General features: G+C 38.1%; 1 protein-coding gene and 2 pseudogenes across 1 annotated transcript; 1 reads left to right on the top strand and 2 right to left on the bottom strand.

Annotated features, from left to right (window-relative positions):
* Positions 1 to 36,932: 36,932 nt before the first annotated feature.
* Positions 36,933 to 41,706, bottom strand: LOC149019806 (nucleotide pyrophosphatase/phosphodiesterase-like; annotated as a pseudogene).
* A 2,766-nt stretch (positions 41,707 to 44,472) lies between these two features.
* Positions 44,473 to 57,230, bottom strand: LOC149019805 (putative inactive purple acid phosphatase 27). Its single transcript, XM_089150967.1, is given in 17 exon segments — positions 44,473 to 44,619; positions 48,730 to 48,820; positions 49,889 to 49,944; positions 50,198 to 50,278; positions 50,369 to 50,557; positions 50,786 to 50,882; positions 50,995 to 51,062; positions 51,141 to 51,327; positions 51,602 to 51,789; positions 51,958 to 52,041; positions 52,043 to 52,091; positions 52,203 to 52,317; positions 53,549 to 53,657; positions 53,753 to 54,019; positions 54,109 to 54,196; positions 54,282 to 54,618; positions 57,032 to 57,230. Coding segments are annotated over 17 exon segments (2,352 nt in total).
* An 8,457-nt stretch (positions 57,231 to 65,687) lies between these two features.
* Positions 65,688 to 71,198, top strand: LOC149019804 (MADS-box protein GGM13 pseudogene; annotated as a pseudogene).
* Positions 71,199 to 72,089: the final 891 nt, after the last annotated feature.

Raw genomic sequence — 72,089 nt, 5'->3', positions numbered from 1 at the left:
TCTTTGGAACGAAACAAAGACCTCTGCAAGTCATCTCCCTTGCATCCTTGGTGATTTTCTTGACGGATCTTCGTCGAAACTCTTCCTTTTCATCAAAAGGTATGTCTACACTCTCTTCTTCTCCTCTATCTCTTATTTTCTTTCCTTTTTGAGTTGAGACAGTAGAGGAGATGCTGCATTCTCTGTTGCAAACATCTCTGGACTTGTCTCTCATGATCATCCTAAGGATTAGAGGCTAGAACAATGATCTTAACCATGATCATTGCAAGCTTTTGAAGGAATCATGATCAAACCATGATCTAATCTTTGTTAAACTTCTGATTTGAATTCTGATCTCCTTGGATCTTCTATATTGATCATGTTAGTAGTTAATTGCTGTGTTTTCTTTTCATGATCCATGATCTATCAATCTCTAGTTGTTCTCTTCTACCATACTATGTGTTCTTCATGAATCATGGTAGTTACATATATGGTAGGTTTTGTTTCCTTATTTAGATTTATGCTTTTAAGCCTATTTCCTTGAAGATCTAAGTATGTTTTCATGATACCTTTACCTGAAGCAATGATCCATCCTCCTATTGTTCTTGTCTTTGATTTCTATTTCGAATTCATCAAGATCCATGGTTGATCTAATTATGGTAACTTTTTGTTTCCTAATTTGGATCTTGATGTCTTGATTTGATTAGTGTTTTGAGGTCCCCTATATGTTAGAATACTACTGATGTAGTTTACCCCTTGATTAGTAACCTTTTGAACCACCAAATTCGGATTTTATATCTTAAAACTCTATTTTTTTTTTTTAGGCTACTGTCTGCATTGGTCGACTGATTGGTCGACTGGACCAGTCGACCAATCCACTCGACCAATGAGTACAGCAACTCCAGAATTGGTCTGTGTTGGATGTTTTGGTATCTTTTCTGTTAGGGATCTTTCCTAATATGTTGTATACACTTGTTTAGGACCTTCTTCTCAAGTTTGCCAAGATCTTACTTGATTTCTTAGGATTCCTTTGCGAGTTATAAAAGGTAAGGATGGTTATTTCCTTAATTACATAGATAGCATGAATTTAGTTTCTATATTTGAATATCATTGATATGTTTCCTAAATTAGATTCTTACAACGATATGCTACTGTTGCATAACCTTGATTACAGTAGCATTGCTTAAATTGATTCATGTATGATTTACTTACCAATTATATACAAAGTGATTGTAATTATTGATTTCTTTCCATATATGAAGTTACCATATATGTGATGATATGAATTGATGCATGTGTATGCTTAAGTATGGTTTGGAAAGGAGAGGAGTCCTTTTGACACTTCTGTCCTTGGACTACTACGGGAATATTATGGGATGTTTCCGGAGATGCCCTATGGACACCTTCCTAAACTGTTGGATGACATATCTAGGATTGTCTAGTAGTGTTTGGCTAGGATGTCCTGTTATGTCAGACCCTAATCGGAGGGGTATTGAGACCGAATGACCCGTGGTAGCAATGGGGATTCATGGGCGCTCAAGACCGGTAACCAACCCGTGAGAGGACAGGAATCACATTGTGGGGGCCATTTATTGGTAGGATTGCATATGGTTAGACTTGGGCTCACGGGCGCTTAAGACCGGTAACCAACCCGTGAGAGGACGTGAGAGCTTCCCGTTTACCATATGTGGATGATCAATAGGGTTGATGAGTCCGTAGTCAGGGACTATGAGGACTCTAGTGTGAAGGATATCGGAAAGGATCGTCAGGGACGAGGAATGGACGTATCTGGATCTGACTTGATGTAACTAAGTAGAAGACTTGCATTTGGCTAGGTTTTACCCTGACATGCGCCGGTACTTAGACCAATGGTGATGTGAGAGAGTGGTGACTTAACCCCCAGCCATGGAATGTCCCGAGGGATGCCGGACCCATTACCAACTGATGATGAGTGATTGAGACCTTCCTAAAGAAGTACGGTGCTATGACTTAAAGCATGTCTGCCAATAGAGACCAGCATATGTAGAGTTAGATTCATTCATTCATTGCTTGTCTCATATCATATTGCATTTATGTTTGTTCTGAAATCTTGCCATTTATGTTATTATGGATTTAATCGCCTTTACCGAGTTTCTTTGAAACTCATTCCTTTATTGTACAATGTTTGTTAGACTATCCTGCAGGTACTGAGTACTATGACGGTTCCTATGAAGAAGCGCAAGGCGAAGAGGCATATCTTCAGGAAGGTGATTGCGGTTACCACAATTACACTGAAGATCCCGCGAGGGGTTATGCTCCGTACGATGCTTAGTCCGACCATTGAGTGGAAGCGTCCTTGTGCCATTTATGAGATTTACACTTATAAGGATGTTGTCTATAAAGTGGAGAACAATTTAGTTACCCATTGTACTTGCTACTGGGATTAGATTCTGTCTTGCTTATTCTCTTTTAGAACTACTTTTCCGCTGGTTGTAGAGTGGGATTTTGCCTCACTTTACTTATCTGTTTGACACTCTGATTATATCTAGTATTCTGATTTATTTATGATTCATTCTTTCCTTATTGGATCTATGGTTTATCTTCCGCACTTTTATTATGATTGTTCATGATTATGTTATTGTTTATATGGGAGGTTGATTACTCGATACCTGATCTTCGGGCTGTGGATCACACTCTCGGGTATGCCAGATAGGGTACCGGCTGGGAGGATGTGACAAAGACTACCAGTACAAAGTTGGAGCTTATCAGGATTAGTCCGACTCTAGTGCTTGTGTGCCGGCGATGGGACATCATCTCTTTTTCTTATAGAATACTGTTTATAGATTTGAGGAAAATTTTGTTTAGATTTTGAATACTTCTTTTCTTTCCCTTTCATTTTGGGGATTGGTTGTAATCTTCTTTTTACTTTCGATCTACTTTTCTGCTGTAACTGTAAAGTGATTTTCCACCACACTCTACATTTGATTATTCTATTGGTATCATTTTTCCGCACTCTGATTATATTGTATATTTTCTTGAATCATACCTTGATCTTTCACTTAATGTAGTTTAACATTGATTTAGTCTTGTTCTTGATTATATTACTTGTAAATGTGGGAGGTTGATTTCCCTCGATACTAATCTTTAGGGCTGTGGACACACACTCGGGTATGCCAGATAGGGTACCGGGTTGGTGGATGTGACAGTTAGTCCCTTCATATGTAACAACTAACTTGTTATAGATTTCCTCGGCACTTTTGCAAGTGTTACATCTATTATAGACTTTTTTACGTAAGACACATTGCAAAAACATTTTGGCCTTGTGGTTTACTTGGGCTTTGACTTTATTGGTTGCATCCCATTCAGTCTTGGGTTTGGGTATTTTATTATCTTTATCAAGCTTGGTAAATTTTTTCGGTCCACAAGTAATTATATCCCAAAAGCTACTATCAAAGGAACATACATTGTCTTCAAACATTGTTTTCCAATATGCAAGCCCTTTTCCATCAAAGTATGGAGGAGGCCTAGAAGTCTTAAGTTCTTCGGGTCTTAAGGAGAGTTGGTTGGATGATGATGCCATGGTCTTTTACTCTTTTAGAGATTGATTTTAATCTCAATTTGAGCTCCCTCTCTAATATGAATTATTAAAGCAACCTAGAGGGAGGGGGGTGAATAGGTTGCAACTAGTGGATTTGCCTAATTTTTTTGGTTTAATTACAAATACAAGATAAATTGTAAAGTTAAATAAAACTAAGATATTGCAATCAACCACAAGACAAAGGATTTTATAATGGTTTGACTTTACAAGCCTACGTTCACTCTTCTAATGTTCTCAAGAAAGTATTTCATTAGTGACTCACTTTCATATGATGGGTACGTAGAGATCAAACCTTTACAATCTATGTTCAATAGGGCAACAACAACATTTACCAATTCTAGTCAACTTAAACTAGAATTGAACAAACACAATACAAGAGATGAAGGGTTTTACCTAACAAGGGGTGTGACACTTTACCCCTTGTGTGAGTGTAGTGCAATGAAATTGAATGCTCAATTTGAAAATGGATGCACCACCAATGAGATGCCAATAGCCTTCAATCACCTCAATCTTGGCTCCAACAAGCTTGCCTAGACATCTTGGTATGTTCTTCAAGGTTGAGTAAGAATATAGGCAATGACAAGTAATTCTTCACAATTTGAGAGCTTGAGAGTTGTAGGGGAGTAATTACTTTATTGGCAAGGTAGAAGCTCTCAAATGGGATTAGTTGAGCATATAAAGATGGCATTCAATTGCTTGGCCCAACCTCCCAACGGATATAAATTTTTATGAAGTTTCAGTCTAGACGAACATCCGTCTAATTCAGATGGAGCTCTGTCTTAGAAGTACCTACTAAAATTTTGCCGTTAGGCTTTATTTTAACTAGACAAAATTTTTGCTTGGCATTCTGTGACCAAGCGGACGTCCATCTGTAGTACAAAATGCCCAATAAAGCCAAATAACGGAACTTCCGGGGGGGGGGGGTTTAAGGATTTCTAGCCAACCCTAAGCCTCATACACTTTGCTAACATGTCCTAGGTTAGTTTAATGACATGATATGTGTGCAATTGAGTGCAATTATATATGAGTGTGCTTGGGAGTGTCTTAAGTCTTGAATTTTCTAAGTTTTTTTTTGCTTGAGCTTGACTTGATATTCTTGAATCTTCTTGTGCTTCAATCATCATGCTCATTTTGACTTAGACTTATTGTTCAAGCTTGGCTTGTTTTAATTTGGGCTTGAATATCCGATGAGTTGGATCCTATAAGTTGTATTATGTCCACTTACTTTCATATTGAATTGGACAAACATAACTCAGTATGGACATTAGTATTTCATGTTTGTTATCATCAAAACTAATGGAAGCTGATGTGTCAATGTTGACATGGCATTTCCCAACATGAAGGATAATTCCAACCGGATACCTATGGTTCAAGACTGAAATGAGAATTGGTTATTAGATCTTAAGGACATCAGGTGTCACATCCACCCAGTCGGTATCCTATCTGGCATACCCGGGATGTGATCCACAGCCCGAAGATCCAGATCGAGCGGCCATGCCTCCCACATACACGATAACATAATCATGAACAATATAATCAATGTATAAAGTAAACAATAAATAGATCAACTGAATAAGAGAAGATAGTAAATCAGAGTGCGGAAACATTAAGTATCAACTTCTATGTAACAGAGTCTCAAAGAGAAAGAGTGATCAGAAGTCACTCCTTCACCATCAGCGGAACAGTGATAAATCAAGTTAAGTTACAACCAGTGTTATGAACAAATCCATAGGAACTAGAGAGAGAATATCCAAATGATTACAGTCATCCAGGGAAATGGGGCCTACACATAGGTTTCCTCTATCCTAATGATATCCTCTTCGAAAGTATGGATGAAGTAAACCCAACGTGGCCGCTCCCTCACTAATGTGGGGCTAACCCTGGTACGCACTATAATCCTCCTCGGTATAGCAATCCTGACTCTCCGCGTAGCCATCACCCGAAGGGTAGTATGCGGGATCATAGCTCGGGTCATAGGATGTGCCATCAAGGTCTTCTGTACCTGCAGTATAATCTAACAAATTGCACAAAAGGAATGAGTTCAAAAGAACTCAGCAAGGCAAGTCATTTCATAATCCACAGTTCATTCAACACAAGTCAAAATAGGATGCAATATGATATGAGACAATGATGAATGATGATTCTAATCTTAAGTATGCTAGTCTCTAAGGTAGACATGCTTTAAGTCATGGCACCATACTTCTTTAGGTCGTCAGTCACTCCCCCTCAATCATAAGATATCTTGGGTCTGCCCGGGGAAGTTCGGTAAAGTCATCTCAAAACCATGGTTGGGGATTTAGTCACCACTCTCTCACATCACTGTTTGGCATAAGTACTGGCGCATGTCACAGTAAAGCCTAGCCCAATGCAAGTCATCTACTCAGTCATATCATGTCAGCTTCAGATACGTCCATTCCTCGCCCCCGGCGATCCTTTCCGGTATCCTTCGCACTAGAGTCAGCATAATCCTGGATTACGGACTCATCAACCCTATTGGTCATCCACATATAGTAAACGGGAAGCTCTCACGTCCTCTCACGGGTTGGTTACCGGTCTTGAGCGCCCGTGAGCCCAAGTCTATCCATATGCAACCCTACCAATAAATGGTCCCTTTCGGGTATCTGCAATATAGTTCAAGTCCTCTCACGGAGTGGGTACCGGTCTTGAGTGCCCTTCAACCATATTCTACCACGGGTCGTTCGGTCTCAATACCCTTCCGATTCGGGTCTGATACGACAAGGGAAATCCTAACCATACACCTAGACAATCCTATACATGTCATCCAATAACCCGGGAAATCGTCGATGGACACCTTCGGGGAATATCCCATACTACTCCCTCCAATGTCCAAGGACAGAAGTGTCGAAAGGACACCTCTCAATCCCAAGTCATTCGTAGTCAATCACAATCTCAATCTCATCATATTATACTAAATCAATGATTCATCATATAAACAAATACATATCATAACATGATTGATCATACATGAATCATAAAGTAAAACTGAACATGATATTCTAAATGATATATAGATTCTATTACTGATAAGAAAACACATAACAATCATGTATAGTAAAGGATTACTCATATGATCATAACCAATAAGTTCCCATAATGTAAGCATGTTGGTATAATTAACATACTTGAGTTAACGACTGTCCTTACCTTACTCAAGTTGTAAATAGATTCAATGATTACCAAGTATGGTCCCAAAATCAGTGTTGATACCCTAGATAATCATACAATTAATGTCAGAGAAGAAAACAATTGAATTGGGGTTCAAACAAATCAAATTGGCTGAGTACAGGGCCTTAACAACTCTTGGTCGACTGGCTTGGTCGACTGTTAGTCGACCAAGACTTGTTATCTTCAGCACAGCAATAGAAACTTAATCCAAAACTGCCCTTCCGATGCTTTGATCGTCATGAAATTTGGAAGGCATGTTTATAACAGTAAGAGGATACTACACACTAATTTTCATGATGATCCAACGGTTCAATCAAAAATACCTAAATCGAATTTTAGGTTGTATATGATACTTAGCAAGAATTAAATTGGAACTTATAGAAATTGAAAAGGATGATAAGAATCAATCAAATGAGTGCCAAGAATCAAGCTAGAATCTTAATTTCATTACAGCCTAGGCTTATCATGCATCTACATATCAGATTAGAATCAAAGTAGGTTAGATTGAATAGAATCAAAGTGATGGAGTGTAATTAATCTCATTTGAATCATAGCATAGCAAGAATGGGGAAGCATTAAGAAATTGAAAGGGGGAAACTCATGGTTAAGTGTTTGCAAGGTTGCAGCACTTCAGCCATGGTTTCAAGATTATTAATTGATAGAAACATGAATAGATTAGAAGAGGAATAGAAGAAATCATACCTTGAGTTGATGATTAGTGTATACAATAAAGAATGGAGTCAAAGATCTTCCCAAACATCAAGGAATAACCCAAGAGAGTGTCCAACCTCGAGCTCTGGAGTGCAAATGATTAGTTTAGGTCCTCATTCACGAGTTCCAAAAAGGGAAGAGATTTAGTGCAAACTCGAATTTCATTACTCTTGGTCGACTGGCTGGTCGACTGTCACTCGACCAAGCACTCGACCAAGCTATGACAGCAACTTCAGGAGTGTATTCGGAAGGCTATACAGGGTCAAATTGAGCGGGGTTTTCTCCTACAAGTCAATCAACAAGTCTAGTTTCAGAAAATACCTTCGGATTGATCACAGGATTCCGGGAAGTGATTCAACTAATTCAAACTTCATCAATGCGCAGATTTTTACTCAACACTGACAAGGTGCACAAGTGAGGGGCATCATTGTCAATGTCCATAGGCTTAGTATCAAGCATCGAATCATTCACTAAGAGGGCCCACAGGTCTCTTCTACCACCACTTCGGGTCTTCGGACCTGCAACAGTATAAAATCCGGGCCGGGTCAGGGTTAGGATAAGGCCGGATTTTACATTCTCCCCCCCTTAAAAGAAATTTCGTCCTCGAAATTGAAAGCGTACCTGTGCTTCCAAAAAGATGAGGAAACTTCTCTCTCATGTCTTCTTCTTTCTCCCATGAGGCTTCTTCCGGGGTATGGTTCTTCCCCTGAATCTTCACCAAAGGGATGGTGCAATTCCACAGCTGCTTGTCCTTCTTATCAAGAATTTCGACTGGTCCTTCATCATAAGAAAGATCGGCATTGAGCCCTTCGGGAGTTTGCTGTAATATATGTTCTGTGTTCTCTATGTACTTTCGGAGCATAGAAACATGGAACACACTGTGAACTCCAGCAAGGGATGGGGGCAATGCCAAGCGATAGGCAACATGTCCAACCTTCTCCAGGATCTCATAAGGTCCAATGAAGCGAGGGCTAAGCTTTCCTTTCACATTGAATCTCGTCACCCCTTTCATAGGTGACACTTTAAGGAAAACTTTTTCTCCAATTGGAAACTCCAGATCGGTCCTTCTCTTGTCGGCATAAGATTTCTGTCTTGACTGCGCAGACTTAATTCTTTCTCTAATCATGTCGACCATTGCACTTGTAGCTTCAATCATTTTCGGACCTAAGACTTTTCTTTCATCTGTCTCAGTCCAATACAAAGGTGTCCTACAAGTGTTACCATACAAAGCTTTGAATGGAGCCATGTCTATTGTTGCTTGATAACTGTTGTTATAGGCAAACTCCACTAAAGCTAAGTGTTCATCCCAATTTCCACCCATGTCCACCACACAGGATCTAAGCATATCCTCTAAGATTTGAATTGTACGCTCAGATTGTCCATTAGACTGTGGATGATGGGCTGTACTCAGATTCAATTAGGTTCCCAAGGCTTTCGTAAAACCATTCCAAAACCTTGAGGTGAACCTAGGATCACGATTAGAAACAATACTCACAGGCACTCCGTGTAGATGAACCACATTGTCCACATAAAGTCTAGCTAGCTTATCCAAAGTATAAGTGATCTTCATAGGAATGAAATGGGCCGATTTGGTCAACCTATTGACGATCACCCACACAGTGTCATTTCCCTTGTCCGCAGCAAGCTAGTCACGAAGTCCATGGAGATATCTTCCCACTTCCAGCTAGGAATTGGAAGGGGCTGAAGCAATCCGGACGGAGGCTGACGAACGGCTTTCACACGTTGACAAGTCTCACACCTGGCAACGAAGTCTTCAACATCCACTTTCAAACCGTTCCACCAAAAATGTTCCCTTAAGTAAACTGTAAAAGAAAATGAAGACAAAAATTGATTGATAATTTTACAGATGAATCGATATTCCCGATCTTAGTAGCTCAAAAAGACCAAATTTGCATCCTTCCGTCCTCTGAACTTGATAAACGTTACGTTAATGTACACGTACAGTAGTTGCACTAAACTGCTCATATTTCCATATTCTACCTCTGATGATTGAGGAGAATCTTCTTCAACATCAACAACTGCTTGATCTTAGGTTTCCCATGCCCAATTTTGGTTGAGATGCCCTCGGGCTACACTTTTAACTCAAGCCAATAGATGAACATTTCTAAACTCCATTTGGTTGCTGCAAGAAACAAGTAAAGAGCATCTTTAAAATTGGAAGGTGGTCTTCAGCTACCTAAGAAATTTGGAAACACACGCCAAGTTGTTCGGCTAATCCCGTTTTGGAGCTTCATGAAGATACTGATCAAATTGTTCTATTGCTTGACCTTTTAAGTTCATTTCTAAGGTTAATCTCTTGGACTATTTGAAAAACCATGTATCATCCATCAGATTGCTAACATCATATGAAAGTAGCAATTCCTAGCAATTTGATATGGACCCACAAAGTCCCTTATATTGGGATTGCTTGGGATGCCATCTTTACCTGGGAAGCTTCAACAACTTTAGATAGACTTAAAGAGTTTAGTGGTACTGGTAGGAACAAGGATCACTACCAGGAATAAAGAACCTGAAAACCTATTTATAAAAATGAAGCATGTTATCAAATGCCTACCTGCGGATAAGAATGACCATCAAACAAGCCATCAGAACAAGAACCAGATGTCGAAGCCCAGCTTCCCTGATTGGGGTCATAAACTTGTCTAGCTGGATCAAAGCCATTATTAACTTGACAATCCACTGGGTCTCCTTGTATGTTTATATCTGCACCGTGCTTGAATTTCTTTTCATTAAGCATATTGAGGCTGTAAGGTGGGTATGAATATTGCAGATTGAATTGTTTTACACTTAATTTATGGAAACCAATTGTCTTCTTTCGTTAATTGTAACCTCTCTGTCATCTCCTTCGTTGATGCGGAGAAGCTTGAAGCCATCAGCATAAGCCTGCAGCAGATGACCATAAACATCGAAAGCAGGTTCCAAAGGACATCAAACTTGATGCCAAACAAGGGAAAGTAGGCTCAAACATGTTGATATACATAAGAACTAACATCAAATTCATGAATATTTCATCAACAATTACTTTGTAAATAAGTATTCTAAGCAATCCAAGGGCACCAGCAAGGTGACAATCAGCCCACCGAACCAGAAAAAGAAACAAATGTGCAGCAGGGCTATAAGACAATCTCATCTGAAAGCATCCTCCATCATATTCCCTGGGATAATCCGAAGCCCTGTAACAGTCTGCAAGTTAACATGGAAACCAAAAACCAAACGACCATATATGAAACCATTAGAAAAGAGAAGAGGTTAAACAAAAGTCATATAAAAGTATAAAACCATCAAAGAAGAGAATAACATCTGAAAAAGCATGTCTAGAAATATACCAGTTGACAATACAACTGGAAAAAAACTTATCAACCATAACATCCGAAGCTCACAATAAACAACCAACATCAAATCTCAATTTACTACCAACAAGACCTTAGAGTCTAGAACCATTATAATTAAAACATGAAAACATATTAATCCACAATTACAGAACCTTAAAGACATTGTCTATAGCCACTTAAACACCACTGAATAGGAAATATGTTTCCTTCTTAGACTAATCAAATTAAGCCTTTTTAATACCATTAAACAATGTTTACAAGCCTTCAAAATTGCATCGATATCGATCGCATTGTTCAATTTTATGAACAACTCCATGCTTTCTTGCCAAGCATCCTCTCTTTCACACTACAGAAATATAGAATGCCCAATGGCCCCAACCTTGCCTTTTCCTTAACGTTCATCGATCCGTCCATGTAGTTAGCAGGCAAGGATCCGTTGGTGGGCTCATCATCTTTAAAAAAAAATGGTTTTATGATAATCCTTAGAACCACTAATTAGAATGAAGACAAGAAGCATAGATGAAGTCACACAAAGAACAAAGAAACAAAGAAACAAAACACAAAATATTAGAATTAGAAAAGAAAGAAAGAAGATAAACCAATAAACAATAAGCGAGCCTAATTATTACTTATTAATTATTAGGGTCCTGCAATCATAGATGTAATAACTAAAGCAGTCACATCATATCCAATCTTACAGACTTTAGACTGTGTCGCAAGGAGTTGTAGACGCTTCAGTAGAATCTGAATACATTGTAAAAACATCTTGCAATGCTTCAGATAATTCTTCAGCATCTCCATCTTGATCCGGTTCAGCTACACAAAATGAGAAAAGCATAAGTTAAAATAATTAATTGAAGTTAAAAAGAAATACATATTTTAAGAAATATGCGTTGTAATAACAAGAAAAAAAATATTACTTCCAAAGTTCACATCATACATCCATCTCGAAGGCATATTAAGGCCTCAACATTGCTAGGGAGTAACTTACTTCGATATCTATCAATCACCCTACCCCCCGCACTAAATGTTGACTCAGATGCAATTGTTGACACAGGAATTGCCAATATATCACGAGCTATTCTTACCAAATCTGGGTATTGGCCTTCAGTTGTCTTCCAATAGGCAAGAATATCAAAATCCTTAGCCCATTGCTTGGATGGCTCTTCAAGGTATAGCTCCAGTTCAGTCTTATGTGTCACAACTCTTTCCACAACATTTTGTTTGAGGTAATTCTATAAAATAAACATAAAAGATATTATATAACAAACTAATATCTATACATACATATATATATATATATATATATATATATATATATATATATATATATATATATATATATATATATATATATATATATATATATATATCAATCACAAGATAACAAAAAATCAAAGACATATAATAATATACCTTGAGAAAATAAGAAGAGTCATCGTCGGTCACAATAAAAGAAGAAGGCTCTTTATCTTTTGGAATGGTCATATATTCCCCAAAGAGTTTTTCCAAAGCTCCGTTCACACGTTGAATTTCAGTATCCACTAAGAAAGAGTTTCCCTGATAGATTGATTCAAATGCAACCTGAACAATACTCATTTTATATCACTGATCCAAGACAATGGCAACTGACAAAATCAGAGAGTATTTATCCCAATACTTGTTGAACTTCAGACTCATGGCATGTATCATATCTCCCATAAACTCATCTAACAGTGATCCATTATTCAAAGTTGTAAAAAATTCCACCACACAAATAAAGTACAAATTTGAAGTAACTTTGAACCCGATAAAGTCTTTGTGATCTTATTGAATGGTAACAATTTTAAATTTTTTTCTATCCTCTCCCATTCATCTGAGCTGGGGTTCAATGCATAACTCTGATCTGAGTATCCCAAAGTCTCAAATACTGGCCTATAAAACAGCATCACTAAGCATTCGGAATGTGGAATTCCATCATGTAGTTACATCTCCATGGAAGCCCCTTCTAGAAGACATTCCTAGACGGTCACAACAATCCTGAAATTTCAATTACCTAGCTTGTGAGCTCTTAACGTACTTAATACTATCTCGAACATTTTGAACAGATGCATCTATGAATTTGATGCCATCTTGAACTATAATGTTCAAAATATGGGCACAGAATCAAATATGAAAAAAAATCTCCCTTACAGATCAGTGCATTCTTAGAATTCAAAGTGGACTTCAAATAATTAATCCCACAATCATTTGCATTTGCATTGTCAACTGTCACTGAAAATAACTTTTGTTCAATCCCCCATTCAATCAAAATCTTGTGGACAGCCTCACATATATTTGCACCCGAGTGTGGAAGCATCAATATGGAAAACTTGATCAATTTCTTATTCAAAACCCATGACTTATCAATATAATGTGCAGTGAGTGTTATATACCCATCATTAGCTATTGAAGTCCATAGATCTATCGTGATTGACACTCTTCCAAATGACATCTTCACTGCCTCTCTAATAGCATGTTTCTCCCTCTTAAAGACTTTATGAATATCACTCAAAAGAGTATTCCTACTAATAGGAGTATACTCAGGATACAAATATGACATCAGTTTCCTAAACTGTGGATACTCTACAAATTTTAGAGGGAGTTCATTTTGAACAATCAACTCCAAGACCATGTCACGCACTACTTCCGGGATAATCTTCACGCTTCTCATTCCAAAGTTCCCATCCTTTTGTTTCAGCATCATTTGATTTATGTCCTTGTTATTTGCCTTAGGACACTTTTTCATGTGATAATTGAGACTAGTGGTACCATTTTTTTGGGGATCAGCCAAAAATAACTTCCCACATTTTGTGCATTCTGCTCTATTCTTTTATCATGATATTTCTTAGGATCAGGATCAACCATCTTGAACCAACATAGTGAAGTTTTAACTTTGGTCCTTTTGGATGGTTGATTTGATTCTTCAGTCAGGGTCTCTACTTGTTGGCTATTAGATGGCTCAGTAGCTCTTTCAGTCTAAGGAATTGAAGTTTCAGGACTCAAATTAGAAACATCATGTGACTCGACAACGTTAGATGCAACCCTTTTCATTTTGCTAGAGTAACAAAGACAATAGTAACCAAAATACCTACAAGTCCATAAATACAACATATTAAACCAACTTTCCATATCAAAAACAAAAAAAAAAAATTTTAAAAATAATAAAAAAAAATCAGCAAATGCTAACTAAATGCATTAAAATAAAAAAGGTTGACATGATCTAACTAGCAACACCATGCCAGACTAGTCAGATGAGTCCTTACTACTGCTTTCAAAGATCCAGCTTTTGGATAAACAAGAAACTACAACATAATGAAGTCTAGCACCAGAGCAAGATCATTCCAAAATTAGGAGTTATGGCTTATACAATTATATAGGGTTGCTTAAGCTATAAAAATAGAAAAAATAAATAGCAAGGACCAGAACTCTTGGGCAAGCTAGGGAAATCTATGTAAATTAGAAAAGATAGAGTGGAAGAAATGCCCATCTAACTAATACTTGCCTGTATCAAACATGGAACTAAAAAAACAAACAAATTCTAAACTAGATATATGGAAAAATAGAATCTCACTGATATCCAACCTGGCCAAGGACTAAGTAAATTGTGAAAATGATAGAAGAGAAAAAAATATCACTCTCTATGCTCCCAACACTGGCAGAATGTTGATTGTTTTTTTATATGAACAAAGAAATTGAGACAAAATTGATTTGGAACAAAAGAGCATGAAACAGAACACCCAAAAGAACCGACTGTAACCTAAGTTTCTAACTATGAAATTGTAAAGATATAGGTACGATACTTGTTGAAAGCATCAATCGAACATCGATCTAGATGTCAGATCTTAAAACCCCATGAAATACGATAGAACAGAGCCTTTGAACCGCCTGAATCTTAAAACCCCAAGAAATACGATAGAACAAAGCCTTGGAGCCGCCTAAATCTTAAAACCCCAAGGATGCAAGGAGAGATGCAAGGAGCCCTAGTTTTGTAGTCGAAAAGAGTTGTTGACTTGCTGCTTACCCCTAGCTGGCTTCAAGGCTTGAAACCTTCTGCTGTAAAAAATTTGGAGACCAAACGAACCTGATGAAGAACGGAAGTTCTAATGTATCACTTGATATGTGGGGGAAAACCATGTTGACATCTTGTTATCTTTAAAAAAGAATAAGGTGTACAATGGTAAAAGGAGGCATATACGCCTTAGACACAATCTTGTGTGACAGTACATAGATGAAGAAATGATAGCTATCGATTATGTGAAGTCAGAAAGGAATCAAGCTGACATGTTCACAAAGGCTATGTCTGTCAAAAACTTGTGTATTGCATCTACAGGAATGGGGTTAATGCCTAATCCTCGGGTCACATGATGGATACCCTACCTATGTGAAGAGGCTAAATACCTGAATTAGGTTCAAGGGGTACAAATAAAGTCATGGGAAGACCGGTTCAGTACTACTATTTATTATTATTCCATTCTAGGGTGTAGATGAAGGTAATAGTACTACCACAAGGGTAAGGTTGAGCGAAGCTCTTAATTAGTCTAATCCCAAGGAATGTGGGGGGGGTGTTAGTTGTGGTGCACAACAGAGACTAACCTAAGTGGATGTAGGTGGTTTGGCCGCCGCCAATAAGAACTTATAGGTGAGTTCTTTAAACATTCATGAATCCAGGATAAGGGACATGGCCGATTCAAAAGTTCAATGTGTAGTGTAAAAGGTAGCTCCAAAAGTAGACCTTTAGGACATGGATGATGGGGCGGTTAGCTACACTAATGAGGAAAGGTTCAAGGAGTCTACCCGTACTCTGTAGCGCGACTCATTAGACCTAATGTAGGTTCAAGTCCGAAAGACACCTACAACGATGTGTCTTTTAGTGTCTAATAAAGTCACAACATGAGTCCTTTTTTGCAATTTTGAAACTTGTGGGGGATTGTTAGGTTTTTTATTAAAAATCTATATTAAGTTTCAAAATTAGTTTTTGCATTTCTTTTATTTAATTGTTTTGTTAGTGTGTGGGACCCATGAGGTAAGGGTGGTAATGAGGCACCATGAGTAAAGGAGGCCCTTCATGACCTTGGTTATGAGGCTCTTCATGATATTGGTCATGGGTCTTAATGGTCTTGATCATGGTGGTGTGGTGGGGTTACTTGAAGGGTGGAATTTACTTCAATTCTAACTCTTGACCATCAATTCTCATTTCAACTTCATGACCATTCATGGCCATTACCATGAGTGGGGTTGAGATTATTGAATGGATTAAATCCAATTCATTGCCTTAAGAATCCTAAGGGGTGTAGGGTGAGGTTTGGGCCTATATAAACCCAACCTTTCCTTGCATGTGATGTGCAATTGAGACACTCCTCACTCTCACATTATTTGTATTATAAAGTTAATTTCTTTCTTTGAATTTGTCTAAGTGTTGTGCTCTAGCTTTTGGCTCCTTGAAGAGACTAGAAGAACTCCCTCATCTTCTAGTTGGAGGTTGCTTTATCTTGGAGGTGGTGGTGCGAAGAACCCTTGGTAGTAGGGTGCATCAATTACCTTAAAGACAGCACTCAAGGTGTGACTCAACCTCATCGATCGGTGATTCGTTTGGTTGCAACTTCAAGCTCTCCGGATTTGCTAAAGATCTTCATCTCTCAATTGTATTGCAATTTCATTTTTGTGTGTTTGAAGAATTTGTAATACAATTACCCCAACAAGTTCTCTCTTATGGCAAGTTTGGAGATTGATTTCTAATAAAAACAATTGTTGGGCGTAATATGTTCATCATCGATGGTTGAAGAATCATTCCCTTTGGTCCCTCCATTCCTAATTGCTCGGGATCCCAAAAGGCTATTTTGAGCTTACGTCCTACTGCTAGAAAATGTGTGAGATACCTTATCCATGAAGGCACCGTGTCACGTCCTCCCAGCCGGTACCCTATCTGGCATACCCGAGAGTGTGATCCACAGCCCGAAGATCAGGTATCGAGTAATCAACCTCCCACATAAACAATAACATAATCATGAACAATCATAATAAAAGTGCGGAAGATAAACCATAGATCCAATAAGGAAAGAATGAATCATAAACAAATCAGAATACTAGATATAATCAGAGTGTCAATCAGATAAGTAAAGTGAGGCAAAAATCCCACTCTACAACCAGCGGAAAAGTAGCTCTAAAAGATAATAAACTAGACAAAATCTAATCACAGTAGCAAGTACAATGGGTAACTAAATTGTTCTCCACTTTATAGACAACATCCTTATAAGTGTAAATCTCATAAATGGCACAAGGACGCTTCCACTCAATGGTCGGACTAAGCATTGTACGGAGCATAAACCACTCGCGGAATCTTCAGTGTAATTGTGGTAACCGCAATCACCTTCCTGGAGATATGCCTCTTCGCCTTGCGCTTCTTCATAGGAACCGTCATAGTACTCAGTACCTGCAGGATAGTCTAACAAACATTGTACAATAAAGGAATGAGTTTCAAAGAAACTCGGTAAGGCGCTTAAATCCATAATATCATAAATGGCGGGATTTCGTAGACAAACATAAATGCAATATGATATGAGACAAGCAATGAATGAATGAATCTAACTCTATGTATGCTAGTCTCTATTGGCAGACATGCTTTAAGTCATAGCACCATACTTCTTTAGGAAGGTCTCAATCACTCATCATCAGTTGGTAATGGGTCCGACATCCCTCGGGACATTCCATGGCTGGGGGTTAAGTCACCACTCTCTCACATCACCATTGGTCTAAGTACCGGCGCATGTCAGGGTAAAACCTAGCCAAATGCAAGTCTTCTACTTAGTTACATCAAGTCAGATCCAGATACGTCCATTCCTCGTCCCTGACGAACCTTTCCGGTATCCTTCACACTAGAGTCCTCATAGTCCCTGACTACGGACTCATCAACCCTATTGATCATCCACATATGGTAAACGGGAAGCTCTCACGTCCTCTCACGGGTTGGTTACCGGTCTTAAACGCCCGTGAGCCCAAGTCTAACCATATGCAACCCTACCAATAAATGGCCCCCACAATGTGATTCCTGTCCTCTCACGGGTTGGTTACCGGTCTTGAGCGCCCATGAATCCCCATTGCTACCACGGGTCGTTCGGTCTCAATACCCCTCCGATTAGGGTCCGACATAACAGGACATCCTAGCCAAACACTACTAGACAATCCTAGATATGTCATCCAACAGTTTAGGAAGGTGTCCAGAGGGCATCTCCGGAAACATCCCATAATATTCCCGTAGTAGTCCAAGGACAGAAGTGTCAAAAGGACACCTCTCCTTTCCAAACCATACTTAACCATACACATGCATCAATTCATATCATCACATATATGGTAACTTCATATATGGAAAGAAATCAATAATTACAATCAACTTGTATATAATTGGTAAGTAAATCATACATGAATCAATTCAATATGAATAAGTAATGCTACTGTAATCAAAGTTATGCAACAGTAGTATATTGTTGTAAGAATCTAATTAAGGAAACATATCAATGATATTCAAATATAGAAACTAGATTCATGCTATCTATGTAATTAAGGAAATAACCATACTTACCTTTTATAACTCGCAAAGGAATCCTAAGAAATCAAGTAAGATCTTGGCAAACTTGAGAAGAAGGTCCTAAACAAGTGTATACAACATATTAGGAAAGATCCCTAACAGAAAAGATACCAAAACATCCAACACAGACCAATTCTGGACCAGTCGACCAATCCACTCGACCAATGCAGACAGTAGCCTAAAAAAACAGAGTTTTAAGATATGAAATCCGAATTTGGTGGTTCAAAAGGGTACTAATCAAGGGGTAAACTACATCAGTAGTATTCTAACATATAGGGGACCTCAAAACACTAATCCAATCAAGCCATCAAGATCCAAATTAGGAAACAAAAAGTTACCATAATTAGATCAACCATGGATCTTGATGAATTCGAAATAGAAATCAAAGACAAGAACAATAGGAGGATGGATCATTGCTTCAGGTAAAGGTATCATGAAAAGCATACTCAGATCTTCAAGGTAATAGGCTTAAAAGCATAAATCTAAATAAGGAAACAAAACCTACCATATATGTAACTACCATGATTCATGAAGAACACATAGTATGGTAGAAGAGAACAACTAGAGATTGATAGATCATGGATCATGAAAAGAAAACACAGCAATTAACTACTAACATGATCAATATAGAAGATCCAAGGAGATCAGAATTCAAATCAGAAGTTTAACAAAGATTAGATCATGGTTTGATCATGATTCCTTCAAAAGCTTGCAATGATCATGGTTAAGATCATTGTTCTAGCCTCTAATCCTTAGGAGGATCATGAGAGACAAGTCCAGAGATGTTTGCAACAGAGAATGCAGCATCTCCTCTACTGTCTCAACTCAAAAAGGAAAGAAAATAAGAGATAGAGGAGAAGAAGAGAGTGTAGACATACCTTTTGATGAAAAGGAAGAGTTTCCACGAAGATCCGTCAAGAAAATCACCAAGGATGCAAGGGAGATGACTTGCAGAGGTCTTTGGTTCGTTCCAAAGAGTTTGGAGGCAGCAAATACTAAGTGGACTCGAGATTAGACTTAAATAGAGCAAGAAAAACCTAATTGCCAAAGACAGCACTCATTGGTCGAGTGGAATTGTCGACTGGTCCAGTCGACCAATCAGTCGACCAATGCTGACAGCAAATCCAAAACTGAAGACCCAGATCAAATCCAATCCTAAAGGGGTTTTGAACACATATCAAGTGACTTACCTAATAGGTAGAAATGCCTTCAAACCAAGATAGAGAGCATTCCAAGTCCATCAACTAATCCGATCTTCATCAAGATTCAGTTTCCATAAATAGAACTTCATCATCAACTTTCATGGATTCAAAGCCAGACACTAAGTCCTCTACTGGGATGGCCCAAAGCTGACTTCTTACTTTACTTCGGGTCATAGGACCTACAAATAACAAGGTTTCCGGGTCAAGGTTAGGGCTGGGTTTTACATTCTCCCCCCCTTAAAGAAATTTCGTCCTCGAAATTGAAAGCGTACCTGTACTTCCAAAGAGGTAAGGAAACTTCTCCTTCATGTCTTCTTCCTTCTCCCAAGAAGCTTCTTCAGGGGTATGGTTCTTCCACCGAATCTTCACCAAAGGGATGGTGCGATTCCGCAGCTGCTTGTCCTTCCTATCCAAGATTTCGGCCGGTTCTTCATCGTAGGTCAAATCAGCACTAAGTCCTTCAGGTGCTTGCTGCAAAATGTGTTCCGGATTCTCTATGTATTTTCGGAGCATCGAAATATGAAACACATTGTGAACACCAGCAAGAGGCGGAGGTAATGCTAATCGATACGCAACAGGTCCAACCTTTTCCAAAATCTCGAAAGGTCCAATGTAACGAGGGCTAAGCTTTCCCTTAACATTGAATCTCATCACACCCTTCATTGGTGAAACTTTCAGAAAGACTTTCTCTCCAACTTGAAATTCCAAATCGGTCCTTCTCTTATCAGCATAAGATTTCTGTCTTGACTGGGCAGACTTAATCCTTTCTCTTATCATATCTACCATAGCACTCGTAGCTTCAATCATTTCAGGACCTAAGACTTTTCTTTCACCTGTCTCAGTCCAGTACAAAGGTGTCCTACAAGTACTACCATACAAAGCCTTGAATGGAGCCATGCCTATTGTTGCTTGATAACTGTTGTTATAGGCAAACTCAACCAAAGCTAGGTGTTCATCCCAATTACCACCCATATCCACCACACAAGATCTGAGCATGTCTTCCAATGTCTGAATTGTCCGCTCAGATTGTCCATCAAACTGTGGATGATGAGCTGTACTCAAGTTCAATTGGGTTCCCAAGGCCTTCTGCAAACTATTCCAAAACCTTGAGGTGAACCTAGGATCACGATCCGAAACAATACTCAATGGCACACCATTTCGACGAACCACATTATCCACATAAAGCCTTGCTAGCTTATCCAGAGTATGAGTGATCTTCATAGGAATGAAGTGGGCTGATTTGGTCAACCTATCAACAATCACCCACACAGTGTCATTGCCTTTACTTGTCCGAGGCAAGCTAGTCACAAAGTCCATAGAGATATCCTCCCACTTCCAACTAGGAATAGGAAGAGGTCGAAGTAATCCAGATGGAGGTTGTCGAACGGCTTTCACACGTTGGCAAGTCTCACACTTGGCAACAAAATCATCAACATCAGCCTTCAGACCAATCCACCAAAAATGTTCCTTCAAGTCCTTGTACATCTTGGTGCTTCCCGGGTGTATAGTAAAGACTGACTGGTGTGCTTCCTTCAATATTTCTTTCTTAACTTCTTCATTTGCAGGCACGCACAGTCTTCCTCTAAACAACAAAGCACCATCCATGGATATACCAAAGTCGGGGTCCGACTCAGGATTCGAAGAAATCTTCTCAGCTTTGATCAAAAGCTCTTGATCAGAACTCTGCAGAGCAACAATCTTATCTCTAAGACCAGATCTTGCCGTCATGGCAGAAAGAATAAAATCAGAATTCTCAGGGACGATTTCCAAATCAAAACTCTCAATAGAAGACCACAATGGTAAACTCAAAGCATTCAAATCCAAAGTCTTCTTCTGGTTCTTCCTACTAAGAGCATCAGCAACAACGTTTGCTTTCCCAGGGTGATACTGAATATCACAATCATAATCGGAGACTAGTTCCAACCATCTCCTTTGTCTCATGTTCAACTCCTTTTGGGTAAAGAAGTATTTCAAACTCTTATGATCCGTGAAAATGGCAATCTTCTCACCGTAAAGGTAATGTCTCCAAATCTTCAAAGCAAAGACAACGGCGGCAAGTTCTAGATCGTGAGTGGGGTAATTCCGCTCATAATCTTTTAATTGCCGAGAAGCATAGGCTACGACCTTGCCATGTTGCATCAGTACGCAACCCAATCCAATCTTTGACGCATCGGTATAAACTGTCATACCACCGGAACTATCAAGTATAGTCAAAACCGGGGCACTTGTCAATCTATCTTTCAACTCTTGGAAATTCTTCTCACAGGCGTCAGACCAAACAAACTTTTCTTCTTTCTTGGTCAACTTAGTCATAGGAGCAGCCAACCGAGAAAAGTTCTCAATAAACCTTCTGTAGTAACCCGCCAATCCAAGAAAACTTCTTATTTCCGTTCTTGACTTCGGTCTTTCCCAATCAGCCACAGCTTGAACCTTTTCAGGATCGACACGAATACCTTCGGCTGAAACCACATGACCAAGGAATACCACTCTCTTAAGCCAGAAATCACACTTGCTAAACTTAGCGAACAACTTCTTTTCTCGCAACCTTTGCAAAGTGAAACTTAGATGACTCGCATGCTCTTCCTCGCTCTTCGAATAGATCAAGATGTCATCAATGAAAACAATCACAAACTTATCAAGCTCATCATGAAATACTCGGTTCATGAGGTCCATGAACACCGCAGGAGCATTGGTCAATCCGAAGGGCATGACTCTAAACTCGTAGTGACCATACCGCGTTCGAAAAGCTGTCTTGAAGATATCACTAGACTTCACTTTCAATTGGTGATATCCGGATCTTAAGTCAATCTTTGAGAACACAACTGCACCCTTCAACTGATCGAAGAGATCATCAATTCTGGGCAGCGGGTATCTATTCTTGATAGTAAGCTTATTCAACTCACGGTAGTCGATGCACAAGCGCATACTACCGTCTTTCTTCTTGACAAACAAGACCGGAGCTCCCCAAGGTGACACACTAGGCTGTACAAAACCTCTATCAATGAGCTCATTCAACTGATTTTGCAACTCTTTCAACTCAGTAGGAGCCATCCTATATGGAGCTTTAGATACCGGAGCGGCACCAGGGACGAGATCAATAGAAAACTCGACATCCCTGTCTGGAGGCACTCCCGATAGATCATCAGGGAAGACATCAACGAAGTCACAGACAACCCTGACTTCATCGACTCTTTTCTCCACTTTACCCTTGCCTTCAGATGAAGCATCATCCACTAGGGCATAGACTTGCATCAGTGCAGACAGCACCTTCTTACAAACCCTTCTCTTCTCACCCTGAAATTCCAAGACCGGACTTCCACAAATATGGAACTGAATCTTCTTTGAGGAACAAAGGAACACAGCTTTGTGGGCTGTTAACCAATCAATTCCCAAAATAACATCGAAGTCCTTCATATCAAGAATTACAAAATTGGCTTCCAAGTTCTTCTCACCAATCAACACAGGACATTTAGATAACCCCTTATATAGTTTCACAACAGGACCAGTAGGTGTACTAATCAATAAACAAATAGACAACTTCTCAGGGATTAGGTTAGTCTTCTTGATGAATGCGAGATGACATGAACGAATGAGATGCACCCGTATCAAATAAGACAAATGCGAAATAGAAGCAACTAACAATGTACCCGTAATCACTTCATGGCTTGGATCCCGCTCAAGACTGGAAATACTGAAAACTCTACCGAGGGGAGGAGCAGGAGCACTCTTCACCACTAGGGCAAAGGCTGCTGGGCAGCGGGCCGCTTCGGACCAGCACGAGCGAAATGACCAGCTTGCTTGCGTAGAAGCAAACAGGGATTGCTTGGATCCAACGGGGGTGGCTGCAACCGAGGGCTTCGAACAAAAGGCCTTGCACTTGCACTTGCACTTGCACTTGCTGGTGGTCGGTTTCCGCCATACTTGTCCTAAACTGGCCGGGCTGCTGAAAACCCGTGTTCGACCTACACTCTTAGCCCGAAAGGTAGGAGTGGGGTAGGGTGTAGGTCTCACAAAACGACGGTCATTACGATCCACCAAACCAGAATTCCTTGATCGCCCGGGGCTTTTGCACACGAGCACTTTCCTTCTCTGTTCCTTCCAACTTCTTCGAGTTCGGCACCACTTGAGCATAGCTCACTATAGGCTGGACTGTGAGGTAAGCTTTAATGGCGGGCGCGATCCTTTGAAAAACTTCTTTGCTTTGGCGAGGTCATCCTTTAGAGAATCTGGAGCAAAGAAATGAAGCTCCTCGAACTTTTGTTGGTACTCCAACACAGACAGAGATCCTTGAGTAAGAATCATGAACTCAGCTTCCTTCGCATCTTTCACCGCCTCGGGAAAGTAATTCATACAAAAAGCCTCTTTAAACAACTCCCAAGTTACAACTCCTGCATGCAAACCTTCCAAGACAGGCCGAGTGGAGATCCACCATGCATCAGCTTCTTGTTGTAACTCTGTTCACAGAAACAGAATCTTTTGAGCTTCCGAGCATTGCGGATGTCGGAAAGCCTTCTCCAACTCACGAAGCCACTTGTTAGGGAACAAGGGGTCCTTGGTAACTCCGGTGAAAGTGGGTACTTGCACCTTCGAGAAAACTCTCCATCGAAGGAGTATGAGGAGTTCCAGCTAAACCTCCCGCATTCAGGACTGCGGCATGAGGATTCACATTAGCACCAGCTCGGGTCTCATTATGCAAAGTCATGAAACCCACCAACATCTGGTTGAACTGAGCTGCTTGCTGTTGCATCATATTGCCCATAATATTGGCAATATCTTGGAAACTTCCAACATTCGGGGCACCAGGTATCTCATGGGTACCCTGATCAACATTAGGTATCTCACCACCTCCATGAGGTATTTCACCACCTCCTTGACCACTGGATTCACCACGCCCACTTCTCAGAGTAACCATTCTGCAAAACCGAGAACATCAAAATACCGAATTTCGAAGTTTCAACATAAACCACAAGTCCAAATGATTTGAAAACTTAAATCATGCTTAAATATATCCATATAGTCATCAAACAATAATCCATAAGGCAAAAATCACATTTTCCAAAAATTCAACAGCAAATGAGGTCTCTGTGACCATTGGTCGAGTGATTGGTCGACTGACCCAGTCGACCAATGAGTCGACCAATGCGATGAAATGCGAAAATTCGCATTATAAGCCTCATTTTCACATTCCAACCTCATTCTAACTTCTTCCAAAGGTGAGAGAGCTCTAGGGAAAGTCTCCAAGAGTTCTCACAAGCGTTCTTGAGGTCATTTGGTGCTTCAACAACAACACAACAACCCACAATCTTCACAAACAAGGTAAATCTCTCATTCTTTCTTCCATTTTCATCTTCTCATGCTTGCATTTCAACAAAACCATGCTTTGCTTGTATCCAATGCTAGAAATCATGCTTAGGAATGCTTAGAAACATATTCCCTAGGTTTTAAACACAATGCCATGCATAGACAACAAGTTTTAACATATTGGTGTTCATCTCGCAACGTTTTCATACCGAAATCGATATCTTTAGAAAAATCTTGTTTTCCCTCAAACCGCTTGAAATTTTCGCACGAGATCAAAAGCTACATGCTCAAGATGACATTGTAAATAGGTCCATACAATTTGATTTAACAAATTTCAACTTTTCAAGAATCCAATTTTGACCTAAATTGCAAAATCCCCAAATTTCCTTCTTGCTGAATTTTCCGCTTTAATCCAAGTTTTCGATTGATTTTCATCAAAAAAACTTCATAGACCTGAAATTCCAAGTATTGCGCACATGCTAGTATGTTCAAATCAAATTTCCCCCAAATTTGAAATTTTCCAAAAAATTACGAAAATACCCTTTTGGCTCAAATCTTAAAGTAGCACTAACTGGAATTGTCTCTTGTTTCAGATATCCACTATGCAGAGGGGAGGGCGAGGACGAGGTAGAGGTCGTGGTCGCATTGTAGGTGCACTTAGGGGCGAGAGGTCGGGTTCCTTCGAGCCTAGACGGGAGGTTAGGAGACCGGACATGTTCGACACACCTCGGGCCGAGTTCTGTACGAGGCCTACTTCGATTCTTGCAATATCGAGATGGGACGTCTACTTCACTTACGCCAGCTCGAGCCTTTAGGATTCGGCAGAGATTCGACACATTGCGGTGGACTCATCTCTTCACCGAGGATCTGCCGGGTATACCCGAAACTAGTGAGGTTGTTCTTCAAAGAACCTTACCTACACGGAGAGGAGGCTCGAGGTCAAGGACATCCACTTAGACTTGTCCTCGGGAGCGGGGGTCTTACGGACTCGGATTCGCTTCTCCACCCGGACACCGGGCTGAGATCTTGCAGGTTCCTTACTATCCACAGCAGTGTGTGTGGATACCTGCGAGGCAGATCTGGACAACCATCCGATGCCGTACGAGCTTCGCGAGATATGCTCTACGCTATGGGATAGCCGTCGATGCTTCACTCCGTGGACCAGCGGACGGATGACGGATTCTGCACGTATTATCGGTCGCATAGTCGGCCGAAACATTATGCCGAAGGCCGGACATCACCATTGGGTCACGGTGATGGAGGCCTTAGTCATCTACCGCATCTACATGGGCTTCGAGATCGATCTCTCCTACATCATTCAGCGGGTCATGCTTGGACTTGGTTCTGGGGCCTAGCATGCGGAACCTTTGCTATGGGAGGCTACCGACCTTGATCTTCGGGCATTTTGGGGTGAGTTTCGAGGATACACCGGTGGACACCGGTTCACAAGGATACTCTATTGGGACTCGGACCATTCGTCGGATGAGGCTGCAGCGATCGGGAGAGATCTCCCGGTCCGGAGGGTGAGGATGATGAGGAATCGAGAGGATGAGGATCGGGGGTCGAGGGATGGAGGAGAGGATATCGGTCCCGACGGTGATGATCGGGCCGGAGATGATGCGAGATATGCACGAGGCTGAGCCGGTGCATCACGAGTTTCCTTCATCACACTTCGAGGTAGGTGGCCCTTCACATGCGGTTCCGGGAGACTTCAGATCTTGGGGCACGGATGAGATCGATGACTTCCATGCTAGAGAGGATGGAGGTCGAGACAGGAGCAGATGTATGAGAGGATGGAGTCACGACGGATAGGATAGAGCATCGGGTGACTCAGCTAGCGGAGGAGTTCAAAGCATACAGAGATCAGAGAAGATCACCTAGATAGACAGTACCCTAGGATTTCCATTTATGCATTTCAGATGTAGTCGTTGTAAAAACTTTTTAAATTAATGAAGTTCATTTTGTTTCACTTAATTATTGTATATTATGCACCTTTCTTTTCCTTGCATTAGTGACATTTGTTCAAGTATAATTATGGTATGTTATTCGGAAATGTTCCGTTATGCTTCATAGGTTAAGTTTCTAATTCAGTGTTCTATTATTCACTTCTAAGAGTAGAAGATTCATTTCAGATCAATGACTCAGGAATGTTCAGTTATTGTCTTTTGTGGTTAGGATTTCCTCGAACCTTGGGCTCTGATACCAATCAGTCACGTCCTCCCAGCCGGTACCCTATCTGGCATACCCGAGAGTGTGATCCACAGCCCGAAGATCAGGTATCGAGTAATCAACCTCCCACATAAACAATAACATAATCATGAACAATCATAATAAAAGTGCGGAAGATAAACCATAGATCCAATAAGGAAAGAATGAATCATAAACAAATTAGAATACTAGATATAATCAGAGTGTCAATCAGATAAGTAAAGTGAGGCAAAAATCCCACTCTACAACCAGCGGAAAAGTAGCTCTAAAAGATAATAAACTAGACAAAATCTAATCCCAGTAGCAAGTACAATGGGTAACTAAATTGTTCTCCACTTTATAGACAACATCCTTATAAGTGTAAATCTCATAAATGGCACAAGGACGCTTCCACTCAATGGTCGGACTAAGCATTGTACGGAGCATAACCACTCGCGGAATCTTCAGTGTAATTGTGGTAACCGCAATCACCTTCCTGGAGATATGCCTCTTCGCCTTGCGCTTCTTCATAGGAACCGTCATAGAACTCGGTACACGGGATAGTCTAACAAACATTGTACAATAAAGGAATGAGTTTCAAAGAAACTCGGTAAAGCGATTAAATCCATAATATCATAAATGGCAGGATTTCGAACAAACATAAATGCAATATGATATGAGACAAGCAATGAATGAATGAATCTAACTCTATGTATGCTGGTCTCTATTGGCAGACATGCTTTAAGTCATAGCACCGTACTTCTTTAGGAAGGTCTCAATCACTCATCATCAGTTGGTAATGGGTCCGGCATCCCTTGGGACATTCCATGGCTGGGGGTTAAGTCACCACTCTCTCACATCACCATTGGTCTAAGTACCGGCGCATGTCAGGGTAAAACCTAGCCAAATGCAAGTCTTCTACTTAGTTACATCAAGTCGATCCAGATACGTCCATTCCTCGTCCCTGACGATCCTTTCCGGTATCCTTCACACTAGAGTCCTCATAGTCCCTGACTACGGACTCATCAACCCTATTGATCATCCACATATGGTAAACGGGAAGCTCTCACGTCCTCTCACGGGTTGGTTACCGGTCTTAAGCGCTCGTGAGCCCAAGTCAAACCATATGCAACCCTACCAATAAATGGCCTCCACAATGTGATTCCTGTCCTCTCACGGGTTTGTTACCGGTCTTGAGAGCCCATGAATCCCCATTGCTACCACGGGTCGTTCGGTCTCAATACCCCTCCGATTAGGGTCTGACATAACAGGACATCCTAGCCAAACACTACTAGACAATCCTAGATATGTCATCCAACAGTTTAGGAAGGTGTCCAGAGGGCATCTCCGGAAACATCCCATAATATTCCCGTAGTAGTCCAAGGACAGAAGTGTCAAAAGGACACCTCTCCTTTCCAAACCATACTTAACCATACACATGCATCAATTCATATCATCACATATATGGTAACTTCATATATGGAAAGAAATCAATAATTACAATCAACTTGTATATAATTGGTAAGTAAATCATACATGAATCAATTCAATATGAATAAGTAATGCTACTGTAATCAAAGTTATGCAACAGTAGTATATTGTTGTAAGAATCTAATTAAGGAAACATATCAATGATATTCAAATATAGAAACTAGATTCATGCTATCTATGTAATTAAGGAAATAACCATCCTTACCTTTTATAACTCGCAAAGGAATCCTAAGAAATCAAGTAAGATCTTGGCAAACTTGAGAAGAAGGTCCTAAACAAGTGTATACAACATATTAGGAAAGATCCCTAACAGAAAAGATACCAAAACATCCAACACAGACCAATTCTGGAGTTGCAGTACTCATTGGTCGAGTGGATTGGTCGACTGGTCCAGTCGACCAATGCAGACAGTAGCCTAAAAAAACAGAGTTTTAAGATATGAAATCCGAATTTGGTGGTTCAAAAGGGTACTAATCAAGGGGTAAACTACATCAGTAGTATTCTAACATATAGGGGACCTCAAAACACTAATCCAATCAAGCCATCAAGATCCAAATTAGGAAACAAAAAGTTACCATAATTAGATCAACCATGGATCTTGATGAATTCGAAATAGAAATCAAAGACAAGAACAATAGGAGGATGGATCATTGCTTCAGGTAAAGGTATCATGAAAAGCATACTCAGATCTTCAAGGTAATAGGCTTAAAAGCATAAATCTAAATAAGGAAACAAAACCTACCATATATGTAACTACCATGATTCATGAAGAACACATAGTATGGTAGAAGAGAACAACTAGAGATTGATAGATCATGGATCATGAAAAGAAAACACAGCAATTAACTACTAACATGATCAATATAGAAGATCCAAGGAGATCAGAATTCAAATCAGAAGTTCAACAAAGATTAGATCATGGTTTGATCATGATTCCTTCAAAAGCTTGCAATGATCATGGTTAAGATCATTGTTCTAGCCTCTAATCCTTAGGATGATCATGAGAGACAAGTCTAGAGATGTTTGCAACAGAGAATGCAACATCTCCTCTACTGTCTCAACTCAAAAAGGAAAGAAAATAAGAGATAGAGGAGAAGAAGAGAGTGTAGACATACCTTTTGATGAAAAGGAAGAGTTTCCACGAAGATCCGTCAAGAAAATCACCAAGGATGCAAGGGAGATGACTTGCAGAGGTCTTTGGTTCATTCCAAAGAGTTTGGAGGCAGCAAATACGAAGTGGACTCGAGATTAGACTTAAATAGAGCAAGAAAAACCTAATTGCCAAAGACAGCACTCATTGGTCGAGTGGATTGGTCGACTGGTCCAGTCGACCAATACTGACAGCAAATCCAAAACAGGGAATTGAAGACCCAGATCAAATCCAATCCTAAAGGGGTTTTGCACACATATCAAGTGACTTACCTAATAGGTAGAAATGCCTTCAAACCAAGACAGAGAGCACTCAAAGTCCATCAACTAATCCGATCTTTATCAAGATTCAGTTTCCATAAATAGAACTTCATCATCAACTTTCATGGATTCAAAGCCAGACACCAAGTCCTCTACTGGGATGGCCCAAAGCTGACTTCTTACTTTACTTCGGGTGATCGGACCTACAAATAACAAGGTTTCCGGGTCAAGGTTAGGGCTGGGTTTTACACACTGAGACTTTAGCATGGCACGATCCATGGCTGCCTAATGGTTGTCTTAAGGATCATAATACTTTCATATCTCTACCAGTGGGAAGAGATTTCTTTATGAAGGTTAAGGACCTTTGTGATGCTGGTGGAAACTAGATTACTACTTCTATTGATCCGGTGATTCAGGGAAAAAGTTTTGAAAATTCAGGTGTTAGGGAATACCGTCGGCTATCTTTGGACTCCCCTATTTGGACTTTAGACAGTTCCAGCATTTTTTTCTCTTCAATTAGCCTTAGACTATGGCTAATTCTTGCATTCAAAAATTCTTGAGTAGCTCATTGGGCACACAATATTACATCCATTGAGGACCATTATTTACCTATGAAATCGTCATTGTTTCAAGCACGCCAATTACCAGATGATGAAGCCAATTTGTGCCTGTAGCTCCTTCAAACCTGTCCACACCCCTCTCATATAGCTTCCATTTCACTATACATTCATCATTTGATGCTGCATGATCTTCTTCAAAAGGAAGCCCCAAATTCAATCCCATCCATACTGCTCTTGTGACTGTACAGTGAAAGAAGATATGTTTAGTTGTCTCCTCCTCCCCACAGTGAATACACTTTCCATCCAGACGCATACCCCTGCACAGACAATTCTCATCTATTGCCAAGGCTTGATTATAGGCTCTCAACAGTAAGGAGGCACACCTTAGGTAATACATGAAGTTTCCATACACTTCCAGATCAATTTATCAGTTAGCTCCTATTTTTTGAGGTTGGAAGAAGAAGCTTTCCTCTTCCTTCTTTGATCATTCTCATTGTTGAGCAAGTGATAGGCTGAACTGACTAAGAATCGCCCATTCTGGTCTGCCATCCAAATCAGTTGATCCTCAATTGGAAAAATAGGAAGATGAATACTGGTAATCACTTCCTTAACCTCATGTGGAAACAAATTCCATGACCCATCCTTCTCCATTAATTCTGATTACATTTACTATGTAAGATCATGCAACGCTTATAGGAATTGTCTAGTCTTCTAACTTTGGTACCCACATAGATTTCTAGATGTTCACCTTATCACCTCTCCCTATGTGCCATGCTAGTCCTTTCCTCAACACCTCATGGCCAAGCGGTACGCTCCTCCATCCCCACGAAGGGAAGCTCCCTAATTTGGCTTCCAAGAATCCACATTTTGGATAATAAGTATTTTTCATCACTATAGCCCAATGGGAATTTGGTTATGTAAGTAATTTCCATGCTAGCTTGTCCAAGAGTGCATTATTGTGGAGTGAACCATCTCTAAATCCCAAGCCTCTTATCTCCTTGGAGCGACACTGTGAAATCCCTCACAATCCTAACCCGAAAATCTATATTGTAAATCCGAAAACCCGGAGTGCCGGAAGAAGACAATTGTGGGCCATCCAAATTAAACCCATTGGTTGTAACCTAGAACCAATGGAAGTAGATAGAGATGATGCTGAGATAGAAACCTTGTTGGATTTCGGAAGAAGATCTAACTTGGTTGATGACGGACTTGGTAGATGGACCAAGAATACAGTAATGACACAAGTGAAAGGTCTCAAAAAATCAGGTAAGACCCAACAGGAAGTTAGAGCTTTTGAAGTACCAAAAATGCATTTTGACCAAAAAAGGGACAGTTGCAGCTTGCCTTGGTCGCCCTAAGCGACCAACCAATCCCATGATAGAATTGCCACTTTTGGGAAATTAGGTTTCCAAAGCCCTATTTAAGTATTTTTTTTGTTCTAAATCGTGTCATTATGTCATAAGGCCATTAGAGAACGTTAGAGACACTCTAAAGAACTCTCTCCAAGGTAAAGTAAGATTTCCAAGCATCTGTGAAGTATTCCGTCTGACGATTCTTCTTCTACAAGGTTAGCATTCACTCTCTTCCTTTCTAGTTCTACTTTCTCTATTGTTTCTACCCACTATAAAGACTTTGAATACAGCTGTTGTAATGACCTATTCGTCCATTCTCTTAGTTCTAGAGTAAATCTCCATTCACTCTAGCTCTTCAGTGAACTTCACGGTGTGATTTTGGTAACGACCTAGCATAAAACTATATGATTGTTATTCTCTTTGATTAGTTTGATTTTCAATCCATACTAGATCATATTATATAATGTTTTCAATCCTTATTCTACTATTCTCTTAGTCCTATAGTGAATCCCCATTCACTCTAGTCTATCTGTGAATCTCCGGTTTGATTTCGGATGAAACCTAATATAGGACTCATTAGGTTTTTATTCCCTAAACCATGATTGATGCCTAAATCATACCAGATAGTGTCCTACCACTATTTTAGAGCTTTCTAACTAATTTTGGAGTGATTTGGAGCCCAAAAGATGAGTTTTGGATTGATTTTAGGTTTTACTGTTCGTATACAGTAGCCTTAGGCGATTGGCTTGGTAGCCTTAGGCGACCAAAGAGTACCGAGACAACAGAATACCTTGATTTGCCCTCTTTTCATCTTTGAACCTTTAGGTTTTGTTCCAAAGATTAAATCATCGTATTATTAGGGCTTCTTTGGCAAGTTTAATTCTATCATTTGGTCTACTCTTCGAAGGATCCAAATTGATAACAAGGTGAGGACGTTCACTTACAAATAACATAAGTTACTTTCTTATTTTGTAATGGAACTTGAATACATGATCTATATTACTGTTTTAGAACTTATTTATGATAGATATGCCTCTGCAATTTTAGAATGTTGTTAGTAATGATGTTATGCATTTTTGTTGAATATGTGAATGTTGGAATGTGAATGAGTTATGATATGATGTTATGTTTGAAATCATATTGTAATGTGATTTCTTAGGTTGTGATTGAGGAATGGGGAATGCCAATTGGGGGTTTCTGTCATGGGACATTAGTGGAGGTGGTATGGGACACATTTCTATGATGCCCTTTGGCGCTTTTGATGATTACTGGATGTCATACCTAAGATTATCTAGAAGTGTTTGTTTAGAAACCCCATCATATGTCACCCTATCGGCGTGGGTATTGAAGCCGAGTGACCCATGGCAGCAATGGGGATTGTTGGCGCTCAAGACTGGTATCCAACCCGTGAGAGGATACAATCACATTGTGGGGCCATTCATTGGTAGGGTCACATTGTAATAAGCATGGTCTCATGGGCACCCAATACCGGTAGACAACTCGTGAGAGGACATGAGAGCTTCCCATTTTTTATAGATAGATGACCAATAGGGTTAAGTGTCTGTAGTCCGAGTTGGTTGGAGCCATAGGATACGATGATTCTAGGGGGAAGGATACCGGAACGGATTGCAAGAGGCAAGGAAGGGAAGTATTCAAACCTAAGTTGATGTGACTAAGTAGATGACTTGCATTGGGCTAGGTATAATCCTAACACATGCCAATCCTCTTACAAATAGTGGGGTGAGAGAGTGGTGACCTAAACCCCAGCCATGGTGATAGTCTGAGAAGGATTCCTTAACCTAACAACCACGGAGAACCCAATAAACATCTCTTGTTGAGGGAGAGTGATTGAGACTACCCAAAGGAGTATGATGTTCTATCTTAATGTGTGTCCGCCATTAGAGACTAGCATATGTTAGAGTTAGACGCACACTTTCATATTGTCTCATATCATATTGCAACATGTTTTGTTCGTGAAATTGATTGTTAAGAATATGGTATTACCAGACATAGAACTTGCACCTATACTTCTCAACAAAATGGAGTAGCTGAAATAATGAATAGAACCATTATGGATAGAGTGAGGTGTATGCTTATTGAGTCTAGCCTAGGTAAGAGGTTTTGGGCTAAGGCTGCTAGTACAACCTGTTTTGTCATTAATAGGTCTCCAAGTTTCTCAATAGACTCTAAAACCCTTGAAAGCAAGTGGTCTAAAGCTGGTTGTGGTCATAGTGTTTTAAAACCTTTTGATCGTGTTGCTTATGTCCACCAAAGTAAGGGAAAGTTGGAGCCTAGGGGTATAAAGTGTTTATTCTTAGGTTATCCTCATGGAGTTAAGGGTTATAGGATATGGTGTCTTGAAAGCAAGAAGGTGATTGTGAATAGAGATATTAGGTTTAATGAACTAGAGTTTGTTAAACCTAAGACCTATAGTAGAGAACCTGTTACTCAAGACCTTGATGATACTCTAATTGAGGTGGAGTTTGAGGGTATGCCTAGTGTTGATCTTGATACACATGATCCTATTGATTTGGACTCTCCTAGTGGATCTTTGGATGTTAAACAAGAAGTTGGTAAGAAGGACCCCTAGATAATTATCTCTTGGCTAGGGATAGGACTAGAAGAGATATTAAAAACCTTATAGGTTTGCTAATATGAGTGAAAGTGTGGTTTCCGGTTCAGACTTAGCTTCTTTTACCTTTAGTGTTGCTGATCGTGGTGGAAGCAAGTGAACCCAAAACCTTTAAAGCCCTAGATAGCCCTGAAAAAGGTAAGTAGTTAGCTACCATGGAAGAAGAGATGGACTCTTTAGCTAAGAATGAGACTTGGAAGCTTGTAAATAGACCTAATGGTAATAAAGTTATTGGCTGTAAGTGGATTACAAGCTTAAGTCTGGAATCCCTATAATTGAAAAACCTAGGTTTAAGGCTAGGTTAGTAGCTAAAGGTTATTCTCAAACTGAAGGTATTGATTATGAGGTGTTTTCACCTGTGGTTAGACATGCCTCTATTCGGGTTCTCTTGTGTCTTGTTGCTATATTTGATCTTGAGTTGGAACAAATAGATGTTAAGACTGCCTTCTTGAATGGTAGACTTGAAGAACAAATTTTCATGAGTCAACCTAAGGGTTTTGTAAGGAAAGGAGATGAAAGAAAGAATTTGTTTGCTATTGGGATCATTGTATGGGTTGAAATAGTCTCCAAGACAATGGTACAAAAGATTTGATGCTTTTATGTTTTAGAATAAGTTTAAGAGAAGCTACTATGATCCTTGTGTGTATTATTTTGAATTCAAACCTCATGCTTTTATTTATCGCTTGTTATATGTTGATGATATGCTTATTATTTGCAAAGATAAATTCCAGATTTGTAAGTTAAAGAATGTTCTTAAATCTAAGTTTGAAATGAAGGATTTAGGGACTGCAAGGAAGATTCTGGGTATTGATATATTTAGAGATAGATCTAATGGCTTACTTACTTTTTCTCAAGTAGGTTACTTGCATAAATTGATTACTAACTTTGGAAGTATAAATTGTAGAGTCGTTGATACTCCTTTGGGTGCACATTTTAAGTTGAAATCTTGTCTTGATGCTTTGTTGTAACTGAAATGCCTATCAAACTTGTATTGGTTCACTTATGTATACCATGGTTTGTTTTAAACCCGATTTAGTCTATGTTGTTGGGCTAGTTTGTAGATTTATGAGTCATCTTAGTGATGTTCATTGGATCGTTTGTGTTGTGAATTTTAAGATACCTGCAAGTTTAGCTTGTTATAAACTTTTATATGATAACGCCTATGGTGATAAGCTGAAAATTGTTGGTTATTTTGACTTTGATTATGCTGTTGACCTTGATGAGAGAAGGTCTTTAACTGGTTATGTGTTTACCATTGGTGGAAACTTGATTAGTTTCAAGTCTTCTCTTAGCATGTGGGTGCTCTTTCTACCATTGAGGCTGAGTATATTGCCTTGTGTGAGGTCACAAGGAATTTCTTTAGCTAAAGGGCATCCTTGGAGAATTTGGTTTTGATGATATATGCTCTTCTATATATTGTAATTTTCAAAGTGTTATTTGTTTCTCTAAGAATAACATGTTTCATGAATGTACTAAACATGTGAATGTGAGGTTGTACTTTCTTAGAGATATTATCTCCAAACGTTTAATCAAGATTGTTAAGATTGATAAATCTATCAATCCTACTGATATTTTGACTAAAGTAGTACATGCTAACAAGTTCAAAACTGCTTTGAACATGTTGAAGGTGCTTGTTGTTTAAAGTTCTCATTTACTTTCTTATTTTTTTTCCATTTTTTGGTGAATTCTTTGTGATTCAGGTAATTATGCATAGCCAAAATAAGTGTCAAGGTGGAGGATGTTGGAATATCTCTATAGCAGGGGCATTTATGTCATTCTCTTATGGAGGAGATATGTATTTATGTTTAGCATGTCTTGAGGGGCATTTTCGTCCTTTCATTTGCTGTAACTATAAACTCCCAAAATATGGGTTTAGGGTTTCATTCGTGATACTTGTTGGGTTTGTGTTACGCTCTCTGTGTGATGCGATTCTTCTCTCTTGTTGCTGCCTCTGGTTTGAGGTACTAAGGGTGATTCTCTCATTTGTTTGAAGGCTTTTTGGTCTTTGGCTGGGCCTCCTAGTGCTCGTTGACTTATCGGTGGAGTACAAATCAGGTGAGATCGTTTCATGGTTGTTTTTGCTATACCATGAGTTCTCTTGGATCTCTTGAGTTGTTGTATTAGATATTTGAGAGTTCCTTTTGTACCCAATTTAACATTGATATTAGTTGTGCATATTCAGACTCATCCTTGGATGTAGGTCATTTGAACGTACCAAGTAAATCTGTGTCTTGTGTGTTGTTTTTTGATCCGCTGCATATTTAGGTTTATTCCCAACATATTCAGAAGCAATTTGGCATTGTTCATGGCAATTTCAATATAATAAGCTCTTATCCAATGGCAGCTTAAATATCTTTACATATTTGGGGCCTTGAACTAAAATATCTACTATCTCCACATTGATATTACTAGCCTTTGATCACGCGAAAAACTATCTTCAACCATCCTTGTCTTTGAATTCACATACCGAACATGGCAAAACAAATTAGAATCAGTTGAGTTTAATAAGGGAAAAGAAATATAAAATAATGAATTTGGATGTAAAGTTTTTCGGACATTTTTGGGTCTTGTAAGTCTTGCTACCAAGATTGAGCATAGATAAGCCATAAGCCTTTCCTAACTTTGATTTTCAGTTTTTAACCTTTGAAAAAAAAAGAAAAAGAAAAAAAGAGAGACTTTGGTTTTCAGTTACTAAGAATGTAGATTTGGTTTAAAGTGTACTCACCTCGACCTTTATCTCTTGCTTTGTGGCATGAAATCTTGCATATCCAAATTCAGAAACCCTAACTAAGCTCCAACTACTAACCTGTTCGAGTGAAAAGATTGGTGAAAAATTTTCTCTGGTAAATGGAAAATCAAACGATAAACTTGTCGATGCTGGAGGCTACAAACTTACGTTGCTACGGAAGCTGTCTAGTTCAAATCCTGCCATTCCAATGATCACATGAACTGGAGCACTGTACTTTGTATTATCATATGTGTCAGTCCCATTGGCATCTTTTGTAGGCATGGCTTTACAGCTATTCTTGTAAACAGCACACATTCTTTCATAGTTATGGACATGACCCCATAGAACTAAATCCACCTGATTTCATATTGACAACTGAGTCATTTTGTTGTTGTTTAAGAAAAAAATAGTTGCACGACGAAGTTCTGAAAGTAGCGTATTACCCTAAATGTAAATGTGAAAAACAAGAATGATGTGATTCACCCGAAGGTTACATTCACGACTAAGCAATTTGATAATTCTCGCTATAAAGATGAGAAAAATAGAGTAGGACCCTCAAGATTGTAGAAAAGTCATTTTACTTACCTTGTTGTCCATCAGTAATGGCTCTACTGCTGTGACAAACCTTGGATCCACACTTGGAATTACTCCCCCGGTACCGAAGAATACATAGGTCGATGTCCGCATCGATAAACTTACAACTATAAATAATTTACGAGAGAGAGAGAGAGAGAGAGAGAGAGAGAGAGAGAGAGAGAGAGAGAGAGAGAGAGAGATTCGCTTGTTTACCCAGTGAAAATTACCCATGGAGTTCTTGATCGATTAACTGAGCTCAAATCCTTAGCCATCCATTGGTACTGGAACAATTTTTCATTATATTCGAATATGATTAAAAGAAAATAATTTAAGGCCTAAAACATAGTCTAATTAATTACCTGTTCAGAGTTGAAGCTCCAAGGATGCTCGGTCGAAATTACAGTGAAATGAACAGGACCTTGCTCTAGTGAGTACCATGGTTTGTCCTTGGAAGTTGTTGGCATAGGAAAATATGTTTCATAAGCCACTCCACATTCTCCACCTGAGTCCGGAGTCGCATAAACCGATCCCGAGTTTACATAGTCTCTACAATAAATATGAGAAGCATACACATGCATGAGAAATATTTGAATTATAAAATTATGTTTAATATAGGCTATTGGATTGGTTACGATCCAACAGTCTAATGAGTCTTATGGGAGAGTCTAATTAACTGTAGAACATAAGATTATCAATATTAGCTGAAAGAAAGCGTTGCTTAAACCATAACCCTAGCAATAGCATTAGACCGGATATCTAGTTTGACATATTTTTAATCACCTCCAGAGTCAAATTACATTTGAAGAGAATATTAATTACCTCTCATGATTTCCTATTGCAGTCATGTATGGAACATGAGATGCCAAGGTGACAATTTGGTGAAGGAAGTAGTCCCATTCCACCAAGAATCCTGTTGCATAGCTTATGTCTCCAATGTGGAAGATGGAATCTACATTTCCTGATGAAACTTCCTGGGACATGGCATCTACCACTGATCTCGATCCTGGCTGATAATTTGACAATATAGTCTACTGAGAAAATGTAATGATCTCAATATATTTATCACTGAAACCCTACTTTGAGAAACACTTGAAAAACCAGGTTTTGAAAGGAAAAAAGAAGTTTTGTAAAGAACAACTTAGTTTTCCAACCGAGTGATTTTATAGCAAGTTTACCTGAATGTAGTGCTCAACGGACCCATCATAGGGAGCTTTTCCCATGTCACCAAACGCAAGGAATTTGATCTCAGGTGATCCTCCTGCTGGTGGGGTTCGAAATTGAATTTGATTACTCCATCCAACAGAGTCACTGCACTAGGAGAAGAATTACGTATTAACAATAAAGGATTACAAAATATTTTTTCAAAAAAATTGGTTTGTTTGTCTATATAATACTATTAATGGAAAAAAATTAATTACCTTCCATATTTATAGCGATAAGATGTTGATGGTTGAAGTCCGGTCATCACTGCTGAATGAATGTAGCCAGGATCATGCCACCCAAAGTCCAAGGCTGGGCTCTTTACGGCCGAACCTATATATAACAACAAACAACCAAATGCATGAGATTTAGGTTCAGACTTCCACCTTGAAAGCTATTAAATGGTTCTTCTCCAACTCCTATGATCTGCACTTAGGATTTGCAGGATATAGGCACGCAATGGCTTCTGTTTAAATTTGGAATAGTTAACCATCAAAATCTAATTCACATGGTGTCCATTCTTGTCTAGCAAGGATTATTAAATTTGTGGCCACCAAGCATCCATGTATAGAAAGGATTGATCTTGTTCTTTTGGTTATGTTTTCAATTTTTGGTCTTGAATTTCTTGGGAAAACATTATTTTCTAAACGAATCTAACCATTAAGAATTTAAGATAGATTTTGGACAATTTCATACCTGTGGAAGCGAAACAGTATTATCACAAAGGCAGGGAAAGAATAGAGAAAAGAACTAAATCCTAATTTAAGGTGACTTACAACCTCTACTAAGGAAAATGATGTGAACCAAAATTTGTCAATGGGTATTTAATTTTTATTTTTAAACAAAATTCTCTTTGAAAATGTTGAGCAAAAAATAAATAAATACATAAAGATGCTTAATCTCTTGTCAAATCAAATTTTACAGTTTGGCCAGGAAATGTATTATTGATTTAAGAGAATTCATGACACCTAGGTTGAATTATCATCAAGATTTTATGCAACGTTCATACTGATAAAGATATTTTCATTATGCTACTCAAAAAAATGTATATTTTTCGGACTAGAGAATTTAAAATTACATGATTTATCCTCATTAAGAGAAATAATACAAAAGAAAGTGAAACTATCAAAAATTGCCCTTTGCCCAAGAAATTTTCTGTAGTAACCTTCCAAGCATTTCTCAACGGATGTGGATTTTAATTTTTAATTTTTATTTCTTTTGGTGGGGAAATGGGATGAGGTGACAATCTATTTAAGATGCATTTTACATTCAAAATTTTACTTTGCAAGGTGTTATATAATGTTGATGCGGAAAAATTTTGTTTTGATTGAAATCGAAGAGATTAGTTAGCTTCTAATGAGTCTTCACATATCGGTGTAAGAACCCTCTCTAATGGATTCTGTTTGGATGCCTCAGATGCATTCAAATACATGAAGAATTTTGCTCACTCAGGAAATTATAATAAAATAATAAAAAGATAGAATGTTCCATGGATGGTAAGGAGGACAGAAGAAAACAGAAAAAGGAAAAACCACTTGGGATTGAAAAGAGATAAAGAGCTCACTGCACATATCTTTCTGTGTAAAAGTTGTTACTTCTGATCTTTGGAATTTTCCATCTCCATATCGAACCTGTTGAGGTTCTCTTTCTCCACTCACCCAGGTTAATCTCATCTGCTCCAAAAATACACATTAAGTCATCTTATTATTAGTTCACACTTCTGTTGCTACTTAAAACACAATTAAATATACCCATAAGGAAACTGAATTACCGATTCAGCAGTGGAATCTACGCTTGATAAATGACCATACAAGGGGCTATTTGGATTAGAAAAGTTTACAGGACCTGCTCTTCTTAAAATGCAAGGCTCACCAAATCCTCTGGTGAAGAACACAAACTCTATAGGTGTTCTGATGTTGATAACATGAAATGTCAATGAACCAACACAAGTTTTCACTAAACAGATGCCGTCTTTGTATCTCTTGCATTCTTGTTTCTTGCAACCCAGATAATCTGGATCATTGCTCAAGAACTGGGCCTATAGTTCCACCAAATCAAGATCATTATTCATGTAGTTCAAACCCTTCAAGTAATTTGATCTTAAGAATTGTCAGTTGGGTTTATTACCTTTACAGGATAATGACAAAGGAGAGGTAGTTTACTAAGATCTCCAGTCTGAAAATAGTATACTTCACTCAGAGGGCAACCATTAGCACTGCACACAAAACAGAAAATCATGATATAATAAATATACAAATGAATACATATATAATATATTTTTTTCCTTTCCCCAGTCAACCTGGAAGAAGAGGGTGAGATCATGGCAACCCAATCAGACTTTGTAGGATGCAAAATCCCACTAACAGTAACTGTAACGTTTTCATCATCCGAGAGACCGGACCCTCCTCCTCCACTGATATTGACCTGAAGAAACGGATTTGGATCAAGACAATCCAATAAAGTTCTTCTATTTAACAGTCTGAAATCTGATATTGCAGTGTAGCCCCGAAATTCTGCCGTTGAATTGATTATAATTTCAGAAGAAGAAGCAAAGGAGGAGGAGAACGTTGACAGTGCTGCTCTTGATGACAATGCTGTTCTTGATCTAAACAAGAGAACAAATAAAAAGAAAAAACTGAAATTGGGAGACATAATTGAAGGAACAACAAAGAAGAAGTCTGTAATCTACAGAAGCTTATGGGATTGGTTTTAGAAGCCTGCTTTTATAGAACTCTAATCCAAAGGGTGGTAGACAGATACATTTAGATGATTATGACATAAACCAACTGTCAGTTTCCATAACTTTGCTCTGTTCGTTAATGGAGATTCTCATGGGGTTTCTTCTCTATAATAACTACTTCTACAGTGGTTATATTACTATAAACATTTACAAACTGAGAGTTAGTTAGATCCAAGAACAAAAAGTAGACACAAGGTTTTCACTTACCATCAGAAGATAACTGCAGAAAGGCGTGGCTTCATAGAATCATAGCTATATGGCTAGATTTATTATGGTTTCCATTACTGAATAATAGAGGAAAAGACAAGAAAGGTTAATCCATAGGGTTTGATCCTCTCCATTTTGGTTTCTAGCCATTGGATGTCCACTGGATTACTGGAGAGGATCTGTTTGGGGGCTTGGAAAAGGGTTTGATTTTCGTCTAACCAGTTTCCTGTTCCATGTGTTATCAGATACGTGTGAGACAACCATTGAGGATACGAAACAAGGAAAGTTTCAAGGCAATGAATTAGGGGATTACCACAACTAGGCGTGCCGTATTCTGCGGCATGCAATTAGATCGCTCTTGCAGAAAAAGGAATCCCTCATCTTAATCTTGGCTCTAATCAACACGTGCTATTAAAAAAAAACACTCGCGTTGGATAACTTGCATTTCCACCACCAAATCCGGTTGGGCCTAGTTTGTATTGTAAATGAATTTTGTTTGTTTGTTTCTTTGTTTGTCTGTTTATTTGTTTGTTTGTTTGTTTTATAAAGTTTGATATTATAACACGCAAATTATTCTAGACAAAGTCTTCTGAAGTAGTAATTGCTTAAAGATGATACAGCAGAGGATTGTTCTCCTTTCATATCATCCTACCAAACATTTAGGAGAGAGTCATCTCTTAAATTTACAAAGTTAATTTCTTTCTTTGAATTTGTCTAAGTGTTGTGCTCTAGCTTTTGGCTCCTTGAAGAGACTAGAAGAACTACCTCATCTTCTAGTTGGAGGTTGCTTTATCTTGGAGGTGGTGGTGCGAAGAACCCTTGGTAGTAGGGTGCATCAATTACCTTAAAGACAGCACTCAAGGTGTGACTCAACCTCATCGATCGGTGATTCGTTTGGTTGCAACTTCAAGCTCTCCGGATTTGCTAAAGATCTTAATCTCAATTGTATTGCAATTTCATTTTTGTGTGTTTGAAGAATTTGTAATACAATTACCCCAACAAGTTCTCTCTTATGGCAAGTTTGGAGATTGATTTCTAATAAAAACAATTGTTGGGCGTAATACGTTCATCATCGATGGTTGAAGAATCATTCCCTTTGGTCCCTCCATTCCTAATTGCTCGGGATCCCTAAAGGCTATTTTGAGCTTACGTCCTACTGCTAGAAAATGTGTGAGATACCTTATCCATGAAGGCACTGAGACTTTAGCATGGCACGATCCATGGCTGCCTAATGGTTGTCTTAAGGATCATGATACTTTCATATCTCTACCAGTGGGAAGAGATTTCTTTATGAAGGTTAAGGACCTTTGTGATGCTGGTAGAAACTAGATTACTACTTCTATTGATCCGGTGATTCAGGGAAAAAGTTTTGAAAATTCAGGTGTTAGGGAATACCGTCGGCTATCTTTGGACTCCCCTATTTGGACTTTAGACAGTTCCAGCATTTTTTTCTCTTCAATCAGCCTTAGACTATGGCTAATTCTTGCATTCAAAAATTCTTGAGTAGCTCATTGGGCACACAATATCACATCCATTGAGGACCATTATTTACCTATGAAATCGTCATTGTTTCAAGCACGCCAATTACCAGATGATGAAGCCAATTTGTGCCTGTAGCTCCTTCAAACCTGTCCACACCCCTCTCATATAGCTTCCATTTCACTATACATTCATCATTTGATGCTGCATGATCTTCTTCAAAAGGAAGCCCCAAATTCAATCCCATCCATACTGCTCTAGTGACTGTACAGTGAAAGAAGATAAGTTTAGTTGTCTCCTCCTCCCCACAGTGAATACACTTTCCATCCAGACGCATACCCCTGCACAGACAATTCTCATCTATTGCCAAGGCTTGATTATAGGCTCTCAACAGTAAGGAGGCACACCTTAGGTAATACATGAAGTTTCCATACACTTCTAGATCAATTTATCAATTAGCTCCTATTTTTTGAGGTTGGAAGAAGAAGCTTTCCTCTTCCTTCTTTGATCATTCTCATTGTTGAGCAAGTGATAGGCTGAACTGACTAAGAATCGCCCATTCTGGTCTGCCATCCAAATCAGTTGATCCTCAATTGGAAAAATAGGAAGATGAATACTGGTAATCACTTCCTTAACCTCTGGTGGAAACAAATTCCATGACCCATCCTTCTCCATTAATTCTGATTACATTTACTATGTAAGATCATGTAACGCTTATAGGAATTGTCCAGTCTTCTAACTTTGGTACCCACATAGATTTCTAGATGTTCACCTTATCACCTCTCCCTATGTGCCATGCTAGTCCTTTCCTCAACACCTCATGGCCAAGCGGTACACTCCTCCATCCCCACGAAGGGAAGCTCCCTAATTTGGCTTCCAAGAATCCACATTTTGGATAATAAGTATTTTTCATCACTATAGCCCAATGGGAATTTGGTTATGTAAGTAATTTCCATGCTAGCTTGTCCAAGAGTGCATTATTGTGGAGTGAACCATCTCTAAATCCCAAGCCTCTTATCTCCTTGGAGCGACACTGTGAAATCCCTCACAATCCTAACCCGAAAATCTATATTGTAAATCCGAAAACCCGGAGTGCCGGAAGAAGATAATTGTGGGCCATCCAAATTAAACCCATTGGTTGTAACCTAGAACCAATGGAAGTAGATAGAGATGATGCTGAGATAGAAACCTTGTTGGATTTCGGAAGAAGATCTAACTTGGGTGATGACGGACTTGGTAGATGGACCAAGAATACAGTAATGACACAAGTGAAAGGTCTCGAAAAATCAGGTAAGACCCTTCTATAACTTGGAAAATGACCCAACAGAAGTTAGAGCTTTTGAAGTACCAAAAATGCATTTTGACCAAAAAGGGACAGTTGCAGCTTGCCTTGGTCGCCCTAAGCGACCAACCAATCCCATGATAGAATTGCCACTTTTGGGAAATTAGGTTTCCAAAGCCCTATTTAAGTATTTTTTGTTCTAAATCGTGTCATTATGTCATAAGGCCATTAGAGAACGTTAGAGACACTCTAAAGAACTCTCTCCAAGGTAAAGTAAGATTTCCAAGCATCTGTGAAGTATTCCGTCTGACGATTCTTCTTCTACAAGGTTAGCATTCACTCTCTTCCTTTCTAGTTCTACTTTCTCTATTGTTTCTACCCACTGTAAAGACTTTGAATACAGCTGTTGTAATGACCTATTCGTCCATTCTCTTAGTTCTAGAGTAAATCTCCATTCACTCTAGCTCTTCAGTGAACTTCACGGTGTGATTTTGGTAACGACCTAGCATGAAACTATATGATTGTTATTCTCTTTGATTAGTTTGATTTTCAATCCATACTAGATCATATTATATGATGTTTTCAAACCTTATTCTACTATTCTCTTAGTCCTATAGTGAATCCCCATTCACTCTAGTCTATCTGTGAATCTCCGGTTTGATTTCGGATGAAACCTAATATAGGACTCATTAGGTTTTTATTCCCTAAACCATGATTGATGCCTAAATCATACCAGATAGTGTCATACCACTATTTTAGAGCTTTCTAACTAATTTTGGAGTGATTTGGAGCCCAAAAGATGAGTTTTGGATTGATTTTAGGTTTTACTGTTCGTATACAGTAGCCTTAGGCGACCAAAGAGTACCGAGACAACAGAATACCTTGATTTGCCCTCTTTTCATCTTTGAACCTTTAGGTTTTGTTCCAAAGATTAAATCATCGTATTATTAGGGCTTCTTTGGAAAGTTTAATTCTATCATTTGGTCTACTCTTCGAAGGATCCAAATTGATAACAAGGTGAGGACGTTCACTTACAAATAACATAAGTTACTTTCTTATTTTGTAATGGAACTTGAATACATGATCTATATTACTGTTTTAGAACTTATTTATGATAGATATGCCTCTGCAATTTTAGAATGTTGTTAGTAATGATGTTATGCATTTTTGTTGAATATGTGAATGTTGGAATGTGAATGAGTTATGATATGATGTTATGTTTGAAATCATATTGTAATGTGATTTCTTAGGTTGTGATTGTGGAATGAAGAATGCCAATTGGGGGTTTCTGTCATGAGACATTAGTGGAGGTGGATGGGACACATTCCTATGATGCCCTTTGGCGCTTTTGATGATTACTGGATGTCATACCTAAGATTATCTAGAAGTGTTTGTTTAGAAACCCCATCATATGTCACCCTATCGGCGTGGGTATTGAAGCCGAGTGACCCATGGCAGCAATGGGGATTGTTGGCGCTCAAGACCGGTATCCAACCCGTGAGAGGATACAATCACATTGTGGGGCCATTCATTGGTAGGGTCACATTATAATAAGCATGGGCTCATGGGCACCCAATACCGGTAGACAACTCGTGAGAGGACATGAGAGCTTCCCATTTATTATAGATAGATGACCAATAGGGTTAAGTGTCTGTAGTCCGAGTTGGTTGGAGCCATAGGATACGATGATTCTAGGGGGAAGGATACCGGAACGGATTGCAAGAGGCAAGGAAGGGAAGTATTCAAACATAAGTTGATGTGACTAAGTAGATGACTTGCATTGGGCTAGGTATAATCCTAACACATGCCAATCCTCTTACAAATAGTGGGGTGAGAGAGTGGTGACCTAAACCCCAGCCATGGTGATAGTCTGAGAAGGATTCCTTAACCTAACAACCACGGAGAACCCAATAAACATCTCTTGTTGAGGGAGAGTGATTGAGACTACCCAAAGGAGTATGATGTTCTATCTTAATGCGTGTCCGCCATTAGAGACTAGCATATGTTAGAGTTAGACGCACACTTTCATATTGTCTCATATCATATTGCAACATGTTTTGTTCGTGAAATTGATTGTTAAGAATATGGTATTACCAGACATAGAACTTGCACCTATACTTCTCAACAAAATGGAGTAGCTGAAAGAATGAATAGAACCATTATGGATAGAGTGAGGTGTATGCTTATTGAGTCTAGCCTAGGTAAGAGGTTTTGGGCTAAGGCTGCTAGTACAACCTGTTTTGTCATTAATAGGTCTCCAAGTTTCTCTATAGACTCTAAAACCCTTGAAAGCAAGTGTTCTAAAGCTGGTTGTGGTCATAGTGTTTTAAAACCTTTTGACTGTGTTGCTTATGTCCACCAAAGTAAGGGAAAGTTGGAGCCTAGGGGTATAAAGTGTTTATTCTTAGGTTATCCTCATGGAGTTAAGGGTTATAGGATATGGTGTCTTGAAAGCAAGAAGGTGATTGTGAATAGAGATATTAGGTTTAATGAACTAGAGTTTGTTAAACCTAAGACCTATAGTAGAGAACCTGTTACTCAAGACCTTGATGATAGTCTTATTGAGGTGGAGTTTGAGGGTATGCCTAGTGTTGATCTTGATACACCTGATCCTATTGATTTGGACTCTCCTAGTGGATCTTTGGATGTTAAACAAGAAGTTGGTAAGAAGGACCCCTAGATAATTATCTCTTGGCTAGGGATAGGACTAGAAGAGATATTAAAAACCTTATAGGTTTGCTAATATGAGTGAAAGTGTGGTTTCTGGTTCAGACTTAGCTTCTTTTACCTTTAGTGTTGCTGATTAGGTGGAAGCAAGTGAAACCAAAACCTTTAAAGCCCTAGATAGCCCTGAAAAAGGTAAGTAGTTAGCTACCATGGAAGAAGAGATGGACTCTTTAGCTAAGAATGAGACTTGGAAGCTTGTAGATAGACCTAATGGTAATAAAGTTATTGGCTGTAAGTGGATTACAAGCTTAAGTCTGGAATCCCTATAATTGAATAACCTAGGTTTAAGGCTAGGTTAGTAGCTAAAGGTTATTCTCAAACTGAAGGTATTGATTATGAGGTGTTTTCACATGTGGTTAGACATGCCTCTATTCGGGTTCTCTTGTGTCTTGTTGCTATATTTGATCTTGAGTTGGAACAAATAGATGTTAAGACTGCCTTCTTGAATGGTAGACTTGAAGAACAAATTTTCATGAGTCAACCTGAGGGTTTTGTAAGGAAAGGAGATGAAAGAAAGAATTTGTTTGCTATTGGGATCATTGTATGGGTTGAAATAGTCTCCAAGACAATGGTACACAAGATTTGATGCTTTTATGTTTTAGAATAAGTTTAAGAGAAGCTACTATGATCCTTGTGTGTATTATTTTGAATTCAAACCTCATGCTTTATTTATCGCTTGTTATATGTTGATGATATGCTTATTATTTGCAAAGATAAATTCCAGATTTGTAAGTTAAAGAATGTTCTTAAATCTAAGTTTGAAATGAAGGATTTAGGGACTGCAAGAAAGATTCTGGGTATTGATATATTTAGAGATAGATCTAATGGCTTACTTACTTTTTCTCAAGTAGGTTACTTGCATAAATTGATTACTAACTTTGGAAGTATAAATTGTAGAGTTGTTGATACTCCTTTGGGTGCACATTTTAAGTTGAAATCTTGTCTTGATGCTGTTGTAACTGAAATGCCTATCAAACTTGTATTGGTTCACTTATATGTATACCATGGTTTGTTTTAAACCCGATTTAGTCTATGTTGTTGGGCTAGTTTGTAGATTTATGAGTCATCTTAGTGATGTTCATTGGATCGTTTGTGTTGTGGATTTTAGGATACCTGCAAGTTTAGCTTGTTATAAACTTTTATATGATAACGCCTATGGTAATAAGCTGAAAATTGTTGGTTATTTTGACTTTGATTATGCTGTTGACCTTGATGAGAGAAGGTCTTTAACTGGTTATGTGTTTACCATTGGTGGAAACTTGATTAGTTGCAAGTCTTCTCTTAGCATGTGGGTGCTCTTTCTACCATTGAGGCTGAGTATATTGCCTTGTGTGAGGCTGTCAAGGAATTTCTTTGGCTAAAGGGCATCCTTGGAGAATTTGGTTTTGATGATATATGCTCTTCTATGTATTGTAATTTTCAAAGTGTTATTTGTTTCTCTAAGAATAACATGTTTCATGAATGTACTAAACATGTGAATGTGAGGTTGTACTTTCTTAGAGATATTATCTCCAAACGTTTAATCAAGATTGTTAAGATTGATAAATCTATCAATCCTACTGATATTTTGACTAAAGTAGTACATGCTAACAAGTTCAAAACTGCTTTGAACATGTTGAAGGTGCTTGTTGTTTAAAGTTCTCATTCACTTTCTTATTTTTTTTTCCATTTTTTGGTGAATTCTTTGTGATTCAGGTCATTATGCATAGCCAAAAATAAGTGTCAAGGTGGAGGATGTTGGAATATCTCTATAGCAGGGGCATTTATGTCATTCTCTTATGGAGGAGATATGTATTTATGTTTAGCATGTCTTGAGGGGCATTTTCGTCCTTTCATTTGTCTGTAACTATAAACTCCCAAAATATGGGTTTAGGGTTTCATTCATGATACTTGTTGGGTTTGTGTTACGCTTTCTGTGTGATGCGATTCTTCTCTCTTGTTGCTGCCTCTGGTTTGAGGTACTAAGGGTGATTCTCTCATTTGTTTGAAGGCATTTTGGTCTTTGGCTGGGCCTCCTAGTGCTCGTTGACTTATCGGTGGAGTACAAATCAGGTGAGATCGTTTCATGGTTGTTTTTGCTATACCATGAGTTCCTTGGATCTCTTGAGTTGTTGTATTAGATATTTGAGAGTTCCTTTTGTACCCAATTTAACATTGATATTAGTTGTGCATATTCAGACTCATCCTTGGATGTAGGTCATTTGAACGTACCAAGTAAATCTGTGTCTTGTGTGTTGTTTTTTGATCCGCTGCATATTTAGGTTTATTCCCAACATATTCAGAAGCAATTTGGCATTGTTCATGGCAATTTCAATATAATAAGCTCTTATCCAATGACAGCTTAAATATCTTTACATATTTGGGGCCTTGAACTAAAATATCTACTATCTCCACATTGATATTACTAGCCTTTGATCACGCGAAAACTATCTTCAACCATCCTTGTCTTTGAATTCACATACTGAACATGGCAAAACAAATTAGAATCAGTTGAGTTTAATAAGGGAAAAGAAATATAAAATAATGAATTTGGATGTAAAGTTTTTTCGGACATTTTTGGGTCTTGTAAGTCTTGCTACCAAGATTGAGCATAGATAAGCCATAAGACTTTCTTAACTTTGATTTTCAGTTTTTAACCTTTGAAAAAAAAAAAAAAAAAAAAGACTTTGGTTTTCAGATACTAAGAATGTAGATTTGGTTTTAAGTGTACTCACCTCGACCTTTATCTCTTGCTTTGTGGCATGAAATCTTGCATATCCAAATTCAGAAACCCTAACTAAGCTCCAACTACTAACCTGTTCAGGTGAAAAGATTGGTGAAAATTTTTCTCTGGTAAATGGAAAATCAAACGATAAACTTGTCGATGCTGGAGGCTACAAACTTACGTTGCTACGGAAGCTGTCTAGTTCAAATCCTGCCATTCCAATGATCACATGAACTGGAGCACTGTACTTTGTATTATCATATGTGTCAGTCCCATTGGCATCTTTTGTAGGCATGGCTTTGCAGCTATTCTTGTAAACAGCACACATTCTTTCATAGTTATGGACATGACCCCATAGAACTAAATCCACCTGATTTCACATTGACAACTGAGTCATGTTGTTGTTGTTTAATAAAAAAATAGTTGCACCACGAAGTTCTGAAAGTAGCGTATTACCCTAAATGTAAATGTGAAAAACAAGAATGATGTGATTCACCCGAAGGTTACATTCACGACTAAGCAATTTGATAATTCTCGCTATAAAGATGAGAAAAATAGAGTAGGACCCTCAAGATTGTAGAAAAGTCATTTTACTTACCTTGCTGTCCATCAGTAATGGCTCTACTGCTGTGACAAACCTTGGATCCACACTTGGAATTACTCCCCCTGGTACTGAAGAATACATAGGTCGATGTCTGCATCGATAAACTTACAACTATAAATAATTTACGAGAGAGAGAGAGAGAGAGAGAGAGAGAGAGAGAGAGAGAGAGAGAGAGAGAGAGAGAGAGAGATTCGCTTGTTTACCCAGTGAAAATTACCCATGGAGTTCTTGATCGATTAACTGAGCTCAGATCCTTAGCCATCCATTGGTACTGGAACAATTTTTCATTATATTCGAATATGATTAAAAGAAAATAATTTAAGGCCTAAAACATAGTCTTATTAATTACCTGTTCAGAGTTGAAGCTCCAAGGATGCTCGGTTGAAATTACAGTGAAATGAACAGGACCTTGCTCTAGTGAGTACCATGGTTTGTCCTTAGAAGTTGTTGGCATAGGAAAATATGTTTCATAAGCCACTCCACATTCTCCACCTGAGTCCGGAGTCGCATAAACCGATCCCGAGTTTACATAGTCTCTACAATAAATATGAGAAGCATACACATGCATGAGAAATATTTGGATTATAAAATTATGTTTAATATAGGCTATTAGATTGGTTACGATCCAACAGTCTAATGAGTCTTATGGGAGAGTCTAATTAACTGTAGAACATAAGATTATCAATATTAGCTGAAAGAAAGCGTTGCTTAAACCATAACCCTGGCAATAGCATTAGACCTGAATATCTAGTTTGACATATTTTTAATCACCTCCAGAGTCAAATTACATTTGAAGAGAATATTAATTACCTCTCATGATTTCCTATTGCAGTCATGTATGGAACATGAGATGCCAAGGTGACAATTTGGTGAAGGAAGTAGTCCCATTCCACCAAGAATCCTGTTGCATAGCTTATGTCTCCAATGTGGAAGATGGAATCTACATTTCCTGATGAAACTTCCTGGGACATGGCATCTACAACTGATCTCGATCCTGGCTGATAATTTGACAATATAGTCTACTGAGAAAATGTAATGATCTCAATATATTTATCACTGAAACCCTACTTTGAGAAACACTTGAAAAACCAGGTTTTGAAAGGAAAAAAGAAGTTTTGTAAAGAACAACTTAGTTTTCCAACCGAGTGATTTTATAGCAAGTTTACCTGAATGTAGTGCTCAAAGGACCCATCATAGGGAGCTTTTCCCATGTCACCAAACGCAAGGAATTTGATCTCAGGTGATCCTCCTGCTGGGTGGGGTTCGAAATTGAATTTGATTACTCCATCCAACAGAGTCACTGCACTAGGAGAAGAATTACGTATTAACAATAAAGGATTACAAAATATTTTTTCAAAAAAATTGGTTTGTTTGTCTATATAATACTATTAATGGAAAAAAAAATAATTACCTTCCATATTTATAGCGATAAGATGTTGATTGTTGAAGTCCGGTCATCACTGCTGAATGAATGTAGCCAGGATCATGCCACCCAAAGTCCAAGGCTGGGCTCTTTACGGCCGAACCTATATATAACATCAAACAACCAAATGCATGAGATTTAGGTTCAGACTTCCACCTTGAAAGCTATTAAATGGTTCTTCTCCAACTCCTATGATCTGCACTTAGGATTTGCAGGATATAGGCACGCAATGGCTTCTGTTTAAATTTGGAATAGTTAACCATCAAAATCTAATTCACATGGTGTCCATTCTTGTCTAGCAAGGATTATTAAATTTGTGGCCACCAAGCATCCATGTATAGAAAGGATTGATCTTGTTCTTTTGGTTATTTTTTCAATTTTTGGTCTTGAATTTCTTGGGAAAACATTATTTTCTAAACGAATCTAACCATTAAGAATTTAAGATAGATTTTGGACAATTTCATACCTGTGGAAGCGAAACAGTATTATCACAAAGGCAGGGAAAGAATAGAGAAAAGAACTAAATCCTAATTTAAGGTGATTTACAACCTCTACTAAGGAAAATGATGTGAACCAAAATTTCTCAATGGGTATTTAATTTTTATTTTTAAACAAAATTCTCTTTGAAAATGTTGAGCAAAAAATAAATAAATACATAACGATGCTTAATCTCTTGTCAAATCAAATTTTACAGTTTGGCCAGGAAATGTATTATTGATTTAAGAGAATTCATGACACCTAGGTTGAATTATCATCAAGATTTTATGCAACGTTCATACTGATAAAGATATTTTCATTATGCTACTCAAAAAAATGTATATTTTTCGGACTAGAGAATTTAAAATTACATGATTTATCCTCATTAAGAGAAATAATACAAAAGAAAGTGAAACTATCAAAAATTGCCCTTTGCCCAAGAAATTTTCTGTAGTAACCTTCCAAGCATTTCTCAACGGATGTGGATTTTAATTTTTAATTTTTATTTCTTTTGGTGGGGAAATGGGATGAGGTGACAATCTATTTAAGATGCATTTTACATTCAAAATTTTACTTTGCAAGGTGTTATATAATGTTGATGCGGAAAAATTTTGTTTTGATTGAAATCGAAGAGATTAGTTAGCTTCTAATGAGTCTTCACATATCGGTGTAAGAACCCTCTCTAATGGATTCTGTTTGGATGCCTCAGATGCATTCAAATACATGAAGAATTTTACTCACTCAGGAAATTATAATAAAATAATAAAAAGATAGAATGTTCCATGGATGGTAAGGAGGACAGAAGAAAACAGAAAAAGGAAAAACCACTTGGGATTGAAAAGAGATAAAGAGCTCACTGCACATATCTTTCTGTGTAAAAGTTGTTACTTCTGATCTTTGGAACTTTCCATCTCCATATCGAACCTGTTGAGGTTCTCTTTCTCCACTCACCCAGGTTAATCTCATCTGCTCCAAAAATACACATTAAGTCATCTTATTAGTTCACACTTCTGTTGCTACTTAAAACACAATTAAATATACCCATAAGGAAACTGAATTACCGATTCAGCAGTGGAATCTACGCTTGATAAATGACCATACAAGGGGCTATTTGGATTAGAAAAGTTTACAGGACCTGCTCTTCTTAAAATGCAAGGCTCACCAAATCCTCTGGTGAAGAACACAAACTCTATAGGTGTTCTGATGTTGATAACATGAAATGTCAATGAACCAACACAAGTTTTCACTAAACAGATGCCGTCTTTGTATCTCTTGCATTCTTGTTTCTTGCAACCCAGATAATCTGGATCATTGCTGAAGAACTGGGCCTATAGTTCCACCAAATCAAGATCATTATTCATGTAGTTCAAACCCTTCAAGTATTTTGATCTTAAGAATTGTCAGTTGGGTTTATTACCTTTACAGGATAATGACAAAGGAGAGGTAGTTTACTAAGATCTCCAGTCTGAAAATAGTATACTTCACTCAGAGGGCAACCATTAGCACTGCACACAAAACAGAAAATCATGATATAATAAATATACAAATGAATACATATATAATATATTTTTTTTCCTTTCCCCAGTCAACCTGGAAGAAGAGGGTGAGATCATGGCAACCCAATCAGACTTTGCAGGATGCAAAATCCCACTAACAGTAACTGTAACGTTTTCATCATCCGAGAGACCGGACCCTCCTCCTCCACTGATATTGACCTGAAGAAACGGATTTGGATCAAGACAATCCAATAAAGTTCTTCTATTTAACAGTCTGAAATCTGATATTGCAGTGTAGCCCCGAAATTCTGCCGTTGAATTGATTATAATTTCAGAAGAAGAAGCAAAGGAGGAGGAGAACGTTGACAGTGCAGCTCTTGATGACAATGCTGTTCTTGATCTAAACAAGAGAACAAATAAAAAGAAAAAAACTGAAATTGGGAGACATAATTGAAGGAACAACAAAGAAGAAGTCTGTAATCTACAGAAGCTTATGGGATTGGTTTTAGAAGCCTGCTTTTATAGAACTCTAATCCAAAGGGTGGTAGACAGATACATTAAGATGATTATGACATAAACCAACTGTCAGTTTCCATAACTTTGCTCTGTTCGTTAATGGAGATTCTCATGGGGTTTCTTCTCTATAATAACTACTTCTACAGTGGTTATATTACTATAAACATTTACAAACTGAGAGTTAGTTAGATCCAAGAACAAAAAGTAGACACAAGGTTTTCACTTACCATCAGAAGATAACTGCAGAAAGGCGTGGCTTCATAGAATCATAGCTATATGGCTAGATTTATTATGGTTTCCATTACTGAATAATAGAGGAAAAGACAAGAAAGGTTAATCCATAGGGTTTGATCCTCTCCATTTTGGTTTCTAGCCATTGGATGTCCACTGGATTACTGGAGAGGATCTGTTTGGGGGCTTGGAAAAGGGTTTGATTTTCGTCTAACCAGTTTCCTGTTCCATGTGTTATCAGATACGTGTGAGACAACCATTGAGGATACGAAACAAGGAAAGTTTCAAGGCAATGAATTAGGGGATTACCACTACTAGGCGTGCCGTATTCTGCGGCATGCAATTAGATCGCTCTTGCAGAAAAAGGAATCCCTCATATTAATCTTGGCTCTAATCAACACGTGCTCTTAAAAAAAAACACTCGCAGTTGGATAACTTGCATTTCCACCACCAAATCCGGTTGGGCCTAGTTTGTATTGTAAATGAATTTTGTTTGTTTGTTTCTTTGTTTGTCTGTCTGTTTATTTGTTTGTTTTATAAAGTTTGATATTATAACACGCAAACTATTCTAGACAAAGTCTTCTGAAGTTGTAATTGCTTAAAGATGATACAGTGGAGGATTGTTCTCCTTTCATATCATCCTACCAAACATTTAGGAGAGAGTCATCTCTTAATATTGAAGGATTGTTCTCTTTTCATATCATTCTACCACACATTTAGGAGAGAGTCATCTCATTATATTGACAAGGTTAGGTAGAGATGAATCCCTTCCCTCTAAATTTTATATCTTTCTAGTTTCTACCACACATTTAGGAGAAAGTTATCTCATAATATTGACAAGGTTAGCTAGAGATGAATCCCTTCCCTCCTCTTAAATGGACTCGGATCGTCTCCCTATACTGCTCCCCCAACACTTCTTCACCACAATTTAGGTGGACCCACATCTGTATAATAATAAACAAAAATTTAAAATAAGACCGGATGGATCCCCATTCAAAGTTGAAGTGAAAGAAGCACTACCCTATTGGGAGGTGATCTAGACTCTCTTAAATGTGTGGTAGAGTGTGAGTGCAACCTTCACAAAATAGAAGACTCGGACTTTGCACATGTGAAATCTTCGGAAACAATATGGTTGTTGACTATCTAGTTAGATTATCAAGCAAAAGTTGGCATATTCAAAAATAGTAAGTAGATAAACAGTGGGCTTAGCTTGGTAAGTAGAGAACTTTATTGGGGGTGCCTACGGACGTCCTAAATATCGATTTTAAGATGTAATTATAGTGAAAAAAGAAGAAAAGTAAGGAGGTACCCTCAATTTTAGGGTGGACCTTACTCCAATTATTTATTATTTTTTTTAAAATAAATGACAAATTTATTAAAGCCACAAAGTTGAGGAAACAAATCGATAAAGAGGATTGCATCTAACGAGTGGACATGGGCCAATTGGTTGTGTATGCCACCAACCTTGCTCTTCCAGGCTAAGTTATCAATAACAAGTTGATCCCTTGAAACACATAGATGCCTCGAAAAGCTGCCCCAGATCAACAATGTCTTCATTTAGAGTTTGATGAACTTAGGGTATGTTTTCCCTACCCTAAATTTAATGGACCAACTGATTACAATCCAAATCAAATATTCACTACAAAAGGCATTTTTAGCGATGCTTATTTTTCAAACGTTGCCAAATATTGCTGATTCCCGGGCCCGGTTCAAAAACGCAAACGCGTCAAACGGGCGGTTCCAGGAGGTTAGTACTTTACGAGTGAGATTTGTGCCTTTGTAAAAGCGTGCCCTGAAATGCCTAAAATGGCTTCCAAATATATTATTTTTGCGGCGGCGCCTTGTTTGCTTAGCCCTATATTTTGTAATCGTTCGGTATATGTCATTTCCCCAACAATTTACCAACCACCTGCATGCGCTAAATAAACCTGATCCAACCAAACATAATGCTTTTATGATATGAGCGCCGAGTTTCAAACCGTCGCCGGCTATATTGTATTGAATACACACAACCCGCATCTGTCACCCAATCTTTTCATTCTCCCGCTTTTAATTTCCCGACCGCTCTATATCTCTGCCTCACTCATGCTCTCTCACTCTTTAGTCTTTTCCTTTGGTTTGCTGCCCCCATCTCTCTCTCTGCGCCTCCCGCTGCTCTCCGCCTTCTCGCTTCCTCTGCTTTTTGCCTCAGCTCTCTTCCTCGGGTTCCCTTGCCTCCAGCTCTCTCGCTCTCTCCCTTTGGTTTCTCTTGCTCACGTTTTCTCGCGCTATCACGATTTTTTACCTTCGGCACCATCTCTCGCTCACTTTTCTCTTGCTCCCTTTGGTCACTCACTGTTGTCGGCAAGGCTCTTGCTCACGACTCACAGGTCTCTCTCGCTCACGCTATCTCTCCAACCCTCTTAGCTCAAAGGTTGGACCAACCGATTAGAAGATGAGACTTCAGAGTCGGACATCAGAAAAGGGTATCTGATTTGTCGTACACGTATCTGCGGTAGATAATCTACCATCAAGCACTGCTCTCATTTGCTGGTAAATTTCTCCTTTCTAAGCTTTGGATTTTTTGGTAGATCTGTGTTCTACTTTCTAATCATTGGGATTTTGGGTTTTTCTTGTGGGGTATAGATCAACAATGGCGATGAATTTCTTTTATGCTTCAATTAGCTTCTGTTAGCTACTTTCCGTGTAGCTTTGATGAATTTGATTCAGAAATGACTGTTAATTTGGTTCCATGGCCCTTATTTAGATGCCCATTTTGATGAATGGATTGTTTTACTTGTTTCTGTTTCAGGATTAAACCCATTCAATTAATTTCTTGAATGAAGATTTAATTTTCTAATTTAAGCTCTAAATGTTTTTGTTTCCATAATGCCACTAGTTATGTACATGCGTGCTTGAAATTTGTATGATCCTCTGGTAAAAGAATTAGTTTTCTGCTGATTATTATCAGTTCAATTATGTAAAATGGAGTAAATAGACTCAAAATGGAGGTCTATAGTTACTAATAGGTATCATAATCTAACTCAAACACTTAACTAATCATGTGTACTGCCTTCAACAAACTACAAGCAACATCCCCAACGCCCAACCAAAAAAAAGAAAAAAAAAAGAAAGAAAGAAAGATAAAAAAAGGCCTTCTAGACTTAAGTCGTTTCTATGTGAGATCAACTAATGCGATCAACTATATTAGGAAGAAAAAAGAAAGGTAAAGTATGTGGTCTGTATTTTATTTTGGCAGATGGTAACTGTTTTAGGATGTTCATTCCATTTAGCTTCTTGCAATGATCAATAGAAGAAACATAAAGTTTGATGAAAGTCATTTGAGCCTAGATTGCTTTGGTATGTTATATGAAGAGTCTACCTTTTTGTTACGTAGTTGACAAAGTTGTGTCCTATGTGTGAACAATATACAAAATTTGAATTAAAAAAGGGAGGTTTTTGCACCCGGGGGGGGGGGGGGTGTAACTAGGATGGTTTACAGTTGAAAAAGCCTAAGGTATGAATTTTTCTAATACAAATACATAAAACAAGTAAATAAAGAGATATTAAAAAGAATTTAGGGTAAGAAATGCTCCATATATGTCGTTGGATACTTGTGCAGTCCTTGAATGATCCAGCATTCATATACAATAGTGTTTCTGACTGTGGAGGTTTCCTTCATGAGGATAATGGGTCCTCTGACTGTTAGATCCATCAGAGATATGTAGTTTGAGGCAGGAAGAAGAGAAGAGAGCTAACATGCCTAGCCAATTGAGCAGCCCAAGTTGAGGCCCTTGTATTAGGTTTGATTCACTTGATGAGCCAGGCTCAACCCCCTTATTTGATATGTAAAGTACCCTATGGCTTTTTTTTTTTTTTTTTTTTTTTGGGGGGGGGGGGTGTGGGTGGGTTGGGGGTGTGGCGTGATTTTATCTTCTAATCTTTACTACTTTATAAGGTGGTAGCTACTACGTAGTTGCTTGTTTCTATTTTTGTCAGGTAGCTACAAGTTGGATTTTATTTTGTTTTCAGTCTCTATTTTAGATGTATGTAGAAATTAGTTCTTCCATGAGGCTGCTTTCTATTTTAGTGGATTCTACATTGTAAGGGATTCCTTCCACATGCGGGGGGAGACCCTAGTTGCTGTTTACTAATAAAACAGAAAGGGGCTCTTACTACACCCGAGACTTGGAACACTGTCTGTTCATTAATCTCTAGAAAGGACCGAGTGGACTGTTGATCTCATGACATTGTAGGTATATTTACAATCCTAACATATATCCTAGAGTTGATAGAACAAATTGGTTGATTAGACTTGGTTGAGTGGTTCAAACATCCAAGACAAATTAATCAGTAGAATCTTTTTCTATGAATGCATACATGGCATCATAAATTATTTTCTGCTTACATAAAATTAGAAATTCTAATTGGTTGATATGGCATTGTTAGGCAGTTCAACATACAAACCAAATGGGACAATGAAAGGCCTTTTGGTTGTTGACTCTCCCCTTTTGAGCCTAGTGAAATGGTTTTTATCTTATTAACATTAATAAAGGGCTACATTTTTTTTGGGGTGGTTGGGAGGGTGTGTGTGGCTAGGAATAAAGGGCTACAATCAGTGATCAGTGTATGAGGTTCTTGCTACTGTAGGATCTGGGAGGGCTAAACCGCACAGCTTTACCCTTCACTTTTCAGGAAAGGCTGTTTCCAAATTCTGAACCTGAAACCAACAGGTTGCAGCAGCTTGGCTGTTGCACCGGTAACCTGTCTAATATCAATCCACATCTAAAACCCTTAGACTTGATGGTGCTTGGGTTGAATTGAAGCTAAGTCTGATCTAATCTGAGCTGCTGAGAACTAGCTTATTCTTCCCATAGTTGTTATTATCCATTATGTTGTTTTGAAAATGAAAGCAATTCTGGAGTTGTTCCATGATTGGATAGTCAGATACATGTGGTTAGTAGAGTCATGCAATCGTTTCTTTTCATAATATTATAATTTTTATTGGGTGAGTTAATCTCAGTTGTTGGACTCTGAGTTTCCAGATCCTGCTTTGTGTATATTGTATACTTCATAATAGTGAGTTTAGTAATCTGTTGAATCCTTAACTGAGCAAATAAGAAGTTTATATATTGGATGTCTATCATTTAAATAGGTGGGATTTTGCATTATTTGCCATTCCCTGCCGTCTGTATGTAATGTGATCATTAAGCCTTTTTAAAAGAGAGAAATTTTTTTTTTCCTATATTATCTGTACACTGTTGGTGGGTATGTAATTATATATGTCACCTTGTTACATAAATACTACAAAAACTTTCTACGCTGCAAGCATCTTCTTTGAGATTCTTAACCAATTTGGTCCACTTCAGCCTGATGTAAGTTTGAATTTGTTCTTTTATCCATTTTAGTTATTTGTTTTGTTTCTTTTCCTTTTATTACTTAGAAAGGATAATAATCTGTCCTAGAGATTTTACATTATCTCTTATCTCTCTGTGTAATTTGAAAAATTTTCGTTTATTGTTTGTTACTTTCTTTTTCTGGTATCTTAAATTTTTTATTCAGATATTTTGGTTGTAGGTGGGTACAACTTGTTTGTTGTTTCTATTAACAAACAATAAGCTATAAAGGTTGAAAAATGAGTCAAGAGCAAAGTGACATTAGCGGTCCAGGTTTGTCAATTATATCATTACTATTTAAATTTCATATCAAACATGTATATATGTTTTTTAATCATATATCAATTTCCTTTCTTGTGTTATAACTTTTACAGTTAGTAGGGGAAAAGGTAAGAGGGGGAGAACATTGGCTCTTGACATTGTAAATATGCTAGATGGGGAGAAAATCCATCTTGATGTTAATCCATTTGGCCAAGCTTGCAGTGGATTTACAAAGAAGTTATCTACATGGATTGGTCTAACATCTAGAAATACTTCTTTGTTACCTCTCACGTACCCCAGTTGGCGGTTAGTACCATAACCATACAAAGAAGATGCATATGTTAGAGTAAAGGTATTCTTTTTATAGAAAACTATCACTTTGTATGGGTTATGTGCATAATAATATACTTATCCTAACTAGCTTTTTGTATTGATGCCATATTATTGCAGGAAAAATTTGTAGATGAATCTAGTAAGAGTTGGATTTTAGAAAAGCTCTGTAGTCATTGGAGAGAGACTATAAGTCCCAATTGAAAGCCGATTATTATACTTGTCATGAAACAAATTCAGAGCGGTGGGCAAACATTGATTTACAACTTATGCGCAAGGAAGATTGGGAAATAATGTTCAAGATGTGGGATGATGAAAAATATCAAGTAAGAATTTCATTTTTCATTGTATTGAATGTAAATTTTTTTAAGTTTTTCACTTGTTTTAATCGCATAAAAATTTCAATATAGGAAATCTCCTTAAAGAATTCTAATAACAAGTCCAAACAAATTATGCATCATACGACGGGGAATACAACTTTTGCAGTGATACGTGAAAGGAAGGTACGTGTATATGTTTTAAATTTATAGTTGTTATAGATTCATATTTATTTATATTTGACTTCTATATTTTTTAAAAAAAAAGAGCATCCAGAACGTTTATCTCCTACTCGCCAGGGGCGGAGCCAGGATTGAACGTTGGGGGGGCCGAATGTATGTGGGCCAATGTGGGACCCACTGTAGGTCCCATCTCAGAATATATTATTATATTATAATGTGGAGTCTACATTAAAAATTAGGTAAATTAATAGAAAATTCATGAGTGTAAGAGAGAGAAAAGAATAATTTGAGAAAGAGAGAGTGAATACCTAATGTGGAGAAGATTTAGGAAAATTCCAAAATTTGCTAACTACTTCAATATTTTGTGAGACGTGTGAGAAAAAAAAGAGAGAAAAAATAGGAATAAAGAGGAGATTCATGAGAGAATAAATAGAGATGAAAATAGGAGAGAATATATAAGGAGAAATTCATGGATCGTGAGTTAGTTTTTAATTAGAATTTAACCTTTTATTCCTTAAAACTAGGGATTTAATGATAACCATTAGATAAAGATTATGAATGACATTTGTATCCATAATCTTTATCTTAAATTTTTGTTTTTAATTTTTGGAGGGGGGCCAAATAGTGGTATTTCACATTTAAAGATAGAGAAATAAGGAAAAAAACAAGGATATTTACAATTTCAAAAAATCCGGGGTGGCCATGGCCCCCTCCGGTCCCAACGTGGCTCCCGCCATCGCTACTCGCATTGACATGTTTGACATCACACATAAGTCAAAGAAGACCGGAAGATATATTGATCCCATATCAGAGAAGCTTATGGTTTGCATTTTAACTTATGTATCTAATAGTGTTGATAAAATCTTTATCTTAAACTCCCATGACTCTTATTGTTATTGTTTTATATAACCTGCAAGAGAAAGTTCAAGTTGAATTGAGTCAGCAAACTGAAGAAAACCAACAAAGCATTGAGGTGCAAGAGGAAATCTTTGAAACTGCTGCTAAAGAGGTTGCTAAATCCTATACTCGTGGGAAAGCACGCTTGTGGGGTGCTGGAGTAACTGCTAAAAACCTGTGGGGTGAAGAGGTTATGCGTGAGGAACGCAATGCATCTCAATTTGAAGAGTTAAGATCAGAAAATGAGAATTTAAAAGATGTTGTGTCGGAAACAAGGTGAAAAGATAAAAGAGCAAGATGAAAAAATAGCTATGCAAAGTGAAAAAATGTCTACATTTGAGGCTCAACTAAAAATGATGGGACAATATTTCAGGTCATTTCAGTCTACACAATCTACACAGTCTACACAACTTCCAGATTCTATTGAGCCATAGGTATATTATCGATTTAAACCATAAACACTATAAAATAATTTCTTCATCACAATTTCTTGATGGTTTTCTTCAATCATAATTGTCATTTTTAATATTTTCTATCTGTGATGAATTTTATTTATGGGTTTCATGGATTCTATAATAGATTATAGTTTTATTCTTACGATGAACTTTATGTACCTTGTTTCGTTCTTGTTGAGTGACCATTTAATGTGCATTAACCCAATTCTGGTCAGATCTGATGTGCATTAAATTGCAGTGGAAGAGTTCTTGAAATTGAGTAAGAAGTGAATCCATCTAATATTAATGTAGATACAATTGCAAGATAATGTTTATTTTTTTGTCTTATTTTTGTTTAGAGGGCTGTGTTGGAACCAGCTATTTTTGTCTCAATTGATATCCGTCCTTTCTTTGGGAGTGTGATGCAAGCTTATTTTCTTCGGAATCAGATGTTGCTGCTCGTGGGCTTGATATACCTAATGTTGATCTAGTAAGAGGTTTCACACTCCCTCATTTTGATTTTGTCAGTGCTAAGGTAATATCTTGATTATCATGCTAATATTATGGCATTCATTCCATCAATTTTGTCGGAGTATCATGTTGAGTCTCTAACCACGTAATGCAGAATTGATCTCAAACCAGTAAAGCTAGTGTGGGATCATCAATGCAAGATTGTATGTGTGGACAAAATATTATCATGCCATGGGCAGCCCTCTGTCCCTTCAAAATACCATTACAGCTGGAATCATTAGGAAATTGCTGGTAAACTAAATTCCAGATTTCAGGATAACTTTTATTGAATCAATCTAATCAATCTAGTCTGAGATATATCTTTGCCAGGGGAGAGGTGTTAACCGGCTTGATTTTAGCAGTAAAATACGAAACTGAAATGGCCACTGGTCAAAATACTGTAGATGCCTGCTGAGAAAAGAGATTTTGGAAGACTGAAACCAGTTGTTAGCTAATAATGCATTGTTGAGTGACAGAACAATAAAGGATCAATAAAACCATATAGTATAGGATACAGGAATCTGAACTCAAACTAGATACCTGAAACTGATAGTTTCATAAATTGAACTGTAGGATTCTCAAAAGACTGCAGAAGGATTAAATTTTGAATTCATAAATCAGTCAAGAAGCACAAATAATTGTCAAATCTGAAACTAGAATTGAAATCAGACTTGCGGATCAAGAGTCCCCAAACCCACTTGGGATTAGGAAAACATAATTTAGCAGAAGATCCAATCTTGATTTCAGATATCATTTAGGATTTCCACCAAAGATTAGAATATTAAAGACAACAGTTACACATCTAATGAGATAGAATATCATTGAACTTGAAAAAGAAAAATAAACTGAAACGGAAAGATGCACAAGAGTTTACTTGAGTTTCAATAGAGGATAAAAGGAAGAAACAAGAATAAGAACTTGAAAATTGAAATTACCGCCCAAGACCTTGACTAGAATTACCACAAGCTACCTACTGAATCACTATGGTAGGGTTTGAAACTGAATTAGCATAGAACCAAATGCAACAAGCAAATTTTATTACTCAAACTTGTGTATGAGGCTGTAATCCCTTACAAGGTAATATGGAATCAAAACTCAAGAAGGAAAGGCCTAAACCAATCCTGAACTGATGAAAGAAAACTAGAAAACTGAATAATAATGAAAAATGGCTGAATAAGCCTGGATTCTTAGAGACCTGGTCGAGCCTAATTATGCAACCCCAAACTTCCTTTTTTTAAATTTATCATTACTTTCTGCTGGGCCTAAATAAGCTGGGACTGGTTCCAGTGTCCAATTAAGGTAGAATGAGTTCTGAGTTTTTTCTCTTGAGTTGTATGCTTGATCTTAAGATAAGTGTGCAAGGCAGTCTTGATTGTGTGGAAGAATATGGGAATCTGCTCTTGCAATTGTTTAAAGGCTAGAGCCTTCCATCTGGTTAGCATTCTAGGCTAAAACCATTCAAGTAAAAATGATGTTTTCCACCGAATCAGGAAATCTTTTGAGGCCATCTTCTATAGTTTGTGAAGCATTTGCAAGGACTACTTGCTTTGGATGCTTCTGGAAATTCTGATTCTCATCTACTTTTATCTCTCTATTGCACCTAATACTGACATGGTTTATTACACCAGGAATACAGTCAAAATGTCCATTTTGCGCCAATTGGACTGACTAAGCTGGGAATTTAAGTAGAAAAATAATTAATCACCATGCAGTTTGGTGTGCATCATATTCTCTGATAACTTTCTGAAAAGTTTCTTTGTATAATTAGTTGGATAGACTTTGCTTGAAGGGGCTATAGACTTAGTTCAAGATTTTGTTTTTTTATCGAAGTTTTGGCCTTTGTGAAAAATGATATTATGGATTTAAGATTTTAAGTCATGTTTTGACCAAAATCTTAAACAGATAGCAGTTAAGGGTCGCAGTTATCTTTTCTTCTTGTTGGGAATTGGACTGGGTGCAACAGTAAACTACAGCAATGCCATTCCTTTAAATGAAAAAGATAGCTCATGTATTCTATCTTCTGAAGATTCCTTTTATACTCAAATTAGGGTTCATTGAAAGTTGTAATCTGGCAATTTTAATGAACTAGATCAAGTGGGTCTTTAAGATGTCTTTTGTTTAACACTTTACTTTATAAATATCAGAAACATAATTCCATTCTCTAGTCCCACAAGCAACCAAGCAAGAAGAGGTAACCTAGGCTAGCAGATGAGCAGTCCAGAACACTCTTTCTTCCTCCTTTCTCTTCCTTGATTAAGCTTTCATGCTAAAATTCAATACCTCGGTCTATGTTAATTTCTTGAAATTCTTTTCAAGTTTGATATTTGGTTTTTGAGACTTAAATAACTAGGATATCCAAGCAAAAGAAAAAGAGGTAAAACTTTCATTTTCTTTTTTCTTCTTTCCGTAACAGGTAGAGAAGCTGAGGCTGCACTGCTAGATAATTATGGGGAGGGGGAAGATAGAGATCAAACGGATTGAGAATACTACCAACAGGCAAGTGACCTTCTCTAAGCGCCGAGGATGGTTGATGAAAAAGGCTCATGAACTTGCAGTGCTTTGTGATACCCAGGTTGGGCTCATCATTTTCTCCAGCACTGGCAAGATTATTGAATATTGCAGTTCTCACTGCAGGTCTGTAGCCAATTCTGAATTTTCTTCTCCTTTTACCATTTTCCTTCTTTTCATTTGTAGTTTTCTAAGATGGGTTTTGCAAATGAGTGATTCTTTTTTATGGGTTTTGCATTACCATGTGTATGGGGAATACTAGTAATTTGTGCTAATAATTTTCAAGGAACAGTAAGTTTGTAACTGTACATGTGGTTTGAAGATTGAACATGAGTTTTTTGTGCCCTAATTCTCAAATGCTGATTCTGATCCTACTAAATTGATACTTGAGAAGATATCAAGGTTCAAATTAGGTATTAAGATCCATATACCCATACATGTAAGTAAGTCCTTGCCCATGGATATCAATCAGGTGTCACAGCATTTTCCCAGAACTAATAAATGAATTACTTGGTTATCAGCCAGAGCCATGAAATTTTAATGGGGGTCTAAGTTAGAAATCATCTTTGTAGTTAAATCTGAATAACATTTTGGTTTCATTCTGATGTTTTAGCATGCATCAAATCATAGAAAGATATCAAAATCTCTCAGGGATTCGTATGCAGGAGTATGACAAGAAGGTATATAATAGTTAACTTAGTTTGTCTAAATACAAATAATATAATAAGATATTACTTTGTTACACTTGAAATTGTTGCAGCAAGTATTTAATGAAATTAATGGCAAAGATGAAGAGTGAGACTGATAAGCTTCGGGCAAACCTACGCCATTTCTGTAGAGAGGATTTGGCTTCTTTACATTATAAAAGAGAACTCTTTTATCTGATTTTTCCTTGTGTGGTCAGGATTTTATATGAATTCTTCTGATTTTTCCTTGGGTGGTCATGATTCTATATGAATTCATGTGATTTTTCCTTTTGTGTTTCACGTATGGAAAATGAATCCAATTTGCTTATTTAAAAACTTGAATTGATGTAGAAGTGAATGAGAAAGTTGATTTGTCAAGCTAGAGGGTATGAACTTAATGCAACTGATATCCAAGTTCGTGGAGGCACTTAGCATTGTCAGGAATATGTTGATATAACAAGAAACATCAGTCATTTTCGAAGCAAGTTTTGTGAAAATACTAATATTTTTCTTTCCTCTCCTTTTGTTGTAACATGTTATATATCTTTGTTCATTTGGAATTGCTGGGGGTTCATGTATTTCATAGGTCAATTGTAACAACTTTAATTTTCATTGTAATATATAATGATTGATTGTTATATAATATTTTTCTTTAGGTACATGAAAAATAGTGCATACATATAAGGATTTTGATAATTTTAAATGTTATTTGTCATTTCAGGTATGTCTTTTTTTTGGATTAGGATAATGATTTTCATTAAATAAAATATATATATATATATTTTTGGCGACGGTTGTATCTTGAACCGTCGCTAAAAAAGATAAAACCGTCGCCAAAATGCAATACAAATTAATAGAAAAAGTCATTTTCGAGCGACGGTTCCTCTAAAACCGTCGCCCAAAAATTGGGGTTTTCTGATTAGACGGATTTTTTTTTTGGTGGGAAGATTAGATGGATTTAAGCATGTATCCGCAGGTATATTTTAACGTTGGGTAGTCACAAAACTCAAAACTGAAGTTTGGGTGGCCTTACGGTGGCCTTACGTTACACCAAATTGCAATGGAGACAAAAAACACATTTATGAAATACATTTGCGAAGAATCTATCTGTGTTGATTTTCTCACATGGTATTGCTAGTTGAGAGAATGGATTACATAAGTCACCTTAACCGTATACTTGGAAAGACCTTATCACTATGATCTAGGAGTTTATTCTTTGATTTATCAATGACAAAAGTTCAAGAAAATCTAATTGTCTATTCTGAAGTGCACAAACATATTACGAGTGAGTGTCACTACACATAGTATCTACTATATACCAAGAGTAGAAAATGGGTAGGGATTTTTTCTTGAGGTTAAGTGTCACATCCACCCAGCCGGTATCCTATCTGGCATACTCGGGAATGTGATCCACAGCCCGAGGGAGGATCAATGATCGAGCTGCCATGCCTCCCACATACACAATAACATAATCACGAACAATATAATCAATGTTTTAAGCAAGTAATAATTAGATCAAAATGGATAAGAAAAGATAATCAATCAGAGTGCGGAAGATTATCAAGTATCAAATACATATCAAGAAAATTCTCAAAAGAGAGAGAGAGTGATCAGAAGTCACTCCTTCTCAAAAGCAGCGGAAAAATGGTTGATTAGTTAAGTTACAATCCCAATATCCAGAGTAAATCCAAAGAAGTTAATACAACATATCCAGGTCCAATATGACAAAAGGGCGTAAACTAGGGTCTCCTCCGTCTTGTATAAAGTGTCATCGTAGGTGTACACAAAGGAGACCAAGCATGGCCTCTCCCAAATCAAGGTCGGACTAACTCTAGTACGGAGGGTAATCACCCTCGGCACCTTCACCATAATCTTCGTAATAGCCAGACCTTCACCGTAGTATGAGGAATCCTGCACCGCCTCATATAGTAGGAGCCATCAATGTCTTCGGTACTTGCAGATATGTCTAACAAAAACAATTGCAGAAAGGAAATGAGTTCAAAGAACTCAACAAGGCGAGTCGTTCCACAATACACAAATCATACGATACAAGTCACAACATGGTGTAAGATGATATGAGACAATAATGCAATATGATTCTAACTGTGAGTATGCTAGCCTCTAAGGTAGACATACTTTAAGCCATAGCACCATACTTCTTTAGGTCGTCTGTCACTCCCCCTCAATCATACATGGTATCTTGGGTCTGCCGGGGTAATTGGGTAAAGTCCTCATCAGAAACCATGGTTGGGGATTAGGTCACCACTCTCTCACATCACCATTGGTATAAGTATTGGCGCATGTCACGGCGAAACCTATCCCAATGCAAGTCATCTACTCAGTCATATCAAATCAGATCCAGATACTTCCCCTATGGCACCGACCAACTCGGTTCCGTATCCTTCACACTAGAGTCAGAGTATCCTATGGCTACAACCAACTCCGGACTACGGACTCATCAACCCTATTGGTCATCCACAAATGGTAAACGGGAAGTTCTCACGTCCTCTCACGGATTGGTTACCGGTCTTGAGCTCTTGTGAGCCCAAGTCTATCCATTTGCAACCCTACCAATAAATGACCCCTTTCGGGTATTGCAGTATAGTTTATATCCTCTCACAGGGTGGTTACCGGTCTTGAGCGCCCATCAACCATACCCACCACAGGTCGTTCGGTCTCAATACCCTTCTAATTCGGGTCTGATACAACAAGGATAGTCCTAGCCATACATCTAGAAATGTATTTTATGTGCAATAGGAAAACATCCTCTACTATGCACAACAATGCACTTTTGTACGAAATGGTTGGCTAAGAAAACAAATTAAGCAAGACTATTGAGGATTTTAAAATTTCAAAACTAAGCTTTTAATCTCAGCCTTCTATTTGGTACAAAAGGACACTGCTGTGCATAGCAAAGAGATGTGCACAATAGAGGATTTTTCCCCGTGTGCAATTGGGCTCTTCCAAAGAGAATTGCAACAGTAGATAGGTCATTTATATGCAGATGTCATTTATGTATCGTATCATGATTAGACTGATTGGAAGAATATGTTCTTACTATTCACAGCTTAACATAAGATAGCCATTAAAGTAATGGAGATCAAGATCTAATCATCAGTATTTCTAAATGGCTCTTGGGGCTTGGATGCATAACACGTGTTGTGCCGCCTTCTAATTAGATGGATTTTTTTTTGGTGGGAAGATTAGACGGATTTAATCATGTATCCGCAGGTGTATTTTAACGTTGGGTAGTCACAAGACTCACAACTGGAGTTTGGGTGGCCTCATGTTACACCAAATTGCAATGGAGACAGAAAACACATTTATGAAATACATTTGCGAAGAATCTATCTGTGTTGATTTTCTCACGTGGTATTGCTAGTTGAGATAATGGATTACATAAGTCACCTTGACCGTATACTTGGAAAGACCTTATCACTATGATCTGGGATTTTATTCTTTGATTTATCAATGACAAAAGTTCAAGAAAATCTAATTGTTAGTGCACAAACATATTATGAGTGAGTGTCACTACACATAGTATCTACTATATACCAAGAGCAGAAAATGGGTAGGGATTTTTTCCTTGAGGTTAAGTCATTTGATTGGTACAGATGCGTGTTGGGCCAATGCTAGACAAGATCCTCTTATTGAGTCTCGTTGGAGTGAGATCTATAATGTTTGTTGTTTGGAAAGTGCTTCCTCGAACTATGCGGTGTGGACAACTACCTCCTCTGGCAAATTTACTGTAAGATCTGCCCTTGATATTGTCTGGAATGTGGGAACAAAGATGGATTGGGCCAAGGTGATTTGAAGCAAGAAGCATCACCTAAGATTTTCTCTCATTACTTGGCTTGCTATACTCAATATATTGGGCACGAAGACTAGGATGCTTAGTTGGCATGCTGATATTGATCCCACTTGTGTGCTATGCGGCGATGGTATTGAGGACTACAACCATCTTTTCTTTTGTTGTAGGTACTCTGATGAGGTGTGGAAATAAACCAAACCAAACCGTTGAATGGATTCTCCCATTGATCTGGGCTGACTTGGGCGGAGGAGGTACATTGGGTTTCCTCTCACTTTCTAGGTGATTTGATTGTTAGCATGGTGAGGTGGCAGAATTTTCAAGAATGAAGTCCATTCCCCTACCCCAAGTGTGTACTCGTGTGAAGCAGCTAGTTCAATACAGGTTTGATGACCAAAAGTTACAGGTGGAAGACAACGGTATTAACAAAGAGTTTTTCAAGCGTTGGGGGTATTGATGTTCCCTTTTTCCACAAAGAATTGTCCACTCACCATTGGGGTCATCCTCCGGAGGGTTGGCTGGTTGTGAACATTGATGGTTTGGTGAAGGGTCATAAAGCAAGATATGTTGCCATCGTAAGATTGAGGAATGGTTAGGTGGTGTTTCCCATAGGAGGTGGTGTCGCTGACAACAAAATTCTATCATATGAATTGAGAGGCCTCAGTTGTGGTATTCTAGAAGCAAGGAAGAATAACTTCTCGGGTGTGGATATTTGTTGCTATTCTTTGAATGCCGTTGACGCATTCAGGGAGAAGCTACTTGTTGGATCATTGTTGAACTGATGGAAGAGATTCAGGTGCTCTTAGAAGGGTTCCAGCACTGGCGGGTGGTCCATAATGTCTGCGAGACCAACCAATGTGTAGCTTGGTTGGCATCGATGATGCCGTCAATCGGTGAGCTTAACCTTGATGTTGAAGCGCTTCCTAGTCTGTTGCAATCGTTTGTTAGAGAGTAGCGGTTTGGTTGTCATTTTTTTAGAATTAGCTTGATATAGTCTTTTTCTCTTATTATATTATGTAATTCTCGCCCTTGTTTCTTTTGCATTTTTCTACTTAGACCATACGCATGGGTTTTCTTATTTAAGCCTATTATAGAACAAGGGGTTGCCATGCAATAGTAAATTGCTTGCCAATGGTTTCGTTGGGATCGGAAAGATTAGGGGAAAGACAACCTTCAAAGGCAGACCTCATGTCACGACCTAGTTTCCTTGACTAGTGAGGCTTATGGCAATGCAATCTAATTGGATGTCTGCAGGTTGTCCTATAAGACATCACCTAACATAACATGGGGGAGCTAACATTGTTGAGGTTAACAATAAAATTTTTCTTATTGCATTAGATCAAAAGATCCTTCACATATGAAATATGCATTTCTTATTCTGGTGATCTGGTAACCAATATCATAGATACTAAACTCATAAAGTATACACTAAGTGACACTGCTGGCATCTAGATATAACTTACAACAATTATAGGTCATCCATGTTAGGTTTATCCTAAACAATATGTGGGCTTGGATTGATTACTGGGATTAATAATTGATGGGGGTCTCAACACATCAAAGCCGATGCACTGGCATTAGGTTTCAGATGGGCCAAACCGGTCCATTGTGGAAGTGGACTAGGGTTGGGATTACTATTATCAATAGCTATGATGGAGTCCCTCCAATCCCTCAAGTTCCCTCAAGTTCTTTATTCTATTCTCCCTCCACAAGGAAGAGGTACAGTAGGAAAGACAACGAGATTGGAGAAAGCTTCATCATTGGAGAAGGCTTCAATATTCTCAAGGTCTGGATTAATTTTCTTCAACATACGTCTGGTGTAAGGTATGTTCAATGCTCTCTAAAT

The sequence above is a fragment of the Hakea prostrata genome, chromosome 3, assembly GCF_041222555.1.
Source record: "Hakea prostrata isolate BN-2017 chromosome 3, UWA_Hpros_2, whole genome shotgun sequence".
Classification (NCBI taxonomy): domain Eukaryota; kingdom Viridiplantae; phylum Streptophyta; class Magnoliopsida; order Proteales; family Proteaceae; genus Hakea; species Hakea prostrata.
Note: the sequence above shows the minus strand (reverse complement) of the source record. Positions and strands in the feature narration are given on the sequence as shown.